Below are 72,089 nucleotides of genomic sequence, written 5' to 3' on the forward strand. Positions count from 1 at the left end.
CCATGTATGAGAACAAAGTATGGACTTTAGTTGACTTGCCCGATGGTCGGCAAGCCATTGAAAATAAATGGATCTTCAAGAAGAAGACTGACGCTGATGGTAATGTTACTATCTATAAAGCTCGACTTGTTGCGAAAGGTTTTCGACAAGTTCAAGGGATTGACTACGATGAGACCTTCTCACCCGTAGCGATGCTTAAGTCTGTCCGAATCATGTTAGCAATTGCCGCATTTTATGATTATGAAATTTGGCAAATGGATGTCAAAACTGCGTTCCTGAATGGATTTCTGGAAGAAGAGTTGTATATGATGCAACCGGAAGGTTTTGTCGATCCAAAGGGAGCTAACAAAGTGTGCAAGCTCCAGCGATCCATTTATGGACTGGTGCAAGCCTCTCGGAGTTGGAATAAACGCTTTGATAGTGTGATCAAAGCATTTGGTTTTATACAGACTTTTGGAGAAGCCTCTATTTACAAGAAAGTGAGTGGGAGCTCGATAGTATTTCTGATATTATATGTGGATGACATATTACTGATTGGAAATGATATTGAATTTCTGGATAGCATAAAGGGATACTTGAATAAAAGTTTTTCAATGAAAGACCTCGGTGAAGCTGCATATATATTAGGCATTAAGATCTATAGAGATATATCAAGGCGCTTAATTGGACTTTCACAAAGCACATACCTTGACAAAGTTTTGAAGAAGTTCAAAATGGATCAAGCAAAGAAAGGGTTCTTGCCTGTACTACAAGGTGTGAGATTGAGTAAGACTCAATGCCCGACCACTGCAGAAGATAGAGAGAAGATGAAAGATGTTCCCTATGCTTCAGCCATAGGCTCTATCATGTATGCAATGCTGTGTACCAGACCAGATGTGTCCCTGGCTATAAGTTTAGCAGGGAGGTACCAAAGTAATCCAGGAGTGGATCACTGGACAGCGGTCAAGAACATCCTGAAATACCTGAAAAGGACTAAGGATATGTTTCTCGTATATGGAGGTAACAAAGAGCTCATCGTAAATGGTTACGTTGATGCAAGCTTTGACACTGATCCGGACGATTCGAAATCGCAAACCGGATACGTATTTACATTGAACGGTGGAGCTGTCAGTTGGTGCAGTTCCAAGCAAAGTGTCGTGGCGGGATCTACGTGTGAAGCGGAATACATAGCTGCTTCGGAAGCAGCGAATGAAGGAGTCTGGATGAAGGAGTTCATAACCGATCTAGGTGTCATACCTAGTACATCGGGACCAATGAAAATCTTTTGTGATAATACTGGTGCAATTGCCTTAGCAAAGGAATCCAGATTTCACAAGAGAACCAAGCACATCAGAAGACGCTTCAATTCCATCCGGGATTTAGTCCAGGTGGGAGACATAGAAATTTGCAAGATACATACGGATCTGAATGTAGCAGATCCGTTGACTAAGCCTCTTCCACGAGCAAAACATGATCAGCACCAAGACTCCATGGGTGTAAGAATCATTACTATGTAATCTAGATTATAGACTCTAGTGCAAGTGGGAGACTGAAGGAAATATGCCCTAGAGGCAATAATAAAGTATTATATATTTCCTTGTATCATGATAAATGTTTATTATTCATGCTAGAATTGTATTAACCGGAAACATAATACATGTGTGAATACATAGACAAACAAAGTGTCACTAGTATGCCTCTACTTGACTAGCTCGTTAATCAAAGATGGTTATGTTTCCTAGCCATAGACATGAGTTGTTATTTGATTAACGGGATCACCTCATTAGGAGAATGACGTGATTGACATGACCCATTACGTTAGCTTAGCACCCGCTCGTTTAGTATGTTGCTATCGCTTTCTTCATGACTTATACATGTTCCCATGACTATGAGATTATGCAACTCCCGTTTACCGGAGGAACACTTTGTGTGCTACCAAACGTCACAACGTAACTGGGTGATTATAAAGGTGCTCTACAGGTGTCTCCAAAGGTACTTGTTGGGTTGGCGTATTTCGAGAATAGGATTTGTCACTCCGATTGTCGGAGAGGTATCTCAGGGCCCACTCGGTAATGCACATCACTATAAGCCTTGCAAGCATTGTGACTAATGAGTTAGTTGCGGGATGATGTATTACGGAACGAGTAAAGAGACTTGCCGGTAACGAGATTGAACTAGGTATCGAGATACCGACGATCGAATCTCGGGCAAGTAACATACCGATGACAAAGGGAACAACGTATGTTGTTATGCGGTCTGACCGATAAAGATCTTCGTAGAATATGTGGGAGCCAATATGGGCATCCAGGTCCCGCTATTGGTTATTGACCGGAGAGGTGTCTCGGTCATGTCTACATAGTTCTCGAACCCAAAGGGTCCGCACGCTTAAAGTTACGATGACAGTTATATTATGAGTTTATGTGATTTGATGTACCGAAGGTTGTTCGGAGTCCCGGATGTGATCACGGACATGACGAGGAGTCTCGAAATGGTCGAGACGTAAAGATTGATATATTGGACGACTATATTCGGACACCGGAAGTGTTCCGGAGAAGTTTCGGATTAAACCGGAGTGCCGGAGGGTTACCGGAACCCCCCGGGGAAGTATTGGGCCTTAGTGGGCCTTGAGGGGAGAGAGAGGGCAGCAGCCAGGAGGTGGTGCGCCCCCTCCCAGAGGAGTCCTAGTTGGACTAGGAGAGGGGGGGCGCAGCCCCCTTTCCCTCTCCCTCTCCCTCTCTTTCCTTCCCCCCTTCTTTTCCTAGTAGGACTAGGAAAGGGGAGTCCTACTCCTACTAGGAGGAGGACTCCCCCCCTCTCCTTGGCGCGCCCCATAGGCAGCCGGCCTCCCCCTTGCTCCTTTATATACGGGGGCAGGGGGGCACCTAAGAACACACTTGATATACGATATTTTAGCCGTGTGCGGTGCCCCCCTCCACCAGATTACACCTCGATAATACCGTCGCGAAGCTTAGGCGAAGCCCTGCGTCGGTGGAACATCATCATCGTCACCACGCCATCGTGCTGACGAAACTGTCCCTCAACACTCGGCTGGATCGGAGTTCGAGGGACGTCATCGAGCTGAACGTGTGTAGAACTTCGGAGGTGCCGTGCGTTCGGTACTTGATCGGTCGGATCGTGAAGACGTTCGACTACATCAACCGCGTTGTGATAACGCTTCCGCTGTCGGTCTACGAGGGTACGTGGACAACACTCTCCCCTCTCGTTGCTATGCATCACCATGATCTTGCATGTGCGTAGGAAATTTTTTGAAATTACTACGTTCCCCAACATTGGCAACGGCGACGAGGCTCCGGATGGTGGCCCTCCACTCGTCGAGCTTCTCCGCAGCAGGAGGGAAGTCGAGGAGCAGCTGCGCGCGCGCCAAAGCTTCTGCTGGCGTGGGTGGCGGCGACAGCTACGTGGACCGTGGCGCGCTTCGACTTCTAACCACGTTAGAAGGAGCTCTATCACAACCCAGCGGTTGCGCGCCATTTTCGCCAGCACTTCGGCGGGCATGCTGGACTCCTTCGTCCCGTGGACGATGCACGGGGCTCTTCTCACTGCGGTGTCCGGGGTCTTCAGCGCGGTGACGCTGCTCGTTGCGCGCACCCTGGGAAGAGCGCGCTGTAGGCGCCGGCATGGGCGTCCTAGAGGTTGCTGCACCGCCCGGGGGTGGCACAACGACACTCCTGGAGGGCCCCGCGCCGCCTGCGGGGGGCCCAGCTCTGTCTTTGGATCTGGCGACGTGCGGCCGGTCGTCTGGCGCACGAATGACGCCGCTCGCCAGGCTCTGACTGCCAGGGTGATGCTGGTGCTCGCGGACTGCGGCCCGGGTCCTGTCCGCGATAGGGCCGCTGCTCGTCCGCACTGGCATGGGACGTTCGGCTCCCAACGAGCCGACCGTCGTGGCCGTCTTCTTCTTGGGAGCCATGGCGATGAAGAAACGCTAGGCTAACTACTAGACCAGATTCTCACAATTGCGCCCCCTACCTGGCGCGCCAAAGATGTCGGTGTGGAACGACACCTATGGGATCACAAGAATCCCTACTACGGTTGCTAGGGCGCAGGGTTGCGAGAAGAGCAGGATTAGTAATCAGCACAAGGATCGTTTACCCAGGTTCGGGCCGCGAGGATGCAGAAAACCCTAGTCCTGCTTTGGTGGATGTATTTCAGAGAGTTCTTGAGCTCTCAAACTAGCTATGGTGGGTGTGTGGTTCCAAAGAGCCGAATCCTTCTCCAGTATGCCATGGGCCTCCTTTTATAGTCGAAAGGGGCTGCCACAGTGGCATACAGGAGGTGGAAAGGCGTGCAGTATTGCGAGCTTATCGCTCATCTTATAGGACAAAATGCATTTAATGCGCCGCCGAGGTGTCCCCTAGCTTTATCGGGGACGGGGGCGAGGCCCGTCCCGTCCGTCGCCGCTCCTCCTCGCTTCGACACGCGCCCTGGCCAGCGATGCGTGCGGCACCATGTAGGCAGGCAGGCAGCTGAGGTGGCGCGGCGGTGGAGCCTTCACGAAGATCTGCATGCCGCCACGCAGGTGCCCGCTCAACTGGTTGAGCTGGCAGCTGCATGCGAACGGCGGCGGATGTAACGCCCACGATGCGGCTATATCTCCCACGTGTCGAGGCATGACTTAGAGGCATAACCGCATTGTGGTTTTGTCGCAAGAAGGGTCATCTTCACACAATCCCATGTAATGAACAAGAATGGGATCACGAGAGTTGGCTTACAATCGCCACTTCACACAATACATAAATATAATTCATACATCATCCAAAATCCACACATAGACCGACTACGGTCAAATCCAAATGAAAATAAGATAACCCCAAATGCTAGATCCCCGATCGTCCCAACTGGGCTCCAGTACTGATCATCAGGAAAAGACACATAGTAACGACCACGTTCCTCGTCGAACTCCCACTTGAGCTCGGTTGCGTCATCTGCACTGGCATCGTCGGCACCTGCAACTGTTTTGGTAGAATCTGTGAGTCACGAGGACTCAGCAATCTCACACCCGCGAGATCAAGACTATTTAAGCTTATAGGAAAGGATGGTGTAATGAGGTGGAGCTGCAGCAGGCACTAAGCATACATGGTGGCTAACATACGCAAAAGAGAGCGAGAAGAGAAGCAACGCAACGGTCGTGAAGCTAGAAATGATCAAGAAGTGATCCTGAAACTACTTACGTTCATGCATAACTCAAACTGTGTTCACTTCCCGGACTCCGCCGAGAAGAGACCATCATGGCTACACGCAGTTGATGTATTTTAATTAAGTCAAGTGACAAGTTCTCTACAATCGGACATTAACAAATTCCCATCTGCCTCATAACCGCGGGCACGGCTTTCGAAAGATAATACCCTGCAGGGGTGTCCCAACTTAGCCCATCATAAGCTCTCACGGTCAATGAAGGATAAACCTTCTCCCAGGAAGACCCGATCAGTCTCGGAATCCCGGTTTACAAGACATTTCGACAATGGTAAAACAAGACCAGCAAAGCCGCCCGAATGTGCCGACAAATCCCGATAGGAGCTGCACATATCTCGTTCTCAGGGCACACCGGATGAACACTACGTACAACTAAAACCAATCCTCGAATTTCCCCAAGGTGGCGCTGCAAGTGGCTCTAGTTTGGGCCAGCACCCAGAGGAACACTGGCCCGGGGTTTTAAATAAAGATGACCCTCGGGCTCGCGAAAACCCAAGGGAAAAGGCTTAGGTGGCAAATGGTAAAACCAAGGTCGGGCCTTGCTGGAGGAGTTTTATTCAAGGCGAACTGTCAAGGGGGTCCCATAAATCACCAAACCGCGTAAGGAACGCAAACTCAAGGAACATAATCCCGGTATGACGGAAACTAGGGCGGCAAGAGTGGAACGAAACACCAGGCATATGGCCGAGCCTTCCACCCTTTACCAAATATATAGATGCATTAATTAAATAAGAGATATTGTGATATCCCAAAATATCCATGTTCCAACATGGAACCAACTTCAACTTCACCTGCAACTAGCAACGCTATAAGAAGGGCTGAGCAAAAGCGGTAACTTAGCCAAACAACGGTTTGCTAGGAAAGGATGGTTAGAGGGTGACATGGCAAATATGGGAGGCATGATATAGCAAGTGGTAGGTAGCACAGCATGGCAATAGAGCGAACAACTAGCAAAGCAAAGATAGAAATGATTTCGAGGGTATGGTCATCTTGCCTGCAAGGTTCTCAGAGTTGTCAAAAACTTGATCCTCGTAAGCGTACTCAACAGGTTCCTCGTTCACGAACTCGTCTCCCGGCTCTACCCAAAACAAGAACACAAGCAATGGAACCACAACCAATCACGGGAAATGCACAAGAAACATGATGCAAAACATGTATGATATGCGAGATGTGGTATGCGATGCATATGCGTGCTCCGGAAGAAAAAATGATGAACAAGGCAGTAACTTGGAAAACCAAGTATGCCACTGGAAAGATGAGATGATTTCGGTCAAAATCGATATAAAGATCACCGGAAACGGATGCACGGTTTGCAAATGGCAAGCAAAACAAGAATGACACGAATCTGTGATTAACAGCATGATAGCACTTAGAATACATCAAGTAACTATGCTATAGCACTCCAACATAGCAACAAAACATATGGCAGTAATCTAAAGGAGATGCTTGACAAAAGATGAACACTGAGCTACGGCTAGATCACAACATAACAGGCTCAAACAAGCATGGCAAAAGTGCAAAAGATAACAGGTCCACAGACTTGGTGAAATTACTGGACATGCCTGAAACAACATCAGGTAGCAATGTTCAGAGCAAGAAATCAACATGCTACGGGAACTTAACATGGAGAAACAAGGCATGGCATGAATCTACTAAATGCATAGAACAAAAGTCCCTTACTGACCATGAGCCAAAAAGGACCAGAAGATATGATGGCAACCATGTAAACATAGCAAGTTTCGTTAACAGGTTTCAGACTTAGCAGAAAACAGAGCATGGTAGAAACAGACATTATGAAGGCATCTTGGTGAGCTTGATTCACTCAACACAAAGCAATGCATAACAAAACAAGCATACCTACAGCAATATGGCATGTTTATGAAGCTATACATTGCAACAACAAATACATAGCATGAATGGATCAACTACAACAACCTTGGCAAAATCGAATAACACGTAAACAATCTGCCAGAAATATTTTATAGCAAAAGTAGAGCAAGATTGAGTCATGCTATGGCACTCCATAATTCCAAACAGAGGCATGAATGGATAGATCACAACTATATCTACAAAACATACTTACTGAATATCTCCAAAAGGAGCATGGATCTCTCTGTAGACCCATGGATACATGGCAACAAAATAAAAGCAGACAAAGACTTAGCAAAATCCCAAGTCCCTGAAATCAGAAACATCATGAAGCCTAGTTTGCATGCTTGTGCTAGTAACCACAGAGATCACAAAAATACATGGCATACACATCTATAAAGATGGCATGGCATACATCAAAACACCTGTAGATCTCATGCCTATAAGATGCACACATCAAATGCAACAAAAATAACAAATCCTCAAGATCTGATAAGTAACAGCAGTTAACAGCATATAGCACTCTTGCACCAGAGATTTTGGCATCAAGATGGACTCAAATGAACATGGCATAATGGAACAAAATGAAGAGCATCTAGAGACGAACATTTCGATATATTACACGTGTGAAACGGAGCTATATGCAGGGAGTTATGATGCAATGAACAGAGCAAGATAATGTAAAAACTTAAAGACTTGGAGAATTTCGGGGAAGGGGAGAAGAAAGTCAACCGTTGACTGGATCGGGATCTGGCCTCGAGCTCGCCGGAGCTACTGCCGGAGACGGAGGATGGGGCGGCCGGCGACGGGACGGAGAGGAGGTGGAGGAGGCGCCGCGGGGGAGGAGGAAGACGGGGGCCGGCCGAAGACGACGGCGAGGCGCCCGGAGACGGCGGCGGGAGGCGCGGCGACGGCGGCGGCGAGGGCGCGGCGGCGCCGGCGAGAGGACGGGCAGCGGCGCGCGGCCCCGGAGGAAGACGGCGGCGGCGGGGCTCGGGCTGCGGGGCGGAGGAGGCGCGGGCCGAGAGGGCCAGGCACGGGCTCGCCGGGCCGCGGGCGGCGCGGGTGTACGGGCGCTAACGTGGCGGCGCGGGACTGGCTATGGGCGGCGGCGCGATCTCGTCCAGCGCCGGGCGGACTTGTCCGGCGCGCGGAGGGAGAGGGCTAGGGTTTGGACCCGGGATTTCGGAGGGGAAGGTGTTTATATAGGCATAGGGAGCTAGGAGACTCCAAATGGAGTGCAGTTTTCGCCCACACGATCGTGATCGAATGGCCTAAAGCATGGAAGAGACTTAGAGGGGTTTTGGGCTGTTTGGAGGGGGGTTTTGCTGCAACACACAAAAGGACTTTGCGGTTGCCCGGTTAACCGTTGTAGTACCAAACGACCTCCAAATGGAACGAAACTTGACAGGTGGTCTACCGGTGGTATACCAAGGCCACTTAGCAAGCCTCGGTCCATTCCGAGAAAGTTCAACACCCACTCACGAAAAGAAACAAGAGGGGTGCGCCGGAGGAGGTGGGAGTGCCGGATTGCAAAACGGACAACGGGGAAAATGCTCGGATGCATGAGACGAACACGTATGCAAAAGAGATGCACATGATGACATGATATGAGATGCATTACATGAACAAAATGCAAAACGAAAAACAAAACCCGACCACGAAGGAATATCATAACACATAGCCGAAAATGGCAAGAGTTGGAGTTACCAATATGGAAAGTTACATCCGGGGTGTTACAGCGGAGACTTGGTTGGTGTGGGTCTGGCAGTGGCCCTCCTGGCGTCCTCGGTGAGGGCCTTGCCGGGTGGCCTGGCAAGGGTCTTGCCGTGGCGCGCTGTCATCCCCGGCAACGATCTTGCCGGGGGTCTTGTGGCTCTCCTCGGCAAGGATCTTGCCGAGGACCGTTGTCTTTTAATCCTCATCTGATATTGAGCATTCCTTGTCTTCACAAAGATCTGCATTTCACCATGGAGGTGCCTCCCGAGCCCTAGTTCCAACGTGGTTGGTTGAGTTGGAACCCGTGGGCTCGAGGGTGGCTCCCTCCGCTGGCGTGGGCGATCCGCCCTGGCAAGGGTCTTGCCGGGGCCGCTGAGGCTGCCCCCGGCAAGGATCTTGCCGGGGGAGCCTGCTTCGCCTATCTACTTCTTTGCGGTCTTGATCTTGGCGTTGCTCTGGCTGTCTTGAGCTTTTGTTTTACCTTGGTTCACCTCCTCCGCTCTGCTTGGTGCGGCCGTGGACACGGCTCCGACTGTCCGTGCATAGGTAAACGGGTACAAAAGTGTGCCCCCTCTTTTGTACACGGACATAAGGGGGGAAGGAGGAGGAGGAGAGAAGGAAGGAGGGGGGCGCCGCCCCCTCCCCTTCTCCAATTCGGATTGGGGAAAGGGGGGCGTGTGCCACCTCCTGGCCGGCCCTCTCTCTTCTCCACTAAGGCCCATGAGTCCCAATAGCTTCCCGGAGGGGGTTCCGGTAACCCCCGGTATTCCGAAACTTATCCGAAATGACCCGAACCATTCCGGCGTCCGAATGTAGCCTTCCAATATATGAATATTTATGTCTCGACCATTTTGAGACTCCTCGTCATGTCCATGATCTCATCCGGGACTCCAAACAACCTTCGGTACATCAACTCACATAACTCATAATACAAATCGTCATCGAACGTTAAGCGTGCGGACCCTACGGGTTCGAGAACTATGTAGACATGACCGAGACACATCTCTGGTCAATAAACAATAGCGGAACCTGGATGCTCATATTGGCTCCTACATACTCTACAAAGATCTTTATCGGTCAAACCACATAACAACATACGTTGTTCCCTTTGTCATCGGTATGTTACTTGCCCGAGATTCGATCGTCGGTATCATCATACCTAGTTCAATCTCGTTACCGGAAAGTCTCTTTACTCGTTCCATAACGCATCATCCCGCAACTAACTCATTAGTCACATTGCTTGCAAGGCTTATAGTGATGTGCATTACCGAGAGGGCCCAAGATATACCTCTCCGAAACACGGAGTGACAAATCCTAATCTCGATCTATGCCAACTCAACAAACACCATCGGAGACACCTGTAGAGCATCTTTATAATCACCCAGTTACATTGTGACGTTTGATAGCACACTAAGTGTTCCTCCGGTATTCGGGAGTTGCATAATCTCATAGTCATAGGAACATGTATAAGTCATGAAGAAAGCAATAGCAATAAACTAAACGATCATAGTGCTAAGCTAACGGATGGGTCTTGTCCATCACATCATTCTCTAATGATGTGATCCTGTTCATCAAATGACAACACATGTCTATGGCTAGGAAACTTAACCATCTTTGATTAACGAGCTAGTCAAGTAGAGGCATACTAGGGACACTCTGTTTGTCTATGTATTCACACATGTACTAAGTTTCCGGTAAATACAATTCTAGCATGAATAATAAACATTTATCATGATATAAGGAAATATAAACAACAACTTTATTATTGCCTCTAGGGCATATTTCCTTCATTCGCAACATCCACTTTATGTTGTTCCTGGGTTTTCGGGTTACCTGTGTTCCTATTAAAGTCGCCAAAGCATCCAAAAGTTCAGTTAACACCCGAGCCGGCGGGCGCGTAGAGCCGCTAGCACCAGCCGTCGCCGCAGCCGTTGAGCTGGAGGTCATAGCCGCGGCGGTCGTTGAACCGAGCACCAGTTGTGTACCAGCCATGAAGATTGCAACCCTGTTCGGCGGCTCATACGGGTCTGAAATACTGTCGCCATCGGAACAGCCCCCAAGCCTACCGTCCTGCAGTTGATACATTGAATCAGTCTCACCAGTTGAAGACTCGCCATCAGAGTAAATCACCGTCTCTCCCATGGACGCAGATCCTTCCTCAAGATCTGCCCCATGGATGAAACCAACAAAGGCACACTTCACGGCGGCTTGAACTTTGGCGGGTCGTGCGTGCTGAGTCGTCTCGACGATGTCGGTGCAGGTGTCTGGCTCAGGCCCTGACTCGCCGATCTTGCCGATGAAGATGTGGATTCCGCCGAAGGGGACCCGGTACCCGTACTCAATTGAGCCAGCCTCGGGGCCCCAGCCAGCGTCGTCGATGTAGAGCTTGCCGCGAAGACTCTTGGTCATCCGGCCCATGGCGTATCCCTTGATCCCTGTGAAGCTACCCTTCAAGAACTCGAAACCACAGTGCGCTGGCCCCACGGTGGGCACAACAGTCATGGACTTAACATGGCAGATGCCCTAGCAAAAGGACTTAGGTGTGGAGCCATCGCAACTAGATTAGCTTGAAGGGGTTAAACGGGACAAAGGACACAGAGGCCCCTCTCAACAAGGTAAAAGCCTACTCCTGCTTTAGGTTGTATTGCTTGGGTTTCGATTACCAGGGAGCGAATAAGCTTGACCTAGTTCTCGACCTGTTCTCTCTTGTCCTAACCCACCGCCGGGTCACCCCTTTATATACACAGGTTGATGCCCGGCGGCTTATAGAGTCCCGGCGGGCTCATACACAATGTGTCCGGCTCGGTGACTAACTAAACTTGCCTTACAATACAAGTTACACATATGGCGGTTTATCCTCTTGGGCCTCAAGTCACCTCTGGGTCTTGGGCCTTCAATAGGCTTGCTTCATAACCCGCCATCTTCATCCTTGAGTCGCCAACGGTATGACCCGGCCCCTCCTGGGCGGGTCATACCTAATAGTTATATCCCCAAAAGGCAGGATGCCGGAAAAGGCCCCTAGATAGGATCTCAAGGGAACAGAAGGTTGCGGCAGTGGAAAAGTGTTTCCGTGGATGCTTCTGGTGGTTTGGGGATATATGTGAATATATAGGAGGAAGAATTAGGTCAGGGGAGTCACGAGTGGCCCACAAGGCAGGGGGTGCGCCCTACCCCCCCCCCCCCCCGGGGCGCACCCTCCCCCCTTGTGGCCGCCTCCTGGCTCTTTCGACTTGATCTCCAAGTCTCTTGGGTGTCTTCTGGTCCAAGAAAAATCATTGCGAAGGTTTTGTTCTGTTTGGACTACGTTTGGTATTCCTTTTCTACGAAACTCAAAAACAAGTAAAAAAACAGAAACTGGCACTGGGCTCTAGGTTAATAGGTTAGTCCCAAAATAATATAAAATAACATATTAATGCATATAAAACATCCAAAACAGATAATATAATAGCATGGAACAATCAAAAATAATAGATACGTTGGAGACGTATCAAGTGGTATGGTAATCCTGTCCTGGAAGTCATGTTACTAGACCATGGCGAACCTACAAACTGTGAAGAAGCTATGATGAGCCCAGATTCCGATAAATGGCTTGAGGCCATGAAATCTAAGATAGGATCCATGTATGAGAACAAAGTATGGACTTTGGTGGACTTTCCCGATGATCGGCAAGCCATAGAGAATAAATGGATCTTCAAGAAAAAGACCGATGCTGATGGTAATGTTACTGTCTACAAAGCTTGAACTGTTGCGGAAGGTTTTCGACAAGTTCAAGAAGTTGACTAGATGAGACTTTCTCACCCGTAGCGATGCTTAAGTCTGTCCGAATCATGTTAGCAATTGCCGCATTTTTATGATTATGAAATCTGGCAAATGGACGTCAAAACTGCATTCCTTAATGGATTTCTTAAAGAAGTGTTGTATATGATGCAACCAGAAGGTTTTGTCGATCCTAAAGGTGCTAACAAAGTGTGCAAGCTCCAGCGATCCATCTATGGACTGGTGCAAGCATCTCGGAGTTGGAATATACGCTTTGATCAGGTGATCAAAGAGTATGGTTTATACAGACTTACGGTGAAGCCTGTATTTACAAGAAAGTGAGGGGGAGCTCTGTAGCATTTCTGATATTATATGTGGATGACATATTGTTGATTGGAAATGATATAGAATTTATGGATAGCATAAAAGGATACTTGAATAAGAATTTTTAATGAAAGACCTCGGTGAAGCTGCTTATATATTGGGCATCAAGATCTATAGAGATAGGTCGAGACGCTTAATAGGACTTTGACAAAGCACATACCTTGATAAAGTTTTGAAAAAGTTCAAAATGGATCAATCAAACAGAGGGTTGTTGCCTGTGTTAGAAGGTGTGAAGTTGAGTCGGACTTAAAGCCCGACCACTGCAGAAGATAGAGAGAAAAAAAGTCATTCCCTATGCCTCAGCCATAGGTTCTATCATGTATGTTATGCTGTGTACCAGACCTGATGTGTGCCTTGCCATAAGTTTGGCAGGGCGGTACCAAAGTAATCCAGGAGTGGATCACTGGACAGCGGTCAAGAACATCCTGAAGTACCTGAAAAGGACCAAGGATATGTTTCTCGTTTATGGAGGTGACAAAGAGGTCGTCGTAAATGGTTACGTTGATGCCAGCTTCGACACTGACCCGGATGACTCTAAGTCACCAACCGGATATGTATTTATATTGAATGGTGGAGCTGTTAGTTGGTGCAATTCCAAGCAGAGCGTCGTGGCAGGATCTACGTGTGAAGCAGAGTACATAGCTGCTTCAGAAGCAGCACATGAAGGAGTCTGGATGAAGGAGTCCATATCCGATCTGGGTGTAATACCCAGTGCATCGGGTCCAATGAAAATCTTTTGTGACAACACTGGAGCAATTGCCTTGGCGAAGGAATCCAGGTTTCACAAGAGAACCAAACACATCAAGAGACGCTTCAACTCCATTCGTGAAAAGGTCAAGGATGGAGACATAGAGATTTGCAAAATACATACGGATTTGAATGTGGCAGACCCGTTGACTAAGCCTCTTATGCGAGCAAAACATGATCAGCACCAAGACTCCATGGGTGTTAGATTCATTACAATGTAATCTAGATTATTGACACTAGTGCAAGTGGGAGACTGAAGGAAATATGCCCTAGAGGCAGTAATAAATTTGTAATTTTATATTTCCTTATTCATGATAAAGGTTTATTATTCATGCTAGAATTGTATTGCTTAGAAAATTAAATACATGTGTGAATACATAAGCAAGTACCGTGTCCCTAGTAAGCCTCTACTAAACTAGCTCGTTGATAAAAGATGGTTAAGGTTTCCTGACCATAGACATGTGTTGTCATTTGATAACAGGATCGCATCATTAGGAGAATGATGTGAGGGACAAGACCCATCCGTTAGCTTAGCATATTGATCGTTTAGTTTATTGCTATTGCTTTCTTGTTGACAAATACATATTCCTTCGAGTATGAGTTTGTGCAACTCCCGGATACTGGAGGAATACCTTGTGTGCTATCAAACTTCACAACGTAACTGGGTGATCATAAAGATGCTCTACAGATATCTCCGAAGGTGTTTGTTGAGTTGGCGTAGATCAAGATTAGGATTTGTCACACCGAGTATCGCAGAGGTATCTTTGGGCCCTCTCGGTAATACACGTCATAAGAAGCCTTGCAAGCAAAGTGACTAAGGAGTTAGTTGCAAGATGATGTATTATGAAACAGGTAAAGAGACTTGCCGGTAATGAGATTGAACTAGGTATGAAGATACCGACGATCGAATCTCGGGCAAGTAACATACCGATGGACGAAGGGAAATACGTATGTTGTCATAACGGTTCGACCGATAAAGATCTTCGTAGAATATGTAGGACCCAATATGGGTATCCAGGTTCCGCTATTGGTCATTGACCGAAGAGGTGTCTCGGTCATGTCTACATAGTTCTCAAACCCATAGGGTCCGCATGCTTAACGTTCGTTGACGATATAGTGTTATATGATTTGGTGACCGAAGGTTGTTCGGAGTCCCGGATGAGATCGCGGACATGACGAGGAGCTCTGGAATGGTCCAGAGGTAAAGATTGATATATAGGACGATGATATTTGTGAAGGAAATATGCCCTAGAGGCAATAATAAGTTGTTATTTATATTTCCTTATATCATGATAAATATTTATTATTCATGCTAGAATTGTATTAACCGGAAACTTAGTACATGTGTGAATACATAGACAGATAGAGTGTCCCTAGTATGCCTCTACTTGACTAGCTCGTTAATCAAAGATGGTTAAGTTTCCTAGCCATCGACATGAGTTGCCATTTGATGAACGGGATCACATCATTAGAGAATGGTGTGATGGACAAGGCCCATCTGTTAGCTTAGCACTATTATCATTTAGTTTATTGCTATTGCTTTCTTCATGACTTATACATGTTCCTATGACTATGAGATTATGCAACTCCCGAATACCGGAGGAACACTTAGTGTGCTATCAAACGTCACAACATAACTGGGTGATTATAAAGATGCTCTACAGGTGTCTCCGATGGTGTTTGTTGAGTTGGCAGAGATCGAGATTAGGATTTGTCACTCCGATTGTCAGAGAGGTATCTCTGGGCCCTCTCGGCAATGCACATCACTATAAGCCTTGCAAGCAATGTGACTAATGAGTTAGTTGCGGGATGAGGCATTACAGAACGAGTAAAGAGACTTGCCGGTAACGAGATTGAACTAGGTATGATGATACCGACGATCGAATCTCGGGCAAGTAACATACCGATGACAAAGGGAACAGCGTATGTTGTTGTGTGGTTTGACCGATAAAGATCTTCGTAGAATATGTAGGAGCCAATATGAGCATCCAGGTCCCGCTATTGGTTATTGACCGGAGAGATGTCTCAGTCATGTCTACATAGTTCTCGAACCCGTAGGGTCCGCACGCTTAACGTTCGATGACGATTCGTATTATGAGTTTATGTGTTTTGATGTATCGAAGGTTGTTCGGAGTTCCGGATATGATCACGGACATGACGAGGAGTCTCGAAATGGTCGATACATAAAGATTGATATATTGGAAGGTTATATTCGGACACCGGAATGGTTCCGAAGTGTATCGGATTGATATATAGTGCAAGTAGGAGCAGCAAGCACATGCATATTATATCTATCAAAATCATCATGTGTAGAAGTAAAACGCAACCCATCAATATAATCCTTAATAAGGGCAAACTTCTCCGATATAGTGTAGTCGGGAGAATTCAAAAAGATAATAGGACTATCATGCGTGGGTGCAATAGCAACAATTTCATTTTTAACATAAGGAACTATAGCAAGTTCATCTTCATAAGCATAATTCATATTGGCATCTTGGCCACAAGCATAGCAAGCATCATCGAAAAGGGATATTTCAAGAGAATCAACGGGATCATAACAATCATCATAGCAATCATCCTTTGGTAAGCACGAAGGGAAATTAAACAATGTATGAGTTGAAGATTTACTCTCATTAGAAGGTGGGCACGGGTGATCAATCCGCTCTTCCTCCTTTTGTTCTTCACTCTCCTCCTCATCTTTTTCATCCAATGAGCTCACAGTTTCATCAATTTCTTCTTCCATAGACTCCCGCAAAATATTAGTCTCTTCTTGGACAGCAGAGACTTTCTCAATAAATGCATCAATATCGGCATTGTACACATAATTCTCATAGCAATATTTAAGGATAGCTAAATTTTCAGGTCTATAAACAGCATCATAAAGATTTTCACACTCTTTAAATACAGATTCAATTTCATAAGCACCCATAAAAGCAACATATTCTTCTATTTGTTCCACATCATAGTAATCATATATACCTCTAGCATAAGAAGCCAAGGTTTCATTATCATTAAATTTGCATGAAAAGGGAAGGTGTGGAGCCTTCATCCTAGAGCAACAAGTATAATCATATCTCAAGCATAGTTGCCTAGCATACCACTTCAACATATAAATTTGATCCCATAATAGTTTCCCTTTTTGAGTCAAGCGATAATCCCTAAAGTATTCACATTGATCCAACGTGTCTCCCATTACCAAATTGAATGGGGTTTTCTCAGGATTATCAAAGTAGTACATAATATCTATCACATAACTAGCATCGAGGGTTTTAGGAGGTTCCCTATCTCCATGAGTAGCAAGTAAACCTAATTTTTTTGGTATTTCGTGTTCCATATCCGTAACTAAAGATAGAGAACAACTAAGAACAGCAAATAAAAATTACTTAGTGATAAAGCAAACAAGCACACACGAGAATATTCATCCCATGCTATGACTCCCCGGCAACGGCGCCAGAAAAAGGTCTTGATAACCCACAAGTATAGGGGATCAATTGTAGCCTCTTTCAATAAGTAAGAGTGTCAAACCCAATGAGGAGCTAAAGGTAGAACAAATATTCCCTCAAGTTCTATCGACCACCGATACAACTCTACGCACGCTTAACCTTCGCTTTACCTAAAACAAGTATGAAACTAGAAGTACTTTGTAGGTGTTTTTGGATAGGTTTGCAAGAATATAAAGAGCACGTAAATAAAAAGTAGGGGCTGTCTAGATAAAGACACAACTAAATTAGTTTTAGTAAAGAGCTTTTTGTCACGAGAAAGTTATTTGTCCCTAGGCAATCGATAACTAGACCGGTAATCACTATTGCAATTTTATTTGAGGGAGAGGCATAAGCTAACATACTTTCTCTTCTTGGATCATATGCACTTATGATTGGAACTCTAGCAAGCATCCGCAACTACTAAAGATCATTAAGGTAAAACCCAACCATAGCATTATAAGGCATCAAGTCCTCTTTACTCCCATACGCAAACAACCTACTTACTCGGGTATGTGCTTCTGTCACTCACTCCACCCACCATAAGCAAATCATGAACATATTGCAAACCCTACAGCGGGAATCCCTCACGCTTGCGCGACACGGAGAGCACCATAGGACAGCACCAATAATAAAACATGCAACTCAAACCAATCACAATCATCAATTAACCCATAGGACAAAACGAATCTACTCAAACATCATAGGATAGCCATACATCATTGGGAAATAATATATAGCATTGAGCGCCATGTTTAAGTAGAGATTACAGCGGGTAAAAGAGGGGTTACACCGCTGCATAGAGGGGGGAAGAGTTGGTGATGACGGCGGTGAAGTTGTTGGTGTAGATTGCGGTGACGATGACGGCCCCGGAGGCACTCCGGCGCCACCGGAAGCGAGGGGGGAGAGCCCCCCCTCCTTCTTCTTCTTCCTTGACCTTCTCCCTAGATGGGAGAAGGGTTCTCCCTCTGGTCCTTGGTCTCCATGGCGTCGGAGGGGCGAGAGCCCCTCCGAGATTGGATCTGTCTCTCTGTCTCTCTCTGTTTCTACACTCCTGATTCTGCCCTTTCACCGTTTCTTAAATTCCCGGAGATCCGTAACTCCGATTGGGCTGAATTTTGGACACGGTCTCTACCCGGATATTAGCTTTCTTGCGGCGAAAGAAGGGCACCAACCGCCTTACGGGGTGGCCACGAGGGCCCAGGGCGCGCCCCCTGCCTCGTGGCCCCCTCGGGCATCGTATCACATTGATTCTTCTTCCCAAAAATCACATATATTCCAAAAAAAATCTCCGTCAGTTTTTATCCCGTTTGGACTCTGTTTGATATGGATTTTCCGCGAAACAAAAAACATGCAACAAACAGGAACTGGCACTGGGCACTGGATCAATATGTTAGTCCTAAAAATAGTATAAAAAGTTGCCAAAAGTATGTAAAAGTTGTAGAATATTGGCATGGAACAATAAAAAATTATAGATACGACGGAGACATATCACACCCCCCCCCTCCTTCCTTCTCTTCTCTCCTCTTTCCCTTCTTCTCCTTCTTGGTCTAGGAAAGGGGGAAACCTACTCCTACTAGGAGTAGGAATCCCCCCCTTGGGCGTGCCCCTTGTGGCCGGACCTCCTCCCCTCCTTTATATACGAGGGAGGGGGCACCCCATAGACACACAAGTTGATCTTTAGCCGTGTGCGGTGCCCCCCTCCACAGTTTTACACCTCGGTCATATCGTCGTAGTGCTTAGGCGAAGCCCTGCGCCGGTAACTTCATCATCACCACGCCGTCGTGCTGACGGAACTCTCCCTCGGCCTCAGCTGGATCTAGAGTTCAAGGGACGTCACCGAGTTGAACATGTGCAGATCACGGAGGTGCCGTGCGTTCGGTACTTGATCGGTTGGATCGCAAAGACGTTCGACTACATCAACCACGTTACTTAACGCTTCCCCTTTCGGTCTATGAGGGTACGTGGACACACTCTCCCCGCTCGTTGCTATGCTTCTCCTAGATAGATCTTGCGTGAACGTAGGCAAATTTTTGAAATTACTACGTTCCCCAACAGTGGCATCCGAGCCAGGTCTATGCGTAGATGTCATGTGCACGAGTAGAACACAAAGAGTTGTGGGCAATAATAGTCATACTGCTTACCAGCATGTCATACTTTGATTCGGCGGTATTGTTGGATGAAGCGGCCCAGACCGACATTACATGACCGCGTTCATGAGACTGGTTCTAATGACGTGCTTCGCACACAGGTGGCTAGTGGGTGTCTGTTTCTCCAACTTTAATTGAATCGAGTGTGACTACGCCCGGTCCTTGTTGAAGGTTAAAACAACACACTTGACGAAAAATCATTGTGGTTTTGATGCGTAGGTAAGAATGGTTCTTGCTAGAAGCCCGTAGCAGCCACGTAAAACTTGCAACAACAAAGTAGAGGACGTCTAACTTGTTTTTGCAGGGCTTGCTGTGATGTGATATGGTCAAGACGTGATGATATATAATTTGTTTTATGAGATGATCATGTTTCGTAAGAGTTATCGGCAACTGCCAGGAGCCTTATGGTTGTCGCTTTATTGTATGAAATGCAATCGCTATGTAATTGCTTTACTTTATCACTAAGCGGTAGCGATAGTCGTAGAAGCAATAGTTGGTGAGACAGAGATCATGACGGTGCTTTGGAGATGGAGATCAAAGGCACAAGATGATGATGGCCATATCATATCACTTATATTGATTGCATGTGATGTTTATCCTTTATGCATCTTATTTTACTTAGTTCGGCGGTAGCATTATAAGATGATCTCTCACTAAATTTCAAGGTATAAGTGTTCTCCCTGAGTATGCACCGTTGCTACAGTTCGTCGTGCCGAGACACCACGTGATGATCGGGTGTGATAAGCTCTACGTTCACATACAACGGGTGCAAGCCAGTTTCGCACACGCAGAATACTCGGGTTAAACTTGACGAGCCTAGCATATGCAGATATGGCCTCGGAACACTGAGACCGAAAGGTCGAGTGTGAATCATATAGTAGATATGATCAACATAGTGATGTTCACCATTGAAAACTACTCCATCTCACGTGATGATCGGACATGGTTTAGTTGATATGGATCACGTGATCACTTAGATGATTAGAGGGATGTCTATCTAAGTGTGAGTTCTTAAGTAATATGATTAATTGAACTTTAATTTATCATGAACTTAGTACCTGATAGTATTTTGCATGTCTATGTTGTTGTAGATCAATGGCCCGTGCTACTATTCCTTTGAATTTTAATGCGTTCCTAGAGAAAGCTAAGTTGAAAGATGATGGTAGCAACTACACGGACTGGGTCCGTAACTTGAGGATTATCCTCATTGCTGCACAGAAGAATTACATCCTGGAAGCACCGCTAGGTGCAAGACTCGCTGCAGGAGCAACACCAGACGTTGTGAACGTTTGGCAGAGCAAAGCTAATGACTACTCGATAGTTCAGTGTGCTATGCTTTACGGCCTAGAACCGGGACTTCAACGACGTTTTGAACGTCATGGAGCATATGAGATGTTCCAGGAGTTGAAGTTAATATTTCAAGAAAATGCCCGGATTAAGAGATATGAAGTCTCCAATAAGTTCTATAGTTGCAAAATGGAGGAGAATAGTTCTGTCAGTGAACATATACTCAGAATGTCTGGGTACCACAACCACTTGACTCAACTGGGAGTTAATCTTCCTGATGATAGTGTCATTGACAGAGTTCTTCAATCACTGCCACCAAGTTACAAAAGCTTCGTGATGAACTATAATATGCAAGGGATGAACAAGACTATTCCTGAGCTCTTCGCGATGCTAAAGGCTGCGGAGGTAGAAATCAAGAAGGAGCATCAAGTGTTGATGGTCAACAAGACCACTAGTTTCAAGAAAAAGGGCAAAGGGAAGAAGGGGAACTTCAAGAAGAAGGGCAAGCAAGTTGCTGCTCAAGTGAAGAAACCCAAGTCTGGACCTAAGCCTGAGACTGGGTGCTTCTACTGCAAAGGGACTGGTCACTGGAAGTGGAACTGCCCTAAGTATTTGGCGGATAAGATAGATGGCAAAGTGAAAAGTATATTTGATATACTTGTTATTGATGTGTACCTTACTAATGCTCACAGTAGTGCCTGGGTATTTGATACTGGTTCTGTTGCTCATATTTGCAACTTGAAACAGGGACTACGGATTAAGCGAAGATTGGCTAAGGACGAGGTGACGATGCGCGTGGGAAATGGTTCCAAAGTCGATGTGATCGCCGTCGGCACGCTACCTCTACATCTACCTTCGGGATTAGTTTTAGACCTGAATAATTGTTATTTGGTGCCAGCGTTAAGCATGAACAGTATATCTGGATCTTGTTTGATGCGAGACCGTTATTCATTTAAATCAGAGAATAATGGTTGTTCTATTTATATGAGTAATATCTTTTATGGTCATGCACCCTTGATGAGTGGTCTATTTTTTACTAAATCTCGATAGTAGTGATACACATATTCATAGTATTGAATCCAAAAGATATAAGTTTAATAATGATAGTGCAACTTATTTGTGGCACTGCCGTTTAGGTCACATTGGTGTAAAGCGCATGAAGAAACTCCATGCTGATGGGCTTTTGGAATCACTTGATTATGAATCACTTGATGCTTGTGAACCATGCCTCATGGGCAAGATGACTAAGACTCCGTTCTCCGGAACAATGGAGCGAGCAACAGACTTGTTGGAAATAATACATACTGATGTATGCGGTCCGATGAGTGTTGAGGCTCGCGGCGGGTATCGTTATTTTCTGACCTTCACAGATGATTTGAGCAGATATGGGTATATCTACTTGATGAAACATAAGTCTGAAACGTTTGAAAAGTTCAAAGAATTTCAGAGTGAAGTGGAAAATCATCGTAACAAGAAAATAAAGTTTCTACGATCTGATCGTGGAGGTGAATATTTGAGTTACGAGTTTGGTCTTCATTTGAAACAATGTGGAATAGTTTCGCGACTCACGCCACCCGGAAAACCACACCGTAATGGTGTGTCCAAACGTCGTAACCGTACTTTATTAGATATGGTGTGATCTATGATGTCTCTTACTGATTTACCGCTATCGTTCTGGGGTTATGCTTTAGAGACGGCTGCATTCATGTTAAATAGGGCACCATCTAAATCCGTTGAGACGACGCCATATGAACTGTGGTTTGGCTAGAAACCAAAGTTGTCGTTTCTTAAAGTTTGGGGATGCGATGCTTATGTGAAAAAGCTTCGACCTGATAAGCTCAAACCCAAATCGGAGAAATGTGTCTTCATAGGATACCCAAGGAAACTGTTGGGTACACCTTCTATCTGAAGGCAAGATATTCGTTGCTAAGAATGGATCCTTTCTAGAGAAGGAGTTTCTCTCGAAAGAAGTGAGTGGGAGGAAAGTAGAACTTGATGAGGTAATTGTACCTGCTCCCTTATTGGAAATTAGTTCATCACAGAAATCAGTTCCAGTGATTCCTACACCAATTAGTGAGGAAGCTAATGATGATGATCATGAAACTTCAGATCAAGTTACTACCGAATCTCGTAGGTCTACCAGAGTAAGATCCGCACCAGAGTGGTACGATAATCCTGTTCTGGAGGTCATGTTACTTGACCATGACGAACCTATGAACTATGAGGAAGCGATGATGAGCCCAGATTCCGCGAAATGGCTCGAGGCCATGAAATCTGAGATGGGATCCATGTATGAGAACAAAGTATGGACTTTGGTTGACTTGCCCGATGATCGGCAGGCCATAGAGAATAAATGGATCTTCAAGAAGAAGACTGACGCAGACGGTAATGTTACTGTCTACAAAGCTCGACTTGTTGCGAAAGGTTTTCGACAAGTTCAAGGAGTTGACTACGATGAGACTTTCTCACCCGTAACGATGCTTAAGTCCGCCGAATCATGCTAGCAATTGCCGCACTTTATGATTATGAAATTTGGCAAATGGATGTCAAAACTGCATTCCTGAATGGATTTCTGGAAGAAGAGTTGTATATGATGCAACCAGAAGGTTTTATCGATCCAAAGGATGCTAACAAATTGTGCAAGCTCCAGCGATCCATTTATGGACTGGTGCAAGCCTCTCGGAGTTGGAATAAACGTTTTGATAGTGTGATCAAAGCATATGGTTTTATACAGACTTTTGGAGAAGCATGTATTTACAAGAAAGTGAGTGGGAGCTCTGTAGCATTTCTAATATTATATGTGGATGACATATTGTTGATTGGAAATGATATAGAATTTCTGGATAGCATAAAAGGATACTTGAATAAGAGTTTTTCTATGAAAGACCTCGGTGAAGCTGCTTACATATTGGGCATCAAGATCTATAGAGATAGATCAAGACACTTAATTGGACTTTCACAAAGCACATACCTTGACAAAGTTTTGAAGAAGTTCAAAATGGATCAAGCAAAGAAAGGGTTCTTGCCTGTGTTACAAGGTGTGAAGTTGAGTCAGACTCAATGCCCGACCACTGAAGAAGATAGAGAGAAAATGAAAGTCATTCCCTATGCTTCAGCCATAGGTTCTATCATGTATGCAATGCTGTGTACTAGACCTGATGTGTGCCTTGTTATAAGTATAGCAGGGAGGTACCAAAGTAATCCAGGAGTGGATCACTGGACAGCGGTCAAGAACATCCTGAAATACCTGAAGAGGACTAAGGATATGTATCTCGTTTATGGAGGTGACAAAGCGCTCGTCGTAAATGGTTATGTCGATGCAAGCTTTGACACTGATCCAGATGACTCTAAGTCACAATCCGGATACGTATTTATATTGAACGGTGGAGCTGTCAGTTGGTGCAGTTCTAAGCAAAGCGTCATGGCGGGATCTACGTGTGAAGCGGAGTACATAGCTGCTTCGGAAGCAGCAAATGAAGGAGTCTGGATGAAGGAGTTCATATCGATCTAGGTGTCATACCTAGTGCATCGGGTCCAATGAAAATCTTTTGTGACAATACTGGAGCAATAGCCTTGGCGAAGGAATCCAGATTTCACAAGAGAACCAAGCACATCAGAAGACGCTTCAATTCCATCCGTCATCAAGTGTCGGAACGGGACATAGAGATTTGCAAAATACACACAGATCTGAATGTTGCGGACCCATTGACTAAGCCTCTCCCACGAGCAAAAAATGATCAGCACCAAGACTCCATGGGTGTTAGAATCATTACTATGTAATCTAGATTATTGACACTAGTGCAAGTGGGAGACTGAAGGAAATATGCCCTAGAGGCAGTAATAAAGTTGTTATTTACATTTCCTTATATCATGATAAATGTTTATTATTCATGCTAGAATTGTATTAACCGGAAACTTAGTACATGTGTGAATACATAGACAAACAGAGTGTCCCTAGTATGCCTCTACTTGACTAACTCGTTAATCAAAGATGGTTAAGTTTCCTAGCCATAGACATGAGTTGTCATTTGATGAACGAGATCACATCATTAGAGAATGATGTGATAGACAAGACCCATCTGCTAGCTTAGCACTATGATCGTTTAGTTTATTGCTATTGCCTTCTTCATGATTTATACATGTTCCTATGACTATTAGATTATGCAACTCCCGAATACTGGAGGGACACTTAGTGTGCTATCAAACGTCACAACGTAACTGGATGATTATAAAAAATGCTCTACAGGTGTCTCCGATGGTGTTTGTTGAGTTGGCATAGATCGAGATTAGGATTTGTCACTCCGATTGTCGGAGAGGTATCTCTGGGCCCTCTCGGTAATGGACATCACTATAAGCCTTGCAAGCAATGTGACTAATGAGTTAGTTGCGGGATGATGCATTACGGAATGAGTAAAGAGACTTGCCGGTAACGGGATTGAACTAGGTATGATGATACCGACGATCGAATCTCGGGCAAGTAACATACCGATGACAAAGGGAATAACGTATGTTGTTGTGCGGTTTGACCGATAAAGATCTTCGTAGAATATGTAGGAGCCAATATGAGCATCCAGGTTCCGCTATTGGTTATTGACCGGAGAGATGTCTCGGTCATGTCTACATAGTTCTCGAACCTGTAGGGTCCGCACGCTTAACGTTCGATGACGATTCGTATTATGAGTTTATGTGTTTTGATGTACCGAAGGTTGTTCGGAGTCCCGAATATGATCACGGACATGACGAGGAGTCTCGAAATGGTTGAGACATAAATATTGATATATTGGAAGGTTATATTCGGACACCGGAATGGTTCCGAAGTGTATCGGGTATATTTTGGAGTACCGGGAGGTTACCGGAACCCCCGGGGATTAATGGGCCACAATGGGACTTAGTGGAGAAGAGAGAGGGCCGGCCAGAGGTGGCGCCCCCCTTCCCCAGTCTAAATTGGACAAGGGGAAGGGGGCGCCCCCCCCCCTCCTTCCTTCTCTTCTCTCCTCTTTCCTTTCTTCTCCTTCTTGGACTAGGAAATGGGGAAACCTACTCCTACTAGGAGTAGGAATCCCCCCTTGGGTGCGCCCCTTGTGGCCGGCCCTCCTCCTCCTCCCCTCCTTTATATACGAGGGAGGGGGCACCCCATAGACACACAAGTTGATCTTTAGCCGTGTGCGGTGCCCCCTCCAGAGTTTTACACCTCGGTCATATCGTCGTGGTGCTTAGGCGAAGCCCTGCGCCGGTAACTTCATCATCACCGTCACCACGCCGTCGTGCTGACGGAACTCTCCCTCGGCCTCAGTATCGTGGAGGTGTCGTGCGTTTGGTACTTGATCGGTTGGATCGCAAAGACGTTCGACTACATCAACCGCGTTACTTAACGCTTCCGCTTTCAGTCTACGAGGGTACGTGGACACACTCTCCCCGCTCATTGCTATGCTTCTCCTAGATAGATCTTTCGTGATCGTAGGCAAATTTTTGAAATTACCGCGTTCCCCAACAATTTGGACACAGGAAGAGTTTCGGGATGCACCGGATAGAAATCGGGTCATCGGAAGGGGTTCCGGACACCCCGGGAGGTTAATGGGCCATATGGGCCAAAGGGGGGAACACACCAGCCCACAAGGGGCTGGCGCACCCCTCCTAGGCCGAAGTCCTTGGGCAGAGAAGGAAAGGGGGGAGTCGGCCTCCCCCTTCCTTTCCTTCCCCCTCCGGCAAATATAGTAGGGGGGCGGCTAGGGAAAGACCCCAAGTAGGATTCGCCCCTACTTGAGGCGCACCTTGCCCTCTCCCCTTCCCCCCACCTATATATATGTGGGAGGGGGCGCGGCACATAACCACGACAATCTCTTAGCCGTGTGCGGCGCCCCCTTCACCGTTTACACGCTCGGTCATATTTTCGTAGTGCTTAGGCGAAGCCCTACGGAGATAGCATCACCATCACCGTCACCACGCCGTCGTGCTGCCGGAACTCATCAACTACTTCGCCGTCTTGCTGGATCAAGAAGGCGAGGACGTCACTGAGCTAAACGTGTGCTGATTGCTGAACGCGGAGGTGTCGTACGTTCGGTACTCAATCGATTGGATTGTGAAGAAGTTCGACTAAATCAACCGCGTTACTAAACGCTTCCGCTTACGGTTTACAAGGGTACATAGACACACTCTCCCCCTCGTTGCTATGCATCTCCATGGATAGATCTTGCGTGTGCGTAATTTTTTTTTGTTTTCCATGCAACGTTTGGGCGGCGGAACAACTGCACAACCCCCTCCCTCTCGCGATTTCAAACAAAATGAATGCCAGGGGCGTGGGCAACGGGGAGGAGGTGGAGAGAGAGGTGCGGGACGTGGTGGGCCCTCCACCGCTTAGGCCGTTTTGGCCAACATGCTCGGCTCCGTTTCGATTCAGACCGACTCCACCCGCGCGCCTGACCAAAAAACATCTACGCGTCACGATCTCGATCCGACGATAGCGAGAGGCGCGTGGTCAGGAGGCCCAAAAAGTGCAGCTGCACTTTTTAGCATTTGGGAAATAATAAATAAAACTTTGTCGGAACAAGCATTGTATAGTTTATTAACCACATGTAAAGTTTCAGAACAAGATGACTTCTATGGTATTTTTGATCAAAAGACAAAATTGCAAATACAAAATGTGTGAATAATAAGCTTAATATAGTACTCTCCCCGATCCAAATTAATTGATGCAACTCTAATACAAATTTGTACTAGAGTTGCATCAATTAATTTGGATTGGAGGGAGTATCTGTTTTATTTTTACTCGTCCCAATGTCATGGAAGTCATTTTGTCTCGAAACTTTACAGAGAGTAATACACTAGACAATACTTGCTCCTACAAAGTTTCAGAATTTTTACATTTTTTTTCTAGGTGTGCCAGGTTCCGTGGTGTATTTTCATAGAACTTGACCCATACCTTGTTTCAGCCCATACAAGTCTACACTGGGTCACGGCGCGCTGGACGGCCGAAAACAAACCGCGCAATCGAACAGCCGTTAGGCCAACTCCACCGTGCGATCCTATCCTGTACGGCCCCGTCCGTTTGGGGTAAAACGGACGAATAGCGCGGCCCAGCGTGCGGCCTCAAACGGACAAATGTCCGGATTCCGTCCGTTTTCGACCCATCCCCGGCCCAAACTTGCGCTCGGTTTGGGGTGAAACGGACGCGCGCGGACGGCCTGGACACATGCCCTTGTCCCCCCCCCCCCGGCCCGCCTGTCGGGGACACTAGCAGTCCCTCCGCTCCCAACGCTTCCATCCTCTCTCTCCCGCCCCGCCCCGCCGCCGGCGCCGTCGCTATTCTCCGGCCGCCTCCTCACCGCGCAGCCTCCGGCCGTCCCTACCAAACCACGTCTCGACATGGCCGCCACCACGCCCGTGCTTTGGCCGTAGTTTTGGCCGTCGATCGGAGGTTTGGCCGTCGCCGTCTTTGCCGGCCGCAGAGGGGACAGGACCGCCGGCGACGCACCACGGCGGCCTCGACAGCTTTCGACGAGAGCTCCAGAGCGGCCAGTAGCTGGCCGGCAACCACCCCTGCTGCGTCGAGGTGATCATCGCGGCCTCTTCGCCACCACGACCGCAAGGTGTTCGGCATTTTGCCCACAAAGGTATGGACAGTGGAGACGAGTTTTTCTTCCATCACTTCCTTTGTTCATCGGACGATTCGTCGTCGGATGATGAAGATCTTGTGGTGGCTGCACTGGTCGTTCACGACCACATTCAACGGCAGCTTCCTCGGTACAGGGGGTTAGTCCCTGGCCGTGCTCCCAACCTAAACCGCAACAGGGAGAGAGGCCACACCCTGCTCTATGCTGATTACTTTGCCAACACCCCGCTCTTCAAGCAGGATAAATTCCGTCGCCGTTTTCGAATGGCAAGGCATGTGTTCAATCGTATCCGAGAGGGAGTGGTTGCTCATGACCCATACTTCGAGTGCAAGACGGATGCCCTTGGCAAGCTTGGATTCTCCTCTTACCAGAAATGCACCGCAGTCATCCGCATGCTTGCATATGGAATTCCAGGCGATCTGGTGGATGAGTATGTGCGTATGAGTGAGACAACATATCTGATGTCAATGTACAAGTTTTGCCAGGCTGTGATCGAGGTGTTTGGCCCAGAGTACTTGAGGCAGCCAACTACCGCTGATATAGAGAGATTGTTGGCGACCAACGCAGCTAGAGGCTTTCCAGTCATGCTTGGCAGTATAGATTGTATGCACTGGGAGTGGAAGAACTGTCCATTTGCTTGGCAGGGCCAGTACAAGGGGCATGTCAACGGGTGCACTGCCATATTAGAAGCGGTGGCATCGCAGGATCTTTGGATATGGCATTCTTTCTTCGGCATGGCAGGTTCTCACAATGATATCAACGTGCTGCAGCGTTCTCCAGTCTTCGCGAGGCTTGCAGAAGGCCACTCCCCACCTGTCAACTTTGAGATCAACGGCCACCCGTACAATAAGGGATACTATCTAGCAGATGGTATATATCCTCAGTGGTCAACTTTTGTGAAGACAATCTCGAAACCCCAAGGTGAGAAGAGAAAGAGATTTGCCCAAATGCAAGAGAGTGTTAGAAAGGATGTGGAACGTGCTTTTGGTGTGCTTCAATCCCGGTGGGGTATCGTTCGAAACCCTGCACTGTCATGGGATGAAAGGAAGCTTTGGGTGGTGATGACTGCTTTGTGTGATCATGCACAACATGATCGTCGAGGACGAGCGTGATGAGAGTATCTTCGACCAAGGATTTGATTATCAAGGTGAAAATATTGAGCCCCTGCACCAAGACCCGGCCACATTTGAACAGTTTGTCCAATTCCACCGTGAGATGCGTGATTGGCACACTCATTTGAATCTTCAAAATGACTTGGTTGAGCACGTGTGGGATCACATTGGCAACCAATAGATGTATTGGTCCATTTTATGTTCAGTCAAGACAATTTCGATTTGGTTGTAAAACTATTTTATTAAAGACAATTTCAATTGAGTTGTAAAACTATTTTAATTTTCAGACAAATATTTGGGTTGAAAAACTAGTTTTGATGAAAATATGGACATTTTTGGCCCTGATGGACAGGATGGGCAAACGGATATGGCCGCGCGCTGGGCGCACGACCAACGTATCTCATAACACGCCCGGACACGACCCCATTGCCCTACCCAAACGGACAGAAACCGGATAAAACGGATGTCCGTTTGGGTCGCGCGGTGGAGCTGTCCTTTTAGATCGAACAACCTGCTCTTACGAGTTGGCCCTTGGCGCCACGCACGCCGAATATCCGACCTATTACGGCATTGACGACGGCGATGCAGTCCTTGAGGAGCTTCCGATAGGTTCGTCTGCGAGAGGACAGCAAGGGCGACGTACGTGCTCCAACACGTCCCACGCAGTTCCCACGTGGCGGCGTTCCAGTGGATCGGGGCCTTCTGCCGACTTCCAGACGTGACAGCTCGCGTGCCAGCTGAGTCACAGGACCCCACCACACGAGCACGGCCAATAAGATAATCGACCATGGCGATCCGGCAGGCAAACGTGGAAGCCGATAGAGATGGATGCGTCGTACGTTTGGATATTTTGTGGTCGACGGAGAGGCTTAACTAGGATTAGCACGGGTGGTTTGGTGCTGGATTTCAGGTTAATCTGATGGTCCCCGGCGGTGGGTGGTCACGCATTGATGCGGAGCCGATGTCGACCACGATTCTGAGGCGTTTATTAAGGTGATGTGTACGGCTGCCAAACGAGATATTTTTTGAGTGTACTGCCTGTGTGGAGGATACGGCAGAAACGTGGTTTCGCTCCTTAAAACACTTCTGATTTTGCTAAATCTGGATCGGACCTGTAATGGTAGAAGAACCTACGGTCCATTTTTCTCTCGCAAAAGTAAGAAAAAGTCACTCACATTTCGCCTGTTTTTCCTTTGCTGCATTTTTGCTCTCGCATCACAAGTCAAACTCGATGATGCTTCATCGGAACAAAAACTCGGTAATAATGCATGCATGCATGCACGCACGCAATAATGCAGGTCCAGGAGCCGGAGCGCCCCACGTGTCCCCCGGGCCAGCGGACGTTGCCCACGGAATCGTCCAGGTCGACCGCCACCTGTTCCGTTCCGTCGACCACGCCGGTTCAGTTGCCTGTACATATACCCAACTCTCGACCTGTGCTGTGCAGACAGCAGAGCTCGATCCAGAGAGAGAGAGAAAAGAGCGAGAGTGATAACTGAGAGAGGTCTCGCGCGCTCGGCGATGGCAAAGTCGTTCCTCGCGATGAAGACGGGCCCGGCGGCCGGCGCGTCGGAGGCGTCGCAGGCGCTGCTGGAGTCGGACCTGCGGGAGCTGACCATGGCGGCGCGGAAGCTCGCCAACCACGCCATCGTCCTCGGCGGCGGCATCGGCTTCATCGGCACCTTCCTCCAGTGGCTCGCCTTCGCCGCCGCTGTGTCAGTACCAGCCCCCCTCCCCTCCTTTTTTCCCCTAATCTTGTAATTTTTTCTTCCGTCAGTTGTCACAGAGCTATGCGTCTGTCTGAACCTCGGTGTTTATCTTCTTCTGCTGCAGATATCTCTTGGTGCTGGACAAGACCAACTGGAAGACCAACATGCTGACGGGCCTCTTGGTCCCTTACATTTTCTTCACCATGCCCGGTCTGCTCTTCGGCTTCATAAGGTGATTATCCTCGCAAATTCTCTGCCTGCGGTCTGCAGCGTCCCTTCAGATTTTAAGTTCTGGATGCAATTATTCGTGACCTGCGGGATTGTTTCTCAGCGAGCTGTGTGACTGTTTTTCCAGTGATCTGTAGGACTGTTGCGTTGCTATGGATTACTAACAATTTGCAGTTTGTACGATGCGAGCTCACAAAATCAAAATATTGCATATTCGGAAAATCCAATTCGGCTCCACGGAGCAAATGATATTGCACGTTCAAAATGTAGTTTTGCAAGTGTAAAAAAAATAGAGGTGTTCATTGTCGCACCAAAATGCTACCCGCAGATTTTTAGGGGAAAAGCTTAAGCATTTTAACCTATAAAAATAAGACAAGTCCAACGACAAATGTTACACTTAAATTTATTTATTTCATCGACGAAGCACTGCTATCCTGTTTCGCATGAAAATTGTCAACCACGTTTGTTAGACTGAAATGAACATCTACAGAAAAAGTATTTATTTACTATTTATTTTGAATTTACTGTTAATCCGGGAGCGGAGCATATGCTCTCCCCAAAGCCAAAACGGCACTCCCATACCCAGAAAGAGAAAATACCCTTTGCTTACAGTGGTGAACTTCCAGCTTTGGTGCTGGTGGCTGGTTAGAGCTCTTCAGTAGTTTGCTTTAGTTTTTCTTTAAAGGAAGCAAAAGATTAAGTAAGCAGAAGAGAGTTGGGAACTATTGAGGGCATGGCCAATGCATAGCCTCACGCTGATGCCTCACATGCCATGTAGGATCGGATGAGAGACAAAGTAGGTTCGGATGGGGAAGCGGAATCCTTTGCAGGAGACGGATGAGTGAAAAAGAAGCAAAGAATGACGAAAGACGAGACTATACTAGTGGTTTTCTCTTTCTCGGTTTCTGTTTTCTTATTTGGGATCTTGCTTTTTATGGCTCTCATCTCCGCAACTCGCGATTATCGCGAGAAAACTGTGTAGTTTGCTTTTAATTTTTTAGTTTCCTTTTGTGCGTCGACACTAGATGCTGGTCTGGACGTGGTTTACTCTGTTATCAGTGATAGTGAGCACAGGCTTTCTGGTTGTACCGTTGAAAATACCGTATATCAGAAGTGATGGTATTGTTGGCATTTGGTGCACATGATAAGTCAAGGGCCTGAAGATCGATTTTCTTTAAAACCAAGTTATCTCACAACCGAGAATAAAATCCGAGAACTGACCTCTTTCATGCTTGTTGTCCCGAGTCCGGACGGCAAAACTCAAGCTCCCTTTTTCATGCTTGTTGGTTGTACTGATAGTTGCAGTCCAGATACTTCCATGATGCTATATCGTGTGTTGATCCATTACAAATTCCTGATTGCTGAACATCAAAATTGCAGGGGGGAGATTGGCAGCTGGGTTGCGTTCGTTTTCGTCGTCCTGCGGCTATTCTTTCCGCGCCACTTCCCTGGTACTATCATTTTGCTCTCTGTTTCTCGTCCTTATTGTTGCTCCCTAGCAGATTATTTCAGCAAATATGTGTTGGTTTTCCGTCATGTACTCAACAAGCCAGCCGTTAAAACATTGCATAAATCTCACAATGGGATCTTCATCATGTTGTCAGATTGGCTGGAGCTGCCTGGGTCTCTGATCCTCCTCACGGTGGTCGCCCCCGCCATCTTCGCGGACACCTTCCGGGGCTCCTGGCTCATCATCGGCGTCGGCGTGTGCCTGGTCATCGGGTGCTACCTGCTCCACGAGCACATCAAGGCGTCGGGGGGCCTCAAGGAGGCCTTCCAGAAGCCCAATGGCTGGTCCAACACCATCGGCATCCTCCTCCTCTTCATCTACCCGGTCTGGGCCGTCGTGATGTGGTTCCTGTAGACCGTTCGCCGCTGTTTTGCGGTTCATCGTGTGATGTTTGCTCCGGCGATTTGGTGTCGATGAACCATGCGCTCTTGTACCTGTTGAATTTTGATGAACTGTCTCGGCCATGTTTCGATTTGGTGTCACTTATTTGTTTCCTTCATCTGTGGGTACATAGCCATCAATAAAAACATTTGCTCTGTTGATCGGTGGGTGCATTGAAGTGAAGAGTTCCTGGCCAAGTGATGTTCGTATGATGGTTACGTGCAACTGATCTGTTATGAGCTTATTGATTACTCCCTCTGTATCGAAATAAGTGTTTAGTACAAAATTATACCCCATATTAGTTTGTGAACTCAAGTAATCGTCGTATTTTTGGTAGGTGGGAACAAGGCTGAGCTATGGAGGCCGTCCTTAAAAACTACTTACTCCGTCCCATAATATAACAGCATTTTTGACATTACAGCTACGTGAGAATGTTAAAAAAAAGTGACCAATCTTTGGAAAACAAGAACCGCTAAAAATCTTTTTTTACAAAGACAAACTTCCAGAATTTGAACTGCGAACATCTTTACGAACATTGCTGCCCGTACATGCACTTATTCAGACAAGCATGTCTATAATACATATTGCGGTCAAAAGTCAAATCCCGTGATATACTGTGACAGCAAGCTTAAATTAAAATTAAAATACTGCATGCATGCAATAATACAGTTGCGATCTGTCCCCCACGTGTCTGTCCAGCGGGCCCGTAGAGAATTGTCCAGACCGTTCCGTCGACCCTAGCAGGTCCAGCTAATTCAGCTGAGCTGCCGGCCTGTACATATTTCCTCCTATCCGCACAGGCACAGCCAAAGCACAAATCAAACCCAGACCCGAGCCCATCCATCCATCCATCCATCTTGAGAACTCTCGAGGTCTCGGCGATTCGGGGGAGATGGCGCCGTCGTTCCTCGCGATGAAGGCGGGCGCGGCGTCCGGCGCGTCGGAGGCGGCGCAGGCGCTGCTCGAGTCGGACCTGCGGGAGCTGGGCATGGCGGCGCGGAAGCTCGCCAACCACGCCATCGTCCTCGGCGGCGGCCTCGGCTTCGGCCGCCACTTCCTCAAGTGGCTCGCCTTCATCGCCGCCGTGTCAGTACATACCAACCCCCCTTTATTTTCCTTGTTGCGACGAGCTTTGGTTTCTGCAAAGGGGATCTCCGATCTCCCTCGCCTCCTGACCATTTCGGGAGGACCACGGGGCAGTTGAGACGCCTGCGAGAAACATCAGGACAGCATATTCGCTTGGAAGTAGTAATTTTTAGTAAGCTTGAACGTGTAATTTAACTGCGGTACCCTAGAGCGAGATGCCAATTGCCAAACGCGGTCAAATTCGTGCGAAAACCTCGGTCATAACGGATGCTTGGTAGGAAATGTTCACGATTGATTGTGTGGGATTTGCGAAGCAAACATCCCTAACATACAGACAGAAGTCTGACCTTATCAAAGTGTATATGCTGTGATGTTAAGCTATTACTTACCTGTTAGGATAACTCTGCAGCCTATATATGATGGTCTCTTCAATCTTCAAGTGTATATGCTGTGAGTTGAGGAGTTTATGTGTCCACTTAACCTGAGATTGTTACCTTCTTGGCAATTGTCGGTTAGTCACCGGATTATGCATTGTCTGAACTTTGCCGTTCTCTTCTGCTGCAGGTACCTCTTGGTATTGGACCGGACAAACTGGAAGACCAACATGCTGACCGGACTCTTGGTCCCTTACATATTCTTCACCCTGCCTGGTGTGCTGTTCTCTCTCGTAAGGTGGTTATAGTCGCAATTTCCCTTCTGCGGCATCAGTTCGTGTTTTCAGTTTAAATGCAGTTGTTAGTAGCTGTGGAGGATTGTAGCATTCCTGCAGATTAACCGATTTGAAATATCTGAAATTCTGAACTTAGAAAATCGAAATATTTCATGTATTTTTTCCAGAATGAAAAACTAGTGCATTAGGTTGTCGATAAAGCGAGGTAAGATATTGTTCATTGTTGGTTGATATCACCGGCTATAGGGCCAGAGTGCCGGTCTTCTTAAAAAAAGCTCACTTCACTGAGGATAGAATCAAAGAACTTTATAGGTTGTTGATAAAGTGAGGTAAGATACATGCCAAATATAGGTTATTTTAACCTATTGCTACCTCACTGCAAAAGTCGGGGTATCTTTTTCATGCTTGTTGTCTACTGGTTGAAGGATCACCGCCTCTGCCTCACTGGCTGATACTTCCATGGTGCAATATCCTCTGTTGCCTTAATTGTACAGCACTAGATATAGATATTTGAATCAAATTTGTGATCATCAAACATCAAAATTGCAGGGGAGAGGTTGGTGCCTGGATTGCATTCGTTGTAGTCATCCTGCGGCTCTTCTTCCCGCGTCACTTCCCTGGTATCATTTCCTACCTAATCTTTTACCTATCCTTGCTGCCCCTAGCAAATTATCACTATGTGTTGCATTTCTCATCTTTGTTGTGCCCTGTAAAGAGAATTTTCTGCTTATAATAGCACTACCAAAAAACATGTCCTTATTTTTCATCTACGCAATAAGCCGCTAAACTGTTACATAAATCACGCAATGATCGTCTTCGTATCTGTATCAGATTGGCTAGAGCTGCCTGGCTCTCTGATTCTTCTCACGGTGGTCGCCCCCAGCCTCTTCGCCGACCACTTCAGGAACGACCTCGTCGGCGTCTTCATATGCCTCGCCATCGGGTGCTACCTGCTTCAAGAGCACATCAGGGTGTCAGGAGGCTTCAGGGAGGCCTTCAGGAAGGCCAATGGCGTGTCCAACACCATCGGCATCGTCCTGCTCTTCGTCTACCCAGTCTGGGTCCTGGTGCTCTGGCTCCTGTAGGACATCTACTGCTATCGGTGTGGCCATTGATTGGCTTGTGCAGTTCTGTTCGCTGTTTGGGGATTCATCGTGTAGACGCTTTCGATGGTGATTTGGTATTGCTCGTCCGGAGCCGATGAACTGTGCACGTTTGTACCTTTCTGATGGACATGTTTCGATTTGTTGTAGTTCTGGTATGAGGTCTTTGTTTCCTTGATTTGTGGGTACATAATTAGTCTTTGTTTCCTTGATTTGTGGGTACATAATTATCAATAAAAACATCATCACTGTTGATTGGTGTATTGAAGTCGAGCTGCTGTCTTAATTCTCTCGTGTTTGGTCGTATATTGCGTGCATGTAATGCTTTATCAGCCTATTATCACCCAATATAGTTTTTTTAGAAACACATTATGGATGTGAACGCTCACAAACACGCACATACACTCCCACTCACAAACACGTACATACACTCACTCATATACACTCCCACTCACAAACACGTACATACACTCACTCATATGAATCGAGAGACTGTCGAATGCGACTGTCGAATGGTTTGGTCTTGAGATTGACTAAGTCATTATAAACGCACGCTATTGACGGAAACATGGCCACTCCTTGAATGAAATTTCATCCAATATTATAAAGTGGACAAAGCTTTGCCTTAAGATGTAACAAATGCTCTGTTCACCCTCTCCACCTCTGAATATTGTAAACTGGACAAAGCTTTGCCTTAAGATGTAACAAATGCTCTAATCATCCTTTCCGCCTCTAAATTGAGAACCTAAGAGCATTTATAGCCGGGCGTCTCAAACTCGTCTCAAACGCTCCGGCGAGAGGACCAGTAACTGACTGGCCAAAAAAAAAATATTTAATGACCCACACGGGCGCTTCAAACCGGTCTCAAACGCCCGGGTTGTCTGGTGCCCGTCATATCCAGCCCAAATATAGGGTGGATATGAGATGGCCGGGGCGCACCCGGGCGCGTCCGCTACGTCTGTCCGGTCGACCACCAACCCCACTCTGTCACCACAAAAACTTCAATTCGGGACCCTAACTCACTTTACTCTCCTCTCTCACTTTGTCCCCTCTTCCCCCCTCTCTGATTTCTCCGACATGGATCGAACCCGACGACTCCGGCGAGATGTCGAGCTCCGACAACCGCACCGACTCCAACCTCGACGTCGACGAGGAGAGCTGACTCTCAGCAGTCCAAGGTGGGCACAGTGACGCTAAGGCCATAGCGCTTGGAAAGCGGCTCGTACAGGACACGTCCCGAGAGCGTTTCTGCCGCATGGGACGTGGCGCTCTGTTGTGGCTCTGCCGCATGGGAGAGAAGCAGGGGCTTGGCGGTCAGAGAAAGAGGTTCGTGCAAGACAGGACCCGAGAACGTTTCCATCCTGCAGGCGGGGCGCGGCTCTTCGATTCAACCGTAGGGGCAGAGAAGCAGGGGCCCAGCAGCCAGAGGAAAGCGGTTCACGCCGGAGAGGTCCCCGGGACATTTCCATTGAGACTGGCACGAAACACCCCAGTTACCCAGCCTTTGCCTTGACTGATAGGCGGGTAGGGAAACACCAGGAGCGCGGCTTTGCCTTGATTGACAAGATCCGACCTCCGCCGCGGGCCACCCGGCCTTAGGCTTGTGACATCCAGTGCAGCCTCTCCAGGCCCAGCCTGCCCGAGCGACGCACGAGAAGGCGTCAGAGGGGGTGGGGCCCAGAGTCCAAAGAGGCCAGGCATGTGGTGCTTGCTGCCTCCTGGTGGGAAAACGGAGCCCAGTCACTTCGCCGCCCAGTCGCTTCTCACTAGAGAGGATACCTATATATCTCACCTCAGGTTTTGTAAAGTATCGTAAAGCAAAGGGAATAGCACATGATAACCAAAGGTTTCATATATTGTCATTCGTGTACTCATAGGGATTGATATGGATGTCCACGGTTTCGCTATCGATCATTGAACGAAAGGGGCTTTGTTCATGTCTATGTTTTACCGAACCTACAGGGTCACAAGCTTTAGGTAATCGTAATCTGCTGAGTGTTATTAGAAGAGTTATGAGAAAACATTTATGAAATAGTTTCATTAATATTCGAAATAGTTTCGAGAGGAACCGGAAGCATTTCGGTTTTATCGAAAGAGCTTCGGGGTATACCAAGTAATACTAGGAATTGATATATAGGTGGAAATTGTTTTTGAGGACTTAAATATAAGTTATAAAGGGCTGTAATATGATTAGGAGGCCCCTGGAATTTATTCATAGTCAATGGGCTAAAGAAAAATAGAAAAGGCCTATTAGGGGAGAGTTAATGGGCCTTAAGGCCCATTAGTGGAGGTGCCTGCTACCTCTTGAGCATGCGTTGGTTTTCCCTTGAAGAGGAAATGGTGATGCAACAAAGTAGCGTAAGTATTTCCCTCAGTTTTGAGAACCCGGGTATCAATCCAGTAGGAGACAACGCACAAGTCACCTAGTACCTGCACAAACAATCGAGAACCTTGCAACCAACGCGATAAAGGGGTTGTCAATCCCTTCACGATCACTCGCAAAAGTGAGATCTAATAGAGATAGTAAAATAAATATTTTTGGTATTTTTGTTGTATATATTGGAAAGTAAAGATTGCAAAATAGTAAACGAGATGCGATGTACATAAAAGAGATGAAATATAATAGGAAAGAGACCCGGGGGCCATAGGTTTCACTAGTGGCTTCTCTCAAAATAGCATGTATTATGGTGGGTGAACAAATTACTGCCGAGTAATTGACAGAAAAGCGCATAGTTATGAAGATATCTAAGGCAATGATCATGAATATAGGCATCACGTCCGTGTCAAGTAGACCGAAATGGTTCTGCATCTACTACTATTACTCCACACATCGACCGCTATCCAGCATGCATCTAGAGTATTAAGTTCATAAGAACGGAGTAACACATTAAGCAAGAATACGTGATGTAGAGGGATAAACTCAAGCAATATGATATAAACCCCATCTTTTTATCCTCGATGGCAACAATACAACACGTGCCTTGCTGCCCCTACTGTCAATGGGAAAGGACACCGCAAGATTGAACCCAAAGCTAAGCACTTCTCCCATTGGAAGAAAGATCAATCTAGTAGGCCAAACGAAACCGATAATTCGAAGAGACTTGCAAAGATATCAAATCATGCATATAAGAATTCAGAGAAGAACCAAATAATATTCATAGATAATCTTGTTCATAAATCCACAATTCATCGGATCTCGGCAAACACACCGCAAAAGAGTATTACATCGAATAGATCTCCAAGAACATCGAGGAGAACTTTGTATTGAGAATCAAATAGAGAGAAGAAGCCATTTAGCTAATAACTATGGACCCGAAGGTCTGTGGTAAACTACTCACGCTTCATCGGAGAGGCAATGGTATTGATGTAGAAGCCCTCCGTGATCGATTCCCCCTCCGGCAGATCACCGGAAAAGGCCCCAAGATGGGATCTCACGGGTACAGAAGGTTGCGGCGGTGGAAAAGTGGTTTCGTGGCTCCCCCTGATGTTTCTAGGGTATAAGAGTATATATAGGTGAAAGAAGTACGTCGGTGGAGCTACGAGGGGCCCACGAGGGTGGGGGGCACGCCTACCCCCCTGGGCGCGCCCTCCTGACTAGTGGCTTCCTCGTGGAGTTCCAGACTTTGACTCCAAGTCTTCTGGATTGCTTTCGGTCCAAGAAAGATCATCTCGAAGGTTTCATTCCGTTTGGACTCCGTTTGGTATTCCTTTTCTACAAAGGTCTAAAATAGGCACACACAAAAACAGAAACTCGCACTGGGCCTCTGGTTAATAGGTTAGTCCCAAAAATAATATAAAAGAGCAAATTAAATCCCATTAAACATCCAAAACAGATAATATAATAGCATGGAACAATCAAAAATTATAGATACATTGGAGACGTATCAAGCATCCCCAAGCTTAATTCCTGCTCGTCCTCGAGTAGGTAAATGATAAAAACAGAATTTTTGATGTGGAATGCTACCTAACATAATTATCAATGTAATTTTCTTTATTGTGGCATGAATGTTCAGATCCGAAAGATTCAAGACAAAAGTTTAATATTGACATAAAAATAATAATACTTCAAGCATACTAACAAAGTAATCATGTTTTCTCAAAATAACATGGCCAAAGAAAGCTATCCCTATAAAATCATATAGTCTGGTTATGCTCTATCTTCATCACACAAAGTATTTAATCATGCACAACCCCGATGACAAGCCAAGCAATTGTTTCATACTTTAGTATTCTCAAACTTTTTCAACTTGCACGCAATACATGAGCGTGAGCCATGGACATAGCACTATAGGTGGAATAGAGTGGTGGTTGTGGAGAAGACAAAAAGGAGGAAGATGGTCTCACATCAACTAGGCGTATTAATGTTCTATGGAGATTGTCCATCAATAGATATCAATGTGAGTGAGTAGGAATTGCCATGCAACGGATGCACTAGAGCTATAAATATATGAAAGCTCAACAAAAGAAACTAAGTGGGTGTGCATCCAACTTGCTTGCTCACGAAGACCTAGGGCATTTTGAGGAAGCCCATCATTGGAATATACAAGCCAAGTTCTATAATGAAAAATTCCCACTAGTATATGAAAGTGACAACATAGGAGACTCTCTATCATGAAGATCATGGTGCTACTTTGAAGCACAAGTGTGGAAAAAGGATAGTAGCATTGCCCCTTCTCTCTTTTCTCTCATTTTTTTTATTTGGGCCTTTTTATCTCTTTTTTATGGCCTTTTTTTCATCCCGACTTGTGGGGGAATCATAGTCTCCATCATCCTTTCCTCACTAGGACAATGCTCTAATAATGAAGATCATCACACTTTTATTTACTTACAACTCAAGAATTACAACTCAATACTTAGAACAAAATATGACTCTATGTGAATGCCTCCGGCGGTGTACCGGGATGTGCAATGATTCAAGAGTGACATGTATGAAAAATTATGACGATGGCTTTGCCACAAATACGATGTCAACTACATGATCATGCAAAGCAATATGACAATGATGGAGCGTGTCATAATAAACGGAACGTTGGAAAGTTGCATGGCAATATATCTCGAAATGGCTATGGAAATGCCATAATAGGTAGGTATGGTGGCTGTTTTGAGGAAGGTATATGGTGGGTGTATGGTACCGGCGAAAGTTGCGCGGTACTAGAGAGGCTAGCAACGGTGGAAGGGTGAGAGTGCGTATAATCCATGGACTCAACATTAGTCATTAAGAACTCACATACTTATTGCAAAAATCAATTAGTTATTGAAACGAAGTACTACGTGCATGCTCCTAGGGGGATAGATTGGTAGGAAAAGACCATCGCTCGTCCCCGGCCGCCACTCATAAGGAAGACAATAAATAAATAAATCATGCTCCAACTTTATCACATAACGGTTCACCATACGTGCATGCTACGGGAATCACAAACTTTAACACAAGTATCTCTCAAATTCACAACTACTCTACTAGTATGACTCTAATATCACCATATTCATATCTCAAAACAATCATAAAGAATCAAACTTCTCATAGTATTCAATGCACTTTATATGAAAGTTTTTATTATACCCATCTTGGATGCCCATCATATTAGGACTAATTTTATAACCAAAGCAAATTAACATGCTGTTCTAAAAGACTCTCAAAATAATATAAGTGAAGCATGATAGATCAATAATTTATATAAAATAAAACCACCACCGTGCTCTAAAAGGATATAAGTGAAGCACTAGAGCAAAATTATCTAGCTCAGAAGATATAAGTGAAGCACATAGAGTATTCTAATAAATTCTGATTCATGCGTGTCTCTCCCAAAAGCTTTGTACAGCAAGGATGATTGTGGTAAACTAAAAACTAAACACTCAAATCATACAAGATGCTCCAAGCAAAACACATATCATGTGGTGAATAAAAATATAGCCTCAAGTAAAGTTACCGATAGACGAAGACGAAAGAGGGGATGCCTTCCGGGGCATCCCCAAGCTTAGGCTTTTGGTTGTCCTTGAATTTTACCTTGGGGTGCCTTGGGCATCCCCAAGCTTAGGTTCTTGCCACTCCTTATTCCAAAATCCATCAAATCTTTACCCAAAAATTTGAAAACTTCACAACACAAAACTTCAACAGAAAATCTCATGAGCTCCGTTAGTATAAGAGAATAAACCACCACTTTAAGGTATGGTAATGAACTCATTCTTTATTTATATTGGTGTTAAACCTACTGTATTCCAACTTTTCTATGGTTCATACCCCCCCCCCCCCCCCCGATACTACTCATAGATTCATCAAAATAAGCAAACAACACACGAAAAACAGAATCTGTCAAAAACAGAACAGTCTGTAGCAATCTGTAACTTTTGAATACTTCTATAACTCCAAAAATTCTGAAATAAATTGTTGGACGTAAGAAATTTTTCTATTAATCATCTGCAAAAAGAATCAACCTAAAATCACTCTCCAGTAAGAAATGAAAGCTAATCTCGTGAGCGCAAAAGTTTCTGTTTTTTACAGCAAGATCGCAAAGACTTCACCCAAGTCTTCCCAAAGGTTCTACTTGGCACAAATACTAATTAAAACATAAATCCACATATAAAGAGAAGCTAGATGAATTATTTATTACTAAACAGGAGCAAAAAGCAAAGAACAAAAATAAAACTGGGTTGCCTCCCAACAAGCGCTATCGTGTAACGCCCCTAGCTAGGCATAAAAACAAGAATAGATCTAGGTATTGCCATTATTGGCATGCAATCAATAAGTGGCTCTCATAATAGATTCATAAGGCAATTTAATTTTCTTCCTAGGAAAGTGTTTCATGCCTTTCCTTAATGGAAATTGGAATCTAATATTTCCTTCTTTCATGTCAATAATTGCACCAATCGTTCTAAGGAAAGGTCTACCAAGAATAATAGGACATGTAGGATTGCAATCTATATCAAGAACAATGAAATCTACAGGCACATAATTCCTATTTGCAACAACAAGAACATCATTAATCCTTCCCATAGGTTTCTTAATGGTGGAATCCGCAAGATGCAAATTTAAAGAACAATCATCAAATTCACGGAAACCTAGCACATCACACAAGGTTTTTGGAATAGTGGAAACACTAGCACCCAAATCACACGAAGCATAACATTCATAATATTTAATCTTAATTTTAATAGTAGGTTTCCACTCATCATAAAGTTTTCTAGGGATAGAAACTTCTGTAGGAGATATGCCCTAGAGGCAATAATAAATGCTATTATTTATCTCCATGTTCATAATTATGTTTATGTTTCATGTTATAATTTCTATGGTTCTCAAGTCTGCAATAACACGAGGCTCGGAGGAAGACTCATATGCACGTGTGGAATAATAAACGGTAAGAAGTATTCCTAGTCTGGCCTCTAAGACTAGCTCAAGTGTTGCATGATGGTTCTGTTTTCCTGATCATGGGCATGTCTATGCCAGCAACTTTGAGGGAACAATGTTAAAGAGAACATTTGTGTTGAATCGACCCGGATATATGTTATGCTATGAGATTCATTCGTCACAAGTTTATGGTTAATAACACAGAGATGGTTAATGTTTGCATAATTCCTTAGACCATGAGAGTATCGAGTTTCTTCATACTTGCTTCATGAACTTTGGGGTTTGTTAAACGTCATCCGTAAATGGGTGGCTATTACGCCGGCTTACGGGTTCATGGAAAAGTGTGTCAAGTAACTTGATAGCTCAAGATTGTGATTTGCTCCTTCGACGATGGAGAGATATTCTCGGGCCCTCTCGGTGTTATGGTATCCATCATCGTCTGGCCAGACACAGTGTGATTTGATCACAGGGATGCCGTAACACGGAAACGAGAAAAGAGAACAAAACCGGTAACCAGGTAACTAGCATAGTGGACAAGTTGTTGATCCACGGGGATGCAAGCAAATCTCACCTCGGGTATTTGTAACATATCACGAAGGAACAGGAATAGCACACGGCAACTGGAGGTTCACTCGAATATTCATTTGTGTGGGTATAGGGGTCAATATGGGTGTCCACGGCTCCGATGTTGATCATTGATCGGAAAGGGTTCCGGTCATGTCTATAGTTCACCGAACCTATAGGGTCACATGCTTAAGGGTCATCTATCTGCTGAATACTAGACAAGGAGTCTGACAGAAATTCGCCGAAAAAGTTTCGAAGACAACGGAAGAGTTCCGGAGTTTATATCGAAATAGTTTCGTAAAACCGAAAAGTTGTTTCGGGATATACCATTAAGTCAAAATGGTTTCGGGACATGCCTAAAAATTCTTGGAGGGTGCCAGAATTATTCTGAAAACTTCTGGGAATTTTTCGGGATAAAAACCGGAAATGTTCTGGAGCTGCCGGTACCGGTTTGGTTGCTTTTCGCAGATGAAATTCACTAATCTGTAATTGTTTCGGAACGAATCCAAAATCATTTTAGTGGGTACTGGAATTATTCTAAGACCCATAGAAATATTTTCGGATTTAATGGACGCGAAAAATTGTCTTCATGAATAGTGAAAACGCATTCTTGTTTTCTTTGCGCAGATGAAAATCACTAAACCGAAATTGTTTCGGAACGCGTTGAAAATTATTTTAGTGGGTACTGGAAATGTTATGAGCCCACATAAATATTTTCAGTTCAAACGTACGCTGAAAAATGTCGTCATGAATAGTGAAAGTGCTTTTTGCTTGGCTTCTTGGAGAAGCCACCTTGAGGGCCTTTTGGTATTATCCCCTTGGCTTCCTGGAGAAGCCACCCTTGGGCTTGGCCTATAAATAGGGGTGGAGGGGGCTGCCTAAAGGGGCACTCTTACTCTCATACAAATGTCATGCATGATCTGGCTCTCTCTCTCTCTCCCAGTGAAATAGTTTCGTAGAGCCGAAAGGTTGTCTGGGTTCCGGCAGGAACTAGTTCTGGACGGCGAAGCCCTGCCGGATAGATGACACCGTATGTGTGCAACCCCGTAGAGAGGTCGTAATTTCGATCTTTAAGCCCGAGGGGCTGTTTTGAGAGTGCCTCCCGAAGGGCTGTCCAAGTGACGGTCCGAGTTCTGTGAGTCCTCCCGAAGGGTTGTCCGAGTGACCTTCCGAGTTTTGAGAGTGCCTCCCGAAGGGCTGTCCGCGACACCGCCTGAGGGACTGTCCGACCGCCTCCCGGAGGGCTGTCCGTTGGGCAGATGAGGGAGTACATCCTCGCGGTTGGAAGGTTGTAAATCCTAGCTGCGGGGATCTGCACCGCCGATCGTCATCGACTCTACTTCCGCTGCGCTACGAGTCGGTAACGAAAAGATCAAACCTTGTATGTAGTCTCCATAGTTGTCCTGGGCTGGTCCGTAGGTTGAAATTTTTTGTTTTCTGTTGCGTTACCCTACAGTGGTATCAGAGCCGTGCTACGTGTAGATGCAGGTTGCGATCTAGAATACATCGAGATGTATGGGTGTTGCATAATATAATTAGGTAGTAGATGAGTCCTATTACTGAAAAATATCTGTGCGGGTAGCAGATGAAATCTATTACCCGATGTTCCCGTTGCTTCCCTTGAGTTTGGATAATCCTGATCTTGACGGCATGGTCGAATCTCACAAAGTTCTAGCAATCCGCGATCCTTTCATGCTGCTCCTGAGTATGCTGATTGACAGATCAATGAAGTGCTAACAGTTCTTTGGGTTCCACCATAGTTAAAGAAAGATGGATGTTTCGCAGATGAAAGGGCAATGCAGATATGATCTGCACGGGGGTCATGCGTATGACGAAGTTTAGTATGGGGTTCGAGATTTTATTATCTCGTGCTTCATACACCTCGCAAAGTTAATCTAGCGACTTGAATTATCATACTTGATGATGGACGTTGGTAGCTTCGGTTTGTTTCAAAACCTTAGAAGCCATGAAAAACAAGTTTTTGCATGAACCGATTAGAGGCGTCTAACTTGGTTTTGCAGGAGGGTTTGCATGTGCATATGATGTGGTATAGCAGTGCTCATAATAATTGATTATGTATGAGATGACTATATGATGTAAATTGATTAACATGACCTACGTGTCATGATTCGGCATGATGGCTGGAGCCATATGATTGTCACTTTAAATGACCTACGTGTCAACCTTAAGTAATGCACTTATTTTATTGGCTATAGAGATAGCAATATTATCTGGTGCATCAACAAGGTGGTGGAAATCTTCACGAAAGTGAACACCAACGCAAATGCCGAAGACAAAGAAATGAAAGACTTCTCCGTCAGAAAGGGCTATACCATATCATGCTATTATGAATTGCCTGAGATGTTTATCCCTTATGATGCACCCTTCTTGATTGCATGGTAGTCTCTTTTTATTAGGGTGATCTCTCACTTAAAATATCAAGTAGTTAGTGTTCTCCCAAGTGTAGCACTGTCACGGCACCTATCTCTTCGGGGTATCACATGGATGCATGGGTACGAACGATTAGAGAAGTGTGAGGCGGGTGAGTTGAGACCTCGGAGTGAGATCACTTGGTTGTCTTGACGTTCAGGCATGAAAGTCATGAGCTCGGAACACGCGCATCGAAAGATGAACAAGAGTAACATAAAGATGTGATTAGCAAGTTGGCCTACCGATTGCAATTCTCGTCACTTGAGATGGATGCATCCTTGGCGTTGAATTGTAATATGGATCTTGAATCACTCACAATCAATTATGAGAGATATTGATTTGAGTGGGAGCGCTCTGTAGAATTGATTTTTTTTAAATTCTCAGTGCAATTAATTATGAACACTGTCTAAGTGTTTCTTGCAAAATAGTTGTAGAATAATGGCTCGCGTTTCCACCTTCCCTGTTAAAATTGAATAGCTGTTAAATATCTGTTTAAAACTTTATGATTGGTAACGTAATGTGAGGATTATCCTCAAAAGTGTCGAGAAGGACTTTGTCCTATCACATGCTTTCCGTATACTCCCACTAAATTCAATGGATGATGAGACTCTCGTCCTTCGGTCCAAAAGCTAGAATTCCATTGCGGTCAAGTGCAATATGTTTTCTTCCATGAAACTCGAACTTCGAAAGTTTGGGATAGTTATGTGATATTCATGGAACTGAAAATTAATTTTCAGATACAAACAAAGGCTGAAAGATATAAAATATTCAAAGCAATGTTTTTTTGCAAATTATTAGTAAAGTGTTTACTATGCATTAGACTGATAAGAGAGGGATCCAGAAGAATGCCTGTCATATGATGAAAGGTGAATAAAACAACAACTTAAGGAGCAAGGAAGTGCCCAAAGGGTGTTAGTATGACTTACACGCCTAGGAAGTCCGGGGCTAACGCCACTCTTAAGTTGGGTGCTTCGTTTGCGAGTAGGAGAAATACTAAAAGTTAAACTGTTTGAAGTATAAAGGCAGAAAGAAATATGACTGGAATATCCGGCTCATGTATGAATGTCATACAAGTTTTTGATGTATAGAAGGCTGGTTAAAGATATAGTTCTTGGGAATTATGGTTAAACATGTTAATAACTAATTCTTGGGTATTGTGAGTTAATCACAAAGATACCCGCTCGATTGCATTCTGTTGTGAACCAATGTAAGAGCTACTATGGCCTAAAAAGACTAGCCAGGAATGAGGTTTTAATACGTGCTGGGAACATAGTAAAAGTTATTATACCTTCCATCGGTGTATTACCTATGTATTTTCTTTCATAATTCATTTTAGAGTTTCTCACACTCTAGCCCTTTGCATAAGGTATCTTGCAATAAGGTTGTTCATAAGAGAACTTTTGATGTTCAGTATTATGAATAAACATAAGGGCCATACTTTCATTATGAATGAGATGTATGTTATGAAAAATGATATTAATATATTACCTCTGTGCTTACTTTCATAATTCATTTTAGAGTTTCTTACACTCTAGCCCATTGCACAATGTTTATTGCAAAAGGGTTGTTCATAAAAGAACAATTGTTGTTCAGTATTATGAATAACATGAAGGGACATGCTTCCATCCAAGATGGGATGTATGTTATGAATATTGATGGTAAAATGATACATCCATAACACTGACGCTAAATGTCGCAAGACTATGAGAATACCACACATGTGTGGCACTGCATTTGGTCACATTAGAGAAACCCGCATGGAAAAATTCCATTATGATGGATTTTGAAGTCGTTTGATTTTGAATCATCTGACACTTGCAACTTTCCTCCAAAAAGTGAAGTGACTGAAATACCGTTCACATGCCATAAGGAACGAGCAACAAACTTATTGGTGATCATACATTTTGATGTGTGTAGTTCAATAAATGTTGTTGCAAGTAGTGGATTTATATATCTTCAGAAATGACTCAAGAAGATATATGAACATTTGCTTGATGAGACGTAAGTCTGGATCTTTTGAAATCATCCGAAAGGTTTTCAAAAATGAAGTAGAAGTTATTGTAACAAGGAAATTATGTTTCTACAATTTGATTGCAGAAAGGAATATCTGAGTTACAAGTTTAGTGAATGTCTGATGACTTGTGAAAAGAGTTTCATAATTTACACCTCCTGGAACACCACTATGAGTGGAATGTCTGTGAAGATGTAATCAAACCATTTATGACATGGTAAGATCAAAGATGACATAAATAAATTTGCCATTATCACTTTTAAAGAGTAATGCTTTAGAGACTGCGGTTTTTACACTGAAAAGAGCTCCATCAGGTCTGTTGAAATGACGGCATGGTATGGTACACCCAACCATGTTATATCTTTTCTTAACATTTGGAATATGGGGCTTGTGTAAAAGGTTACAAACCTATTCCAAATTAGACAAGTGCTACTTTCTAAGTTATCCAAGTCATTGGGTATTCCCCCACCATTATACCGAGGCAAAGGATTTTTGCCACAAAACGATATGCTTTTAAAGACAATAGTTCTTGTAAAAGGGTAAGTGGGAGGACAGTGCAACTCGACAAGATAACAAGTATCTTCGTCATCAGGTCAAAGGAAAGGAACCTTGGAAGTGATTCCAGAGTTTCCTACTGCGACTGATACGGAAGCCTTTGCATGAGATGTATGGACTTCGGTCGAACTTGTAGCTGAACAACGTAGGCAAAGCTCGTGCAAACCTCTCAGGTGCGCAAACGAGATATTGTTGTTAGACAACAGTATACCTATGATACACAAGGAAGCGTTGATGGGCCCTGACTCCGGAATTGGCTAATGCCAATATAATCCGAGATAGTTTCCATAAATGATTCAAGATTTAAATCTTGATAAACCCTCCGAAAGACTTGGAGTCTAACGGATTGTAATGGGACTATAAACTGATATGGATAAAAATGTTTTATCCATTAAGCTCGACTTGTTGCAATAACAAGTTCAAGGAGTTGACTACAATGAGATTGTCTCACCGTAGCAATGCTTAAAGTCGGTTCGGGTTAAACTAGCAATTAATACATATTTCAAAACGTGAGATATGAAACATGGATGACAAAAGAATTTCCATGAAATGGAAATACAACCTAGGATTTGTATGTGATACAATCCAAAGTATTTTGTCGTTCCAGAGGATGCTAGTAAGTATGATAGCTTCAGAGTTCCAGCAATGGATAGAAGAGAGCAAAATGGAGTTGGAATCTTCGTTTTTGATGGAATGGTCAAAGGGGTTTGACTTCATCAATGGGTAATGAAGATGCTTGTGGTTTCAAGAAAGTAAGTGGGAGCATAATAATATTTCTGAAAACCTTGTGTCCTTGGCACATTGTTAATTGGAAATAAATTTCTTGACACGAATTAGGACTTCATTTGAAGATAAAGTGCTTGGGCTAAATAGCCTTGATATTAGGCATAATGATCTATGGAGATAGATTTACCTAATAGGGCTGAGCAAAAATACATATTGACAAGATGCTAAAACCGTTTAGCACTAAGAACGACAACGAGTGATTCTTGGCGAAGTCACATGGAAAGAGTTTTTGCAAGAATCAGTGTCCCAAAACACTGATGAGCAAAATACATGATGGAGATTCCACACACTCCTGTGTTTGGATTAATCATGTATTCCATGGTATGTAAAACAACCAGATATTTCCAATACTCCCAAGCTGTTGCGAGTATAGATACCAAAGTGATCAAAAGTATTGATCATGGGACAACAGTGAAAAAAGGGTCATTGAGTACTAAAGTAGCACTGATGACAAGTTTTCTTGCAAGGGGAGATCATGAAGAGTTCGTTGTAAAAGGTTACATCAATACAGTCTTCATCAATGCTCCAAGCGATTTTTGATTAAATTAAGGGTTATGTGTAATACACAATATGGTGGCACGGTAGTTTGAAATTGTTCCAAACAGGTTACTGTGGCGAATTTTATAACAAAGGCTAAGTATGTTGACGCTTTAGAAGCGGCAAAGAAGATGTTGAATCATATAGTTCATTCATGAACTTAGTATGGTTCCAAGAAGGCTTTGGCCAATGGGACACTATTGCAAATAGTTGCTCCATAGCTCAGTCAGAGGAATTAGGTTTCGACCAATGATTCACATATATACAAAGCCAAGTCCGCACAAAATATGAATTTTGTGAAAGCGTGAAAATGCGAGGATATGAAGAGATACACACGGAGCTGAAGTTGTCAGACCCGATGGACATCAGGCTATACCACATGGGAAGCATTTTTTACACCGGTATGCCATAGGTGTAAAGTGCATTAACATTAACTAGATTATTGACTCTAGTGCAAGTGGGAGTCTGTAGGAGATATGCCCTAGAGGCAATAATAAATGCTATTATTTATCTCCATGTTCATAATTATGTTTATGTTTCATGTTATAATTGCTATGGTTCTCAAGTCTGCAATAACACGAGGCTCGGAGGAAGACTCATATGCATGTGTGGAATAATAAACGGTAAGAAGTATTCCTAGTCTGGCCTCTAAGACTAGCTCAAGTGTTGCGTGATGGTTCTGTTTTCCTGATCATGCATGGGCATGTCTATGCCAGCAACTTTGAGGGCACAAAGTTAAAGAGAACATTTGTGTTGAATCGACCCGGATTTATGTTATGCTATGAGATTCATTCGTCACAAGTTTATGGTTAATAACATAGAGATGGTTAATGTTTGCATAATTCCTTAGACCATGAGAGTATCGAGTTTCTTCATACTTGCTTCATGAACTTTGGGGTTTGTTAAACGTCATCCGTAAATGGGTGGCTATTACGCCGGCTTACGGGTTCATGGAAAAGTGTGTCAAGTAACTTGATAGCTCAAGATTGGGATTTGCTCCTCCGATGATGGAGAGATATTCTCGGGCCCTCTCGGTGTTACGGTATCCATCATCGTCTGGCCAGACACAGTGTGATTTGATCACAGGGATGCCGGAACACGGAAACGAGAAAAGAGAACAAAACCGGTAACCAGGTAACTAGCATAGTGGACAAGTTGTTGATCCACGGGGATGCAAGCAAATCTCACCTTGGGTATTTGTAACATATCGCGAAGCAACAGGAATAGCACACGGCAACTGGAGGTTCACTCGAATATTCATTCGTGTGGGTATAGGGGTCAATATGGGTGTCCACGACTCCGATGTTGATCATTGACCGGAAAGGGTTCCGGTCATGTCTATACTTCGCCGAACCTATAGGGTCACACGCTTAAGGTTCATCTATCTACGAATACTAGACAGGGAGTTTGAGAGAAATTCGCCGAAAAAGTTTCGAAGACAACGGAAGAGTTCCGGAGAGAGAATAGCAAAATAGTTTTGTAAAACCGAAAAGTTGTTTCGGGATATACCATTAAGTCAAATTGGTTTCGGGACATGCCTGATAATTCTTGGAGGGTGCCAGAATTATTCTGGAAACTTCTGGGAATTTTTCGGGATAAAAACCGGAAATGTTCTGGAGCTGCCGGTACCGGTTTGGTTGCTTTTCGCAGATGAAATTCACTAATCTGAAATTGTTTCGGAACAAATCCAAAATCATTTTAGTGGGTACTGGAATTATTCTAAGACCCATAGAAATATTTTCGGATTTAATGGATGCGAAAAATTGTCTTCATGAATAGTGAAAACGCATTCATGTTTGCTTTGCGCAGATGAAAATCACTAAACCGAAATTGTTTCGGAACGCGTTGAAAATTATTTTAGTGGGTACTGGAAATGTTCTGAGCCCACAAAAATATTTTCAGTTCGAACGGATGCTGAAAAATGTCTTCATGAATAGTGAAAGTGCTTTTTGCTTGGTTTCTTGGAGAAGCCACCTTGAGGGCCTTTTGGTATTATCCCCTTGGCTTCTTGGAGAAGCCACCCTTGGGCTTGGCCTATAAATAGGGGTGGAGGGGGCTGCCTAAAGGGACACTCTTACTCTCATACAAATGCCATGCATGATATGGCTCTCTCTCCCCTCCCAGCGAAATAGTTTCGTAGAGCCGGAAGGCTGTCTGGGTTCCGGCAGGAACTAGTTCTGGACGGCGAAGCCCTGCCGGATAGATGACACTGTATGTGTGCAACCCCGTAGAGAGGTCGTAGTTTTGATCTTTACGCCCGAGGGGCTGTTTTGAGAGTGCCTCCCGAAGGGCTGTCCGAGTGACCTTACCAGTTTTGAGAGTGCCTCCCGAAGGGCTGTCCGCGACACCGTCCGAGGGACTGTCCGACCGCCTCCCGGAGGGCTGTCCGTTGGGCAGATGAGGGAGTACATCCTCGCGGTTCGGAGGTTGTAAATCCTAGCTACGGGGATCTACACCGCCGATCATCATCGACTCTACTTCCGCTGCGCTACGAGTCGGTAACGAAAAGATCAAACCTTGTATGCAGTCTCCATAGTGGTCCTGGGCTGGTGCGTAGGTCGATTTTTTTTGTTTTCTGCTGCGTTACCCTACAACTTCTAGTTCAAGCTTTTCTTCATAGGATTGCATTAAAGCATCAACGATATGTTTAGTAAAATCTTTATTTTGATTATAAGCATGAGGAGATTTTAACACGGATTGCAACAAGGAAATACAATCTATCAAAGAGCAATTATCATAATTAAATTCCTTGAAATCCAAAATAGTGGGTTCATTGCTATGTAAAGTTTCGACCTCTTCAATCCCACTTTTATTAATTTTTGCATCAAGATCTAAAAACTCCGAATCATTGGGACGCCTTTTAACTAAAGTTGACTCATATCTGGTCCCATCTTTATCAAGATTCTTATTGGAAAACAAAGATTTAATAGGAGTCACATCAATCACTTTTAGATCTTCATCATTATTATCATCTAGATCTTCCGGTTTAGTGGCCATCTTATTAACTAAGGTGGCTTGCTTATCCGAAATTTGGCCTACTAAATTTTCAAGATGAGCAAACTGAGATTTCAAACCATAAAATTCCTTAATCGAGCTCTTTATTCATGTACTCCATAAAACTTTTTTGTTCTTTAAGCTCGTTTCTGAAGAAATTATTATGCTCAAATTGCAAAGACATAAAGCTTCTAATGTTGTTTTCAATTTCTTCCAACCTTCTAAGGTGAGGATCAACGCTTTTTGGCAGAGCCATCAAAGCAAACAGGCATACTAACACCCAAGAACACAAGAAGCAAGCGAAAAGAGACGAACGGAAGAGGGGCGAAGAAAAGGCAAAGGTTTTCGAAAATCATTTTAGAAGTGGGGGAGAGGAAAATGAGAGGCGAATGGCAAATACTGTAATGCGAGGGAGAAGAGTTTATGATGGGTACTTGGTATGTCTTATCCCTTGCATTACATTATTTGCCATTTGCCTCTCGTTTTCCTCTCCCCCACTTCACCTTTGCCGTTTTATTTGCCCTCTTTTTCCGTTTGCCTCTTTTGGCTTGCCTCTTGTGTGTCCGTGTGCTAGATCGTTTGTTTCGCCATCATGGCCAGACCCTTATCTGCTCCTTTGTCTCCCGAGTTTGAAGTTCTACACTTCAAACAAAGGCAAGGAGAAAACTTAAAAGATGCTTGTTTTAGGATGATGGAATCTTATCGTAGTTGCACCTTAGAGGTGAATTTCAGAATTTTACTTCGCAATTTTTATGTTGGACTAAATATGTCCCATAGACAACTCTTGGATTGCGTTGCCAATGGAAATTTTATCGAAATTGATCCCAGTATTGCGCTTGAAATTATAGAGGGGGTAGTGGGAACACTACCTCAACAAAAGGGTCCACGTCATACCCAGGAAGAGACACAAGTTTTTGAGAAGATTTGCGAAGTAACGAATTTTTTTCAAAAGTCTCTTGAACCTCTTAAAAGTGTTAGCGGAAATCTTCACCGCATGAATATGTTGATCACCCTTTGCAATAAGCGGTTGGATTCGTTAGATCTAAAAATCTCTGAGTATGAAGGGAAACGCAAGGAACCTCCCGGATTCGAGCATGACTCCACTAAGAAAGTGAAAACCAAAGATGATAATACCTAGATCTATTCTTGCCTTTATGCCTAGCTAGGGGCGTTAAACGATAGCGCTTGTTCGGAGGCAACCCAATTTTATTTTATTTTCTTGCTTTTATTTCTGTTTAGTAATAAATAATTGATCTAGCCTCTGGTTATATGTGGTTTTATGTTTTAATTAGTGTTTGTGCCAAGTAAAACCTATAGGATCTTCTTGGATGATAGTTATTTGATCTTGCTGAAAAAGTCAGAAACTTTATGCTCATGAAAACAATTGTTAAAAATCACCAGAACGTGATAAAATACTGATTCCAATTGCAGTAGATCAATAAACGAATTATTTAGATCGTCCTATTTTGGTAGAATTTTTGAGTTAAACAAAGTTTGCGTTTGATACAGATTACTACAGACTATTCTGTTTTTGACAGATTCTGTTTTTCTTGTGTTGTTTGCTTATTTTGATGAATCTATGGCTAGTATCGGGGGTTATGAACCATAAAGAAGTTGGAATACAGTAGGTTTAACACCAATATAAATAAATAATGAGTTCATTACAGTACCTTAAAGTGGTGGTTTGTTTTACTTCTCTAACGGAGCTCATGAAGTTTTCAAGTTTTGGGTAAAGATTTGATGGATTACGGAATAAGGAGTGGCAAGAGCCTAAGCTTGGGGATGCCCAAGGCACCCCATGGTAAAATTCAAGGACAACCAAAATCCTAAGCTTGGGGATGCCCCGGAAGGCATCCCCTTTTTCGTCTTCGTCCATCGGTAACTTTACTTGATGCTATATTTTTATTCACCACATGATATGTGTTTTGCTTGGAGCGTCTTGTATGATTTGAGTATTTTCTTTTTAGTTTACCACAGTCATCCTTGCTGTACACACCTTTTGGGAGAGACACACATGGATCGGAATTTATTGGAATACTCTATGTGCTTCACTTATATCTTTTGAGCTAGATAATTTTGCTCTAGTACTTCACTTATATCTTTTTAGAGCATGGTGGTGGTTCTATTTTATAGAAATTATTGATCTCTCATGCTTCACTTAAATTATTTTGAGTCCTTTAGAACAGCATGGTAATTTGCTTTGGCTATAAAATTAGTCCTAATATGATAGGCATCCAAGATGGATATAATAAAAACTTTCATATAGAGTGCATTGAATGCTATGAGAAGTTTGATACTTGATGATTGTTTTGAGATATGAAGGTGGTGATATTAAAGTTGTGCTAGTTGAGTAATTGTGAATTTGAGAAATACTTGTGTTTAAGTTTGCAAGTCCCGTAGCATGCACGTATGGTAACCGTTGTGTAACAAATTTGAAACATGAGGTGTTCTTTGATTGTCATCCTTATGAGTGGTGGTCGGGGACGAGCGATGGTCTTTTCCTACCAATCTATCCCCCTACGAGCATGCGCGTAGTGCTTGGTTTTTGATGACTTGTAGATTTTTGCAATAAGTATGTGAGTTCTTTATGACTAATGTTGAGTCCATGGATCATACGCCCTCTCACCCTTCCATCATTGCTAGCCTCTTCGGTACCGTGCATTGCCCTTTCTCACCACGAGAGTTGGTGCAAACTTCGCCGGTGCATCCAACCCCCGTGATATGATACGCTCTATCACACATAAACCTCCTTATATCTTCCTCAAAACAGCCACCATACCTACCTATTATGGCATTTCCATAGCCATTACGAGATATATTGCCATGCAACTTCCCATCGTTTCATTTATTATGACACGCTTCATCATTGTCATATTGCCTTGCCTGATCATGTAGTTGACATCATATTTGTGGCAAAGCCACCATGCATAATTCATCATACAGGTCACTCTTGATTCATTACCCATCCCGGTACACCGCCGGAGGCATCCATGTAGAGTCATATTTTGTTCTAAGTATCGAGTTGCAATCTTTGAGTTGTAAATAAATAGAAGTGTGATGATCATCATTATTAGAGCATTCCCCCCCCCCAAAAAAAGAGAGAAAGGCCAAATAAAAAAAGGCCCAAAAAAATAAAAGGGACAATGTTACTATCCTTTTCCACACTTGTGCTTCAAAGTAGCACCATGATCTTCATGATAGAGAGTCTCTTATTTTGTCACTTTCATATAGTAGTGGAAAATTTTCATTATAGAACTTGGCTTGTATATTCCAACAATGGGCTTCCTCAAATGCCCTAGGTCTTCATGAGCAAACAAGTTGGATGCACACCCACTTAGTTTCTTTTGATGAGCTTTCATACGTTTATAGCTCTAGTGCATCCGTTGCATGGCAATCCCTACTCCTTGCATTGACATCACTTGATGGGCATCTCCCTAGCCCGTTGATTAGCCGCGTCAATGTGAGAATTTCTCCTTTTTGTCTTCTTCACATAACCCCCATCATTATATTCTATTCCACCCATAGTGCTATATCCATGGCTCACGCTCATGTATTGCGTGAAGGTTGAAAAAGTTTGAGATTACTAAAGTATGAAACAATTGCTTGGCTTGTCATCGGGGTTGTGCATGATGAGAGCATTCTTGTGTGACGAAAAATGGAGCATGACCAAACTATATGATTTTGTAGGGATGAACTTTCTTTGGCCATGTTATTTTGAGAAGACATAATTGCTTAGTTAGTATGCTTGAAGTATTATCATTTTTATGTCAATATTAAACTTTTATCTTGAATCTTTCGGATCTGAACATTCATGCCACAATAAAGAAAATTACATAGAAAATTATGTTAGGAAGCATTCCACATCAAAAATTCTATTTTTATCATTTACCTACTCGAGGACGAGCAGGAATTAAGCTTGGGGATGCTTGATACGTCTCCAACGTATCTATAATTTTTGATTGTTCCATGCTATTATATTATCTGTTTTGGATGTTTAATGGGCTTTATTATACACTTCTATATTATTTTTGGGACTAACCTACTAACCAAAGGCCCAGTGCAAATTGCTGATTTTTTTGCCTATTTCAGTGTTTCGCAGAAAAGGAATATCAAACGGAACGAAACCTTCGGGAGAGTTATTTCTGGAACAAACGTGATCTAGGAGGCTCGGAGTGGACGTCAAGGAAGCAACGAGGCGGCCACGAGGTAGGGAGGTGCGCCTAGGGGGGGTAGGCGCGCCCCCACCCTCGTGGGCCCCTCGTGGCTCCACCGAGCTACTTCTTTCGCCTATATATACTCATATACCCCGAAAACATCCGAGAGCACCACGAAACCCTATTTCCACCGCCGCAACCTTCTGTACCCGTGAGATCCCATCTTGGGGCCTTTTCCGGTGCTCCGCCGGAGGGGGACTCGATCACGGAGGGCTTCTACATCAACACCATAGCCTCTCCGATGATGTGTGAGTAGTTTACCACAGGCCTTCGGGTCCATAGTTATTAGCTATATGGCTTCTTCTCTCTCTTTGGATCTCAATACAAAGTTATCCTTGATTCTCTTGGAGATCTATTCGATGTAATTCTTTTGCGGTGTGTTTGTCGAGATCCGATGAATTTTGGTTTTATGATCAAGATTATATATGAACAATATTTGGTTCTTCTCTGAATTCTTATATGTATGATTTGATATCTTTGCAAGTCTCTTCGAATTATCAGTTTGGTTTGGCCTACTAGATTGATCTTTCTTGCAATGGGAGAAGTGCTTAGCTTTGGGTTCAATCTTGCGGTGTCGTTTCCCAGTGACAGCAGGGGCAGCAAGGCATGTATTGTATTGTTGCCATCGAGGATAAAAAGATGGGGTTTATATCATATTGCTTGAGTTTATCCCTCTACATCATGTCATCTTGCCTAATGCGTTACTCTGTTCTTATGAACTTAATACTCTAGATGCATGCTGGATAGCGGTCGATGTGTGGAGTAATAGTAGTAGATGCAAAATCGTTTCGGTCTACTTGACACGGACATGATGCCTATATACATGATCATGCCTAGATATTCTCATAACTATGCACTTTTCTATCAATTGCTCGATAGTAATTTGTTCACCAACCGTAGATTATGCTATCTTGAGAGAAGCCACTAGTGAAACCTATGGCCCTCGGGTCTATTTTCCATCATATAAGTTTCCGATCTATTTTATTTTGCAATCTTTACTTTCCAATCTATATCATAAAAACACCAAAAATATTTATCTTATTATCTCTATCAGATCTCACTTTTCAAGTGGCCATGAAGGGATTGACAACCCCTTTATCACGTTGGTTGCAAGGTTCTTATTTGTTTGTGTAGGTACGAGGCGATTTGCGTGTATCCTCCTACTGGATTGATACCTTGGTTCTCAAAAACTGAGGGAAATACTTACGCTACTTTGCTGCATCACCCTTTCCTCTTCAAGGGAAAACCAACGCATGCTCAAGAGGTAGCAGCCCCAAGATGGGATCTCACGGGTCTAGAAGGTTGTGGCGGTGGAAAAGTGGTTTCGTGGCTCCCCCTGATGTTTCTAGGGTATAAGAGTATATATAGGCGAAAGAAGTACGTCGGTGGAGCTACGAGGGGCCCACGAGGGTGGGGGCGCGCCTATTGATACATCTCCAACGTATCTAAATTTTTTGATTGTTCCATGCTATTATATTATCCATCTAGGATGTTTTATATGCATTTATATGCTATTTTATATGTTTTTGGGACTAACCTATTAACCCAGAGCCCAGTGCCAGTTTCTGTTTTTCCTTGGTTTTGAGTATCGTAGAAAAGGAAAACCAAACGGAGTCCAATTGACCTGAAATTTCACGGAGATTATTTTTGGACCAGAAGAAGCCCACGGAGTATCGGAGATGGGCCAGAAGAGTCCCGAGGCACCCACGAGGGTGGGGGGCGCGCCCTACCCCCTGGGCGCGCCCCCTACCTCATGGCCGCCTCGGAGACCCCCCTGACTTGTTCCCGACGCCAAAAATCCCTATAAATATAGAAACCCCCGAAAAGAAACCTAGATCGGGAGTTCCGCCGCCGTAAGGCTCTGTAGCCACCAAAAACCAATCGGGACCCTATTCCGGCACCTTGCCGGAGGGGGGATCCCTCACCGGTGGCCATCTTCATCATCCCGGCGATCTCCATGACGAGGAGCGAGTAGTTCACCCTCGGGGCTAAGGGTATGTACCAGTAGCTATGTGTTTGATCTCTCTCTCGTGTTCTTGATTTGGCACGATCTTGATGTATCGCGAGCTTTGCTATTATAGTTGGATCTTATGATGTTTCTCTCACTTGCGGGTTCCGTGACCTTGGGAATCTATGCATAGGGGTTGGCACACGTTTTCGTCTTGACTCTCCGGTAGAAACTTTGGGGCACTCTTTTGAAGTTATATGTGTTGGTTCAATAGATGAATCTGAGATTGTGTGACGCATATCGTATAATCATACCCGCGGATACTTGAGGTGGCATTGGAGTATCTAGGTGACATTAGGGTTTTGGTTGATTTGTGTCTTAAGGTGTTATTCTAGTACAAACTCTATGATAGATCGAACGGAAAGAATAGCTTCGTGTTATTTTACTACGGACTCTTGAATAGATCGATCAGAAAGGATAACTTTGAGGTGGTTTCGTACCCTACAATAATCTCTTCGTTTGTTCTCCGCTATTAGTGACTTTGGAGTGACCCTTTGTTGCATGTTGAGGAATAGTTATATGATCCAATTATGTTATTATTGTTGAGAGAACTTGCACTAGTGGAAGTATGAACCCTAGGCCTTGTTTCAACGCATTGCAATACCGTTTGTGCTCACTTTTATCGCTTGTTACCTTGCTGTTTTTATAATTTCAGATTACAAAACCTATATCTACCATCCATATTGCACTTGTATCACCATCTCTTCGCCGAACTAGTGCACCTATACAATTTACCATTGTATTGGGTGTGTTGGGGACACAAGAGACTCTTTGTTATTTGGTTGCAGGGTTGTTTGAGAGAGACCATCTTCATCCTACACCTCCCAAGGATTGATAAACCTTAGGTCATCCACTTGAGGGAAATTTGCTACTGTCCTACAAACCTCTGCACTTGGAGGCCCAACAACGTCTACAAGAAGAAGGTTGTGTAGTAGACATCACCTATCCCCCCTGGGCGCGCCCTCCTGCCTCGTGGCTTCCTCGTGGAGTTCCAAACTTCGACTCCAAGTCTTCTGGATTGCTTTCGGTCGAAGAAAGATCATTGCAAAGGTTTCATTCCTTTGGACTCCGTTTGGTATTCCTTTTCTGCAAAACTCTAAAATAGGCAAAAAAACAGAAACTGGCACTGGGCCTCCGGTTAATAGGTTAGTCTCAAAAATAATATAAAAGAGCATATTAAATCCCATTAAACATCCAAAATAGATAATATAATAGCATGGAACAATAAAAAATTATAGATACGTTGGAGACGTATCAGTGCCCAAAGGGGGGCCGAACTGGGGAGGTGGAGTTGGACTCCACCAGCGCCTAGGCCGATGCATGGGGATGAAAAACCCTCCCCAAGTCAGCCACCCATTCCTCTCCCTTCGACGTATTTCATCCCCAAGTCAGCCACCCATTCCTCTCCCTTCAACGTATATATGAGGATTTTGGCCTTTGTAGACAAGTTTTGGAGCCTCCTCCAATTCTAGTTCTAGTTGATCCAATTAGAGCTAGATCTAATCCACTCTACTCCTCATAATTAGAAGCCCAGGGTGGTTCTAATATTCTCCCTCTAATTCTCTGGTGACGATTAGTTCTGGATGGCAAAGCACTGCCGGATCATGAAGATTATACGCTTGCATACTATGGAGAGGTCGTGCTTTCGGTCTTCCGTTCGAGGGATTGTTCGTGAACAGTCTGAGGGACTTCAAGTACGATCTAGACCAAGTATTCTTCCGTTGCAACTCAGAGTTAATAACGATCCGATCTAAACCATTAATGCATCTTCATAGTGTTCCTGGTTTCATCGTAGGACGAAAATTTTGTTTTCTACTATGTTTCCCAACAGTGGCATCATGAGCGGTTCTATGAGGAGATGCAGGTTTTGATTTAGATTACATGTGGATGTGAGGATTTGATGTTCTTGTTTTAATTCCCTCAAGTTTTGCTTCGGTTCAGTTCATTGGCGGCATGATGTAGCTTTGTACAAAGTTCTGGCAATCGATCGGCTGTTGCTGTTGACGATCTGCTAACAGTTCTTTGGGCTACATGATACGTCTCCAACGTATCTATAAATTTTTATTGTTCCATGCTATTATAGTATCAATCATGGGTGTTTATTATGCAATTATATATCATTTTTTGGGACTAACCTATTAACCTAGTGCCTAGTGCCAGTTGTTGTTTTTTGCTTTTCAGGAAATCAGTACCAAACAGAGTCCAAACACTACGAAACTTTTTGATGATTTTTTCTGGACCCCAAGGGACCCTACAAGCTTCGGGAGAAGACCTGAAGAGTCACGAGGGAGCGACAAGCCTGCCAGGCGCGCCCCGGAGGGGGGACGCCCCCAGGCTTGTGGGCCCCTTGTGGCACCTCTTGACCTAATTCTACTTCTATAAATTCTCAAATATTACCAATACACTAGTGAGCCACCCGAAACACCTTTTTCGCCGCCGCAAGCCTCTGTTCCTTCGAGATCCCATCTGGAGGCCTTCTCCGGTACTTTGCCGGAGGGGGAATCGATCACGGAGGGCTTCTACATCAACCTTGCCGCCCTTTCAATGATGTGTGAGTATTTCACCATAGACCTATGGGTCCATAGCTAGTAGCTAGATGGCTTCTTCTCTCTCTTTGATCTTCAATACAATGTTCTCCTCGATGTTCTTGGAGATCTATTTGATGTAATCCTTTGTTGTGGTGTGTTTGTTGGTATCCGATGAATTGTTGGTTTATGATCAGATTATTCATGAATAATATTTGAGTCTTTTCTGAATTATTATATGCATGATTGTTATAGCTATGTATTTCTCTGTGATCTATCTGTTTGGTTTGGCCAACTAGATTGATTTATCTTGCAATGGGAGAGGTGCTTTGTGATGGGTTCGATCTTGCAGTGCTCAATCAAAGTGACAGAAAGGGAAATGGCACATATTTGTATTGTTGCCATTAAGGCTGAAAAGATGGGGTTTATTCATATTGATTAGGTTTACCTTGTCTACATAATGTCATCTTGCTTAAGGCGTTACTCTGTTTTTATTAACTTAATACCCTAGATGCATGCTGGATAGCGGTCGATGGGTGGAGTAATAGTAGTAGATGCAGGCAGGAGTCGGTCTACTTTTCTTGGATGTGATGCCTATATACATGATCATTGCCTTGAATATCGTCATAACTATGCACTTTTCTATCAATTTTCCAATAGTAATTTGTTTACCCACCATATGCTTTTGTTCAAGAGAGAAGCCTCTAGTGAAAACTATGGTCCCAGGGTCTACCTTTATCATATATAAAATCCAAAAATACCTTACTGCAATTTATTTATCGTTATTTTATTTTGTGCTTTAATCTATCCATCTACCACTATGAGATGTGATCCTTGCAATTAACCGCCGAGGGGATTGACAACCCCCTTGTTTGTGTTGGGTGCAAGTATTTTCTTTTGGGTGTGCAGGTGACGCTAACGAGGTGTTTAGCATGGGAACCACAAACAATGTGTTTAGCATCGAAGATATCAAAATCCTTTGTCTTGACGTTGACAGGAAAAGCACACCGCTCAAAATGTATTCATATCTGTTTTAAGCAATGAGCTCTGGCACATTAGCAAATCCATGCCCCCCTCTGCGAAGGGCATATCTTTTACTTGTTCTGTCAATTATATTTTTGTTGAGTCAACTTCTTATTCCAACCTTAATTATTCTCTATTTGGCAAGCATCATATGGTGGCGAACGATCTAGACACATATATTCAGTCAAATATATTTGATCATGAATTATTATTGTTGACAATTATCTCTATGATAAGTAAGTTGGGAGACGAAACATTAAGCCCCTATTTTCCTCTGTGTCTTATGGATGGTATTTGTTCAAAAAATATGCTTTGAGTACTAGCAATCATAGAAGACTATATGATAATTGAGTATGTGGAGCTCTTACTTAGAATTTTCTGAAAATAAGTTGAATTATAATTGTTTGGTGACTAAGAACATAGGTTGTTAAGTTTCAAGAGAACACATTGTTTGAACCATAACATGTGAATTGATTGCTACTTTATCATGAGAAGTTTTATGAGAAATGAGCTATTGTTTATGATATATAATGATGCTAGAAAAGGTGATGAAAATTATCATTGATCAAACTTATGCACTATCCTAGCATTCACACTTCATAAATTATTTCTTTTATCATTTACCTACTTGAGGACGAGCAGAAATTAAGCTTGGGGATGCTGATACAACTCTCACGTATCTATAATTTATGAAGTATTCATGCCATGTTTACAACAATTCTATATTGTTTTCGTGCACTTTTATATGATTTTATGGAACTAACCTATTAATCTAGTGCCCAGTGCTAGTTGCTGTTTTATGCATGTTTTTGGTTTTCGAGAAAATATGTACCAAACGAAGTCCAAATGCCATGAAAATTTACGGTGATTTTTTATGGACAAGAAGAGACCCACGGAGCACCGGTAGAGGACCAGACGAAGTCCAGGGGAGTCACGAGCTCACCTGGCGCACCCCCTAGGCACGCCGTCTGAGCTCGTGGGTTCCACGGGACCTGCTTGACGTGAAACCAATGCCAAAAATTCAAAAAAAAAAACAGAAAGAAACCCAGAGCTTCCACGCCGCCACCACAAGCCTTTGTTCCGAAGTTATAACGCCCACGATGCGGCTATATCTCCCACGTGTCGAGGCACGACTTAGAGGCATAACCGCATTGTGGTTTTGTCGCAAGAAGGGTCATCTTCACACAATCCCATGTAATGAACAAGAATGGGATAAAGAGTTGGCTTACAATCGCCACTTCACACAATACATAAATATAATCCATACATCATCCAAAATACACACATAGACCGACTACGGTCAAGATCCAATGAAAATAAGATAACCTCAAATGCTAGATCCCCGATCGTCCCAACTGGGCTCCACTACTGATCATCAGGAAAAGACACATAGTAACGACCACGTTCCTCGTCGAACTCCCACTTGAGGTCGATCCCATCATCTGCAATGGCATCGTCGGCACCTGCAACTGTTTTGGTAGAATCTGTGAGTCACGAGGACTCAGCAATCTCACACCCGCGAGATCAAGACTATTTAAGCTTAAAGGAAGGATGGTGAAATGAGGTGGAGCTGCAGCAGGCACTAAGCATATATGGTGGCTAACATACGCAAATGAGAGCGAGAAGAGAAGCAACGGAACGGTCGGCATCTAGTAGTGACCAAGAAGTGATCCTGAACTCCTACTTACGTCATTCATAACTCAAACCATGTTCACTTCCCGGACTCCGCCGAAAAGAGACCATCATGGCTACACACACGGTTGATGTATTTAATTAAGTCAAGTGACAAGTTCTCTACAACCGGACATTAACAAATTCCCATCTGCCTCATAACCGTGGGCACGGCTTTCGAAAGATAATACCCTGCAGGGGTGTCCCAACTTAGCCCATTATAAGCTCTCATGGTCAACGAAGGATAAACCTTCTCCCGGAAAGACCCGATCAGTCTCGGAATCCCGGTCTACAAGACATTTCGACAATGGTAAAACAAGACCAGCAAAGCCGCCCGATGCGCCGACAAATCCCGATAGGAGCTGCACATATCTTGTTCTCAGGGCACACCGGATGAGACATCCTACGAGTAAAACCAGACCTCGAGTTTCCACGAGGGGGCCCCGCAGTCTACTCAGTTCGGACCAACACTCGAAGGAGCACTGGCCCGGGGGGGTTAAAATAAGATGACCCTCGGTGTCGTGGAATTGTCACGGCAGATGTCCTCGAGCTGGGACTTAGTCGTGGAGCCATTGCAACTAGGAAGCTTGAAGGGGTTAAGTGGGACAAGGAACACGGGGGTTTATACTGGTTCGGCCCCTTACGGTGAAGGTAAAAGCCTACGTCCAGTTGAGATGGTATTGATTAGGGTTACGATCACCAGGGAGCTAAACTTGCTATCCCGGCTCTCGATGAGATTGTTCTCACCCCTAAACCACTGCCGGGTCGTCCCTTTATATAGGGAGGCTGACGCCCAGCAGCCCTCAGAGTCCCGGCCGGCTCATAAGAGTGTCCGGCTCGGACTCTCAACTATACTTGTCTTACACTACAAGTTCTACCATAACAATGATTACAACTACGGGCTTTAAGCCATATCCGGGTCTCAGCCCATCTCTGGCCCATCGTCTTCAAACTTGGCTCCGGGCTTCTGGCAACGACCGTACGAGTAACCCGGCCCCTCCTGGCGGGTGACTCTAAGGTCTATATCCTCAACATTAGGACCCAGATTGATTTGAGCCGGCTCACGTCAATCTTCAACTCTTCTGACAGAAAAAATCTCCGGCTTACCATTCATGTGAAGGCCATAACCCGGAGTGACGTCATCCTCTGAGCTCCGGATAATCCGCCATGACGTCATCCTCCATTAAGTCCTTTTTTACTCCGCCAGATCCGCAACGGATCTTTGCTTTACTGTCATTCCGAAAATCGAGGCGTCGTGGGGGGGGAGATAACCACGCCGTGGTCTCCTGGAATCTCGCGCCCACTTATGACCTTGCCTTATAAATAGGCCGGCCCGACAGGCTCTTCTCACGCTCTCTTCTTCCTCCTCGCGCCGTCACTCCTCTGCCCGAGCTCTGCCACTGCCGCCGCCGTCGCGCCCCTGGTCTTCATCAACTCGGCTGCTGCATCACCCTGACTCGGACCAGATAAACGGCGGCGACTTCCGCTCTTCTCCAACTCCGGTGAGTCTCTTCTGCCCTGTCAGATAGATCTACCGTAGGGTTCGTCTGTGTTCTTCGTGTTCATCGCCATTGCCACAAGCCTCGGTAGTTCTCGTAGTCACTGCACTTGTTTGATCTTTAGCCTTGTATAAAACTAGTGCGGTAGTTGTTTAGGCCTCATTTCAAATGCCAGTAGATCTCTTTCCACTGTATAGATGATTCGTTCGAGCTCAAGAACATCCGCTCGTCTGTTTCTAGGTCTAGAAAATTTTCATTTCACCCGACCATTTTGATCCAAAAAAGTTACTGCAAGATGTGAAACCTGTTTTACCACACTTAGTAAAAACTGCAGCCATTGAATCTTGGCGGCTTACGATTCCGGGTTAAAGAAACCACATGCTGCCGAATCCTCCGACTTAAAGAAAACCATGCTTCGTAGAATCCTCCGACTTAAAGAAAACCACCATATTTGAGTATATACCATTAGTCCCCTTCATAAACCGCCACCATAGTTTGGAACTGTAAATCTCCGGTTTATAATTAACCCGGACACTTTTCCTTTTTGTCATAGACCACCAACTTTCACCATGCCTCCCAAGGCTCCCATCACTTGCAACTGGATGAGGTCCAACATCACCAACGAGACCCTGGCCAATTTTGTTAAGTCTAGATATTTGCCTAAGAAGGAAATCATGTCCTACCGTGCCCCTGACCCGTTGCAAGAGAGACCACAGCCAAGGGACGGGGAGGTAGTGATCTTCGCAGATCATATGAGCCGGGGCTTCGCACCGCCCGACTCAAAGTTTTTCAGGGACGTGCTCAACTTCTTTGACCTGCGGCCTCAAGATATAGGACCCAACTCCGTGTCCAACATCTGCAATTTCCAAGTCTTTTGCGAAGTGTACCTTGGAGAAGAGCCTAGTCTGTTGCTCTTCAGAGAGCTGTTTTACTTAAACCGCCAAAATGAGTGCGCCAACGGGCCAAGTCTGGAGTTAGGTGGCATCTCCATCCAGCGGCGTAGGGACTGTCTTTTCCCTTACGCAGAGCCGCCGAGCCACCCCAAGGACTGGAATATGACTTGGTTCTACTGCCAAGATACGTCCCCGGCTGACGAGAACCCGCTGCCCGGCTTTCGCCCAACACGTCTAGAGCCGACTCACCCGCTGTCGGACAAGCTGACTGCAGCGGAGCGCCAGCCTCTGCTTCCGACTATCAATAAAATCAAGGCCCTCCTGGGCAACGGCCTGAACGGAATTGACCTGGTCCGGGTCTGGATCTCATGGCGGGTGATCCCATTGAGCCGCCGCCTCGGCTTAATGTGTGAGTACACCGGGCGAAAGGATGACCCTCAGAGGCACAGTCACAATGATCTTCCAGAAGACGTTGCTGAGGAAGAGACCAAGGCTCTGTTAAACGAGAGTCTGGCAGACTGTGGAAGGACCGGGTTAGCCCCCTTCTGCAAGACCAACCCGGCCCCAGCGGTAAGCCACTGACTTTAACATTTTATCTCCTTCTGCATATAACCTGCATCTGAACCGTTTTGAAAATTCATCCTTGTATTTTTCAGGCTGATGATAAGTTCTGGCGGGTCAAATATGACCATGAGGCGGCCAAGAAGGCCAGGAAGGCGAAGAAAGCCGCCAAGAAAGCCGCCCCTCGTAAAAAAGGAAGCAGACCTACTGCTTCGGAGCTGATGCAACTAAGTGACAGCTCCGAGTCAGAGGTAACCCCTAAGCCTTTAAACTCTTGCTGTACTTGTGGTTTGTTGCTGTCCGCCTTATCAACACTTGCTCACTGAAAGGATGACACCGGCGCCAGTAACCCGGTGGTTGAAGAAGTAATGTCACTTTCCTCCGACTCGGAGCCCTTGCCACAGCTGAAAGTCCGAAGGGTAACCCGGAAAGTAAGCTTTTCACATCCTTTAGCTCATCAAGACCCTCAATTTCTTTTGAAGCGACAGGTTCACGAAAGCCGGCGTCACACCCGGACCAACAAGGACACCGATCTCTCCGCCGGGTTACCCGACACAACAAGGAAGCGTCGCACTGAGGTTTTTTCTCACTTGTACCCTTTTCATCCGTTGGCGGGTGTTATCCGTCAGCCACTCAACTCTTCTGACTCCAATTATCAGGAGACCTCCCCCTCTTCGGGTGACTCCATGCAGTCAAATCTGCCGGCCTTCAAGACTGCGCCCGGGTAACAACAATCATCTTACAGTATCTTTGTCTGTACTTACTCTTTGTGTGCCTAACACTTCTGTCTTTTCAGTGCCCAGGCAAAGCTCACCAAAAGAGCGAAGAAGACCAGGTCAGCCGGAGTGCCGGACGTACCTGAACCGGAGGCGACGGCTCAAGAGCCGCCAGCTGCCTCCGCCCCCGAAGCCACCACTCCAATGGACACGGCACCTGAGGCCTCTGCCCCGACTACCAAGGCAACGACCGAAACTTCGGTTAACCCGGAGGCCTCCGGCTCAGCTCCACCAGCAGACGACCCGGACGTGGTTATCACCCGGGCGGAGTTCGTTGAGCCGGGGAGACCGACCGTGTTGGCCAAATGCTCCGCGAAGGGGGAGTTGCTGCAGCCCCACCGGGTGAACCTGGACCTCTCCGGCTACACCGACTTGAGCATTGGAGAGCTTGTCTCTGGCTACATCAGCCAAGTACACAAGAGCCGGGACGCCGAGGTCGCCATGGTCAACCAGATCCAACAAAAATCTGAGGTATCCTTCTGTTGTCTTCTTATTTACTGCATAATTACCTTTGCCATGCTAGCCCCCAAGTAGACGACTTATGCTTGAATATGTTGTAGACTTAGGTTCCGGCTTACTCAACTGAGCCGGCAGTATGTAGATAGATACATTCAATATGCATTAGCCCCCAAGTGCCAAGTGTCTTTGCTTGGAAAACGCTTGGGACTTATATAATGACTGTTAATAACCCGGAAATATATGCAGGCTGTTGGCAAGAAACTAGAGGCGGACCTTGCGGATCTCAAGAGCCGGCTGAAGATGCAGGAGATGGAGACCCGGAAGGCAAACGCCAAGTTTGTATCCAGCATCGCCACTCAAGAAAAATTGAAGACCGAGTTTGATGCTGAGAGAAAAGCCTGGGTCGAAGAGAAAGCCGCACTGGTGACCCGGGCGGAACAGGCGGTGAAGGCTCTCACTGAGAAGACCGCCGAGCTCTCCGGCTTAAAGTGCCAGGTTTCCCAAATGGTGGCCGCTATCTTCGGTAAGTCGCCTCACCGGCTTTCATCAAGTTTATATATGTCATGAGTCATCCTTGTCACTGGCTTATCTGATTCTGTTAAACAGGTCCCAGGAGTGCCAACCTCAACCAGAGCGTGGTCACCAAGTTAAAGGCCGTGTACACCCTGGTGGAACAGCTCTACACCGGGTCACAGCGTGCCTTAGCTGTGGTGGCCCTATCCAACGAGGTGCCAACTCATCTGGCCGAAGTCCTGCGCCGGCTCGCCGTTCTGCCTCAGCGGATCCAAGAGCTGCGACGGGCCTCCGCGAGAGCCGGCGCAATCGCCGCGCTGAGCCGGGCCAAGGCATTTCTGCCGGAACTAGACCCGGCAGACATCGCCCTGGGTTATCCAAGCCTGAAGGAAGACGGCTCAGCTTTCGACCAGAAGGACTTCGCAGCGTGCGTGAAAGCTGTACGCCCGGTGGCCACCCTCATCGGGAATGACACAGATCTGACCAAGTACCAGCAGGGTTATGACGCGGAGAATCAGAGGATTCCGACCCCTCGCTATGAAGCCCTCAACCTGATCCCGCCGGCTCGTCAGCACACCTTCGCCCCGGAGATTGACCCGGCCGGGTTAATTGATGAAGAAGCCCAATTCGAAGCTCTCAGCGGCATCAACTGGAAGTCATCAACCTTCGAGGTCTTGGGATCAGCCGGAGGAGGAGATAGGAATGAGCCGGGGACCTCAACTCAGCAACCATCATAATTTGGCTGGCGGTTTATCAAACAATGTTCCACCTTTTTAGACTTGAAGAGTTTTTGTAATAGAGTAGGTGCAACAGTCTATCTCTGCCGTGCCATCGTGCACGTATTGAATGCCAAGGTCTTTTGAAGTTGTCTCCTTAATATTTCTCCGGGTCATAATCATCCTTTTGTTTTTCTCAACCTCAAAGAGGTACCTTTAAGTATTCTGCATAAAAAGGCAAATCACAAGTCTCAAGGCGGCTTACCGCCCGGAGAATCAGGTGTCTTGGATAGATAACCCGGAATATGAATCAAAAAGAGACTGGTCCTCAATTATCTGCTTGACATAGCCGTAATAACACTTAGCGGCCAGTAAGCATACTTCCGGTTTAAATAACCCGGGTAACAAGGTTGGTATCCTAATTCCGCCTTATCTGTCATAATGATACCCATGGCGTTCAACGAACACTGTAAACCAAAGTTAAGCCGGTAAAGTGAGACCCGGCCGTACACACCTTGACATGATCAGAGTAAACTTGTGATAAAGCAGAGGAACTTTTAGGGGCTTCCGGTTAGAATACGACCAGAGACCCGGCCCAAAGGGGTTAAGCCAAGATTCGGATACAATCATATAGCCCCCAGTGGGTGTGGCGATGCCAATCAAGAGGGTACCGACATCTATGTTCTCTTTGGTTCGAATACGACCCATGTTTGAACAGGAAGCCCCCAAGTGATTTAAAATTGTTTAACGACGCTGATTCGAATACGATCCTCGTCGGTTCTCAGAGGGGTTGAACTATGATTCAAATATGACCAAAGATAACCTCCCAATGAGCTCGGCTCTTTGCCAATCAAATGGGTATCGACAGCTATGTTCTCTTTGGTTCGAATACGACCCATGTTTGAACAGGAAGCCCCCAAGTGACTTTACTGCTTACGGCTAGATTCGAATACGATCATAAGCCGGATCCTCCTTTAAGTCATCATGTAATCTTGTAATAAAAACAACACGTGCATATTTGGAGGAGAAAAAGGACAGAAGTCCTGCTTTATTACTTATCATAATATATACAGGCTGAGACAAATATGTACACCACGAGAGCCGGTAGCTCAAGTGTAGTAAGGCCGAAGCTGAGCTATGTTCCACGGCCGACGGGTCTCTTCCTCAGACTTACGTGAATCTTTGTGCTCCCGAATGTCAATGAGGTAATATGACCCGTTGTGCAAGTTCTTGCTGACCACAAAGGGCCCTTCCCAAGGTGGGGATAACTTGTGTGCATCTGTTTGATCCTGGATGAGCCGGAGCATGAGATCGCCTTCCTGAAAGACCCGGGATTTGACCCGGCGGCTATGATAACGGCGCAGGTCTTGTTGGTAAATCGCTGAACGGGCTGCCGCCACATCACGTTGTTCATCCAACAAGTCAAGAGCATCTTGGCGCGCCTGTTCATTATCCGTCTCAACATAAGCCGCCACGCGAGGTGAGTCGTGACGGATGTCGCTGGGGAGGACTGCTTCTGCTCCATAGACCATGAAGAAAGGCGTGAAGCATGTAGACCTGTTAGGAGTAGTATTGATGCTCCATAAGACGGAGGGCAACTCCTCCACCCAACAACCCGGCGTCCGTTGCAAAGGGACCAAAAGCCGGGGCTTGATGCCCTTCAGAATCTCCTGGTTAGCTCTCTCAGCTTGACCATTGGATTGGGGATGAGCCACTGAGGAAAGATCAAGTCGGATATGCTCTCGTTGACAAAACTCTTCCATAGCGCCTTTGGATAGATTGGTGCCATTGTCAGTTATGATGCTGTGCGGAAAGCCGAAGCGAAAAATCACCTTTTTCATAAACTGAACTGCCGTGGCTGCATCGCACTTGCTAACGGGCTCCGCTTCTACCCACTTTGTGAACTTATCAACTGCCACCAAGAGGTGGGTCTTCTTATGGTTGGACCTTTTAAAAGGCCCAACCATATCAAGCCCCCAGACCGCAAAGGGCCAAGTAATTGGAATCATCCTCAGCTCC

The 72,089-nt window shown here is 45.1% G+C and overlaps 2 protein-coding genes and 1 pseudogene across 2 annotated transcripts; all 3 read left to right on the forward strand.

The window, feature by feature from the left end:
- Positions 1-28,196: 28,196 nt before the first annotated feature.
- LOC109775927 (uncharacterized) lies at positions 28,197-29,487 on the forward strand (annotated as a pseudogene).
- Positions 29,488-30,609: 1,122 nt separating this feature from the next.
- LOC109775930 (cold-regulated 413 plasma membrane protein 1) lies at positions 30,610-33,293 on the forward strand. The gene is made up of 4 exons (XM_020334631.3): positions 30,610-31,021; positions 31,140-31,247; positions 32,624-32,694; positions 32,848-33,293. The coding sequence occupies exons 1-4, from the start codon at positions 30,828-30,830 to the stop codon at positions 33,105-33,107; spliced, it is 633 nt and encodes a 210-aa protein (XP_020190220.1). The 5' UTR covers positions 30,610-30,827; the 3' UTR covers positions 33,108-33,293.
- A 607-nt stretch (positions 33,294-33,900) lies between these two features.
- On the forward strand, positions 33,901-36,266 carry LOC109775928 (cold-regulated 413 plasma membrane protein 1). Its single transcript, XM_040390929.2, has 4 exons — positions 33,901-34,220; positions 34,785-34,892; positions 35,440-35,510; positions 35,722-36,266. Exons 1-4 carry the CDS (start codon positions 34,027-34,029, stop codon positions 35,973-35,975), a joined length of 627 nt encoding a protein of 208 aa, XP_040246863.1. The 5' UTR covers positions 33,901-34,026; the 3' UTR covers positions 35,976-36,266.
- Positions 36,267-72,089: the final 35,823 nt, after the last annotated feature.

This window comes from Aegilops tauschii, chromosome 5, assembly GCF_002575655.3.
Source record: "Aegilops tauschii subsp. strangulata cultivar AL8/78 chromosome 5, Aet v6.0, whole genome shotgun sequence".
Classification (NCBI taxonomy): domain Eukaryota; kingdom Viridiplantae; phylum Streptophyta; class Magnoliopsida; order Poales; family Poaceae; genus Aegilops; species Aegilops tauschii.

Bases quoted from the DNA above. Each gene is read 5' to 3' on its own strand.
- LOC109775930 (XM_020334631.3), top strand. From the start codon at position 30,828: ATGGCAAAGTCGTTCCTCGCGATGAAGACGGGCCCGGCGGCCGGCGCG. The intron at 31,022-31,139 runs GTCAGTACCAGC...CTTCTGCTGCAG, and splicing joins CTCGCCTTCGCCGCCGCTGT to ATATCTCTTGGTGCTGGACA. The intron at 31,248-32,623 runs GTGATTATCCTC...TCAAAATTGCAG, and splicing joins CTGCTCTTCGGCTTCATAAG to GGGGGAGATTGGCAGCTGGG.
- LOC109775928 (XM_040390929.2), top strand. From the start codon at position 34,027: ATGGCGCCGTCGTTCCTCGCGATGAAGGCGGGCGCGGCGTCCGGCGCG. The intron at 34,221-34,784 runs GTCAGTACATAC...CTTCTGCTGCAG, and splicing joins CTCGCCTTCATCGCCGCCGT to GTACCTCTTGGTATTGGACC. The intron at 34,893-35,439 runs GTGGTTATAGTC...TCAAAATTGCAG, and splicing joins GTGCTGTTCTCTCTCGTAAG to GGGAGAGGTTGGTGCCTGGA.